Below are 70,588 nucleotides of genomic sequence, written 5' to 3'. Positions count from 1 at the left end.
TTGGGGTGGATGCTGCTATCAATAAAAGCAATTTGAGCCAGTTCACTTTCATATAGAAGGGACTCCTGACTTGCTCCTGTGAATTGTTATTTTGGACCTCACCTTTTTTCCTTTTGTTACAGTTTTATAACGGTTCTCACTTTGTTCTCATGTTTTAGACGAGTTTAATGTGTCTGCTAAGTCCTGAAAAAAGCTGGGTCCACATTCTCTTTTTGTTTCCGAACCTTTTCATGGATCTCACTTGAGAGAGGTACCTGTTATACCCGTCCAGTAAGAGGCCATCTCACCCTCCGACCATGCGTTTGCTGGAAAGAAAAAAATGCCATGCACATGGGCAACAAATTGTCATCTGCTTGCTACTCTACTCTTCCACTATTTTTATACCTCCCTTCAAAAAACGGACTTTAAGGGTTGCTGTAGTAAACTGAATTTAGCTCCATTTGTCATTTAAAGCATCACCGCTGTGGCTTTTTTCAATACTTACTAGCATTGAGGTCCATGTTAGCCATGGACCCCGGCCGCCACCATCTTATTTGACAAACAACCACGCACATTTTTTTTCTACTTTAACTCGCAGCTCTTCAATAGATTGCAGTATTGGGACACAAACAAAGCTAGCTTGCAATCGACATGCAGCTCAGTGCCAGCAGTGGTGTGGATGATGTCGAACTTAATTCTTCCCAAGCTGTGACTTGTGGACTGCTACGAGGTTTTGTCTGGGGGTCCTTGGTTGCACCCTTGCAATCATGGGTGGAGGTGGTGGGGGGAGTGTTGAGACTTTGGCATTGGCTTCCCTGCTGGAGCCGTTCCAATACTTCGTTGAACAAAGTGTCCACATACTCTACAAAAGGAGGGAGCACTGTAATATACATTTATATATTACCTCACAAGGTGTGTGCAGCAGTCTTGAAGGTAAATGTAAATGAGCACTTTCTCAAAGTGCATTCTTGCAACTATGATAACCTTGCAGTAAACTTTACTGCCTTCCCAAAGCTTATATACGGTATGTTATAGCACAAGAAACGCAGGAGAGGCTACACCCATAACAACCATTATTTGATCAACATTCAATGCACCAAGCTTGAGCCCTATGCAGTTGTGGGACGTCATGTTGCTTTTCAATCTTTCGAATTTCCTTCTTTGTGTACATACCTATATAGGGTCTTAAAGCGTGGAATAAACGTTAAGTGTGTTTGGAGATTGGTGCGTGTGCTGTCCTCTTTGTCCCCACTCTCCAGGGTTTAAGTAATGTTTACGACACATTGGTGTTTTATGCACCTTAGCACATAAAGTGTTCAACGTGCTGTAGCCCATTAGGCACTTAGTAGAGCTTGCTTCCTGTGGGCAGGGTAGCTTCTCATGTTGGAGTGAACTACAGATTACTCTAACAAGAGTTTCTTGAGGCAGCTCACCAGTACATTGGCTTCGTTGTGAGGGGGAATGCTGCCAGGTGATCTTTCCGGGCTTTTGGGGCCTCTACATGCCACCTGTCTTCTCCCTTAGCGGTCTGGGCTTGGAGTCGCTTCCTATTTTCGTTAAAGTGCAAAATGGCGAGGTAGGTACTGTACTGGGAAAGAAATGTCAAGTGTCAGGCAGTGCAAACATATACAAACAAAAAATATGCGCTGGCTTACCAGGCACGCATTCCCTCAGACGGAAAAGCAAGCGACTTTGGTGCAAATTTAATTAAGACGCTGTGAAACGATTCTAATCCCTATGTCTGGCACGATGGTGACACTTTCTTCAGGTCACGCAACAATGTTGGTGCCGTCAGCACTTTCAGAAATGCTTCCTAGGCTGGTTATTTTGAGGAAAAAATTACTGGCATTGTTTTCTGGATGCATTTAAGCAACAAACAAAAAGCTCACCTTGGCTAAGCCACTCTTTGTTTGTCAGAAGACCATGCAGACACTGAGTGAGGCGACCTTTATGGCCATCATGAAGATCTGCAACATGTGGCTTAATCGTATGCCACAAATCCATTACTGTTGGTTCATCTCCTTCACCAACCGCAGCACACCAGTAGAGATAGTTGCTGGTGGGCTGAACCCAGCTTTTTAGTTTTTTGTTGGAAGGTCGCTTACTGGCTGCTGTGAGCTTCTTGGTAATTTCTGTTAAGGTATATTACATGATTCTTTCAAGAAATTATGCACCAGCAGTTCATGCTAAGATTTGTTAGTTCCTACAGTTATGCAGTATTTTTGTCCCTTATCGACATACCTTTTGACATGTACCAACTGTCAAAAAAGTGTGTGATGGCCTGGTGGTTGGTCGCAATTTTCTTTTTAATGGCACTGTGCCGGTCAGTCCATGGACATGACGTTTATGCCTTCATCTTGCAGGTGGTCAAGGGCTCGGACAAAGCCCACCTTCTCCATCTGTGAGCTGACCTTAACCTCATCACACTGACAAAGAAGTAGATAAGTCAGTAACCTAGAGCAAATTTCGGTGCCACTATCACTTTTACTGTTTCATAGTACCGCTCACGGCCCCTGCAGAGGGCACCTGTGCAAGCAGGTGTTTAAAAAGTGGCGTCTCCACGGACCACGAGCCATGCGGGTTCGCCCGCCCACGTCTGACTGTGCGTGGCTTTCCCGTGTCCGGGGAAAAGGGCATCCTGGTGGTTGAGCCGAGCCCGGGGTAGGTTTGGACCCTTCGGGGCCCCCCAAGCGAGGCAATACACCACTTCGGCCCCTGCTTCCCGTAGACGGGAGTCCTGGTAAGGCCCGGCCAGGATGATTCAGTCTAGTCGCCACTTCTACTATCCCCTCTCCACTTTCACCCTTGTCTTCTTCTCCTTTTCACTCTTCTCATTTCTCTTTCCTTTTCAACTCCTTTGGCGGCAAGGGCTAACCTTAGGTGGTGACAGATACTCTCGTCCAGACCCACACTTGGTTATAGTTTCTGGGTAGTGCTAATAGCATAACGTCTCCAGCAAAGCCCTTTTTGTTATGGTGCGTTATCTATTCCCATGCTGGGCTCCGTGGTGGGCGGCACACCACAGGTTCCGAACAAACTTCGCCTCTTATGGCAACCCCCCAAACCAAAACCCCCAGTTCTGGACGTGCCGCTAAGAGGCATCGTCCAGAATGAACAGTCATAGTAAAAGATAAAGATGATGAAACATTTTCCAGATTCATGGTGATTCACTCCGAGGTCCCTGACAAACCTCTCTCTAAGATGTCACCGTTTCTTGTAGCGAAGGTTCTTGACAGTCAGATTGGTGCTGATTACAAGGCAAAGAAACTGCATTCTGGTAATCTTCTTGTAGAAGTTGCCAAAAAGTCCCAGAGCATTACGCTTCTAAAATTGACATCTCTAGGTGACATACAGGTAACAGTGAGCACACATAGAACCCTCAACACCATTCGAGGGGTGATTTCAGAAGATGATCTTCTTTCCAGTAGTGAAGATGAGATCTTGGAAGGCCTGCGGGCATCTAGAGTAGTGGCGGTCAAACGCATTATGACGAGGCGTGACGGTGCAGAGGTGAGAACTAAACACCTTATCCTGACGTTCGAACGTCACATGCTTCCTGCACTCGTCAAAGCTGGCTACTTGAATTGTCGTGTCAGACCGTACGTCCCGAACCCACAGCGATGCTTTCGTTGCCAGCGTTTTGGTCACGGGTCGCGCAGCTGTCGGGGGAGGGAGACGTGTGCAAAGTGTGGGAGCCACGACCATGTGGCCGACGTCTGTGAAGATCCAGTTGCCTGTGCGAACTGCAAGGGTTCTCACCCTGCTTACTCTTGGTCCTGCCCGCTGTGGCGACAAGAAAAGGAGATCCTTACCTTACGAGCCAAAGAGAACTTATCGTACCCTAAAGCAAAACAAAGGTTTTCCTTCCATTCGAAAGGTACCTACTCTGACGCAGTGCGCAGGGGCCCTGCACCACGTACGGAGTCCAGGGCCACTCAGTTCTCTCTTGAGGACTTGGCAGGCCCCTCTCAGGCCCCGAAACAACCTGCGGGGAAGCAGGGTGCCCCAGGTAACACTGGGAGCACACAGACTCCCCAGTCGATTCAGGCACGACCTCCGGCTGACCGGCAGCCTCGTGCCAGTAGCTCTTCTCAAGGTGGAGAGCGAGGCCGTCGTTCCAATCCTTCGGAGGCGGCCCGCCCTGTTACGGAGCAACAGGGCCCACCTGCTGCTTCATCAACGTCAAAAGACGTTGAAAGCGTGAATGTAGGAGGGTCTCGGCCTGGTACGTCGAAGACTTCTTCGGCGGGGTTTGGCCGTGGCCGGAAACTCATGGTCCAGGTCTCCGACCACGTCGGAACTGGCAAACCTGCGGCCAAGGTTCAGGATGCAGAGGGAGCTGTTGACATTGCCGACTCTTCAGCTCCTTCCTCAGATCAGGAGGACATGGAATGGCAAACTGCTAAATCAAAACAAAAAGGAAAAAAGCCGGTGGTTCCTCCTTAGTGTGTAGCACATGTAGGATTGCTTTAATTCATTTATGAAATCTTTTATCCTTTAAAATGGGCTCTGTAATTCTTCAGTGGAACTGCCGTGGCTTATTCACTAACCTTGCAGATGTTGAGTTCCTTTTAGAAGAGTATAAGGCATCTGCCTTATGCTTGCAGGAAACACACTTAAATACATCTCACACTAACTTTCTGAGACGCTACAGTGTGTTTCGTAAAGACCGCCCTAGCACGTCCATTTCTTGTGGCGGCATTGCGGTGGTGCTTCCAAAACATATTCCATGTGCAGAGGTTCCGCTTCGGACGCCACTCGAAGCTATCGCTGTTCGTCTCTTGTTGCATAAAGCCATAACTGTATGTTCAGTGTATTTTCCACCTTCTCTTTCTCTGAAGCGACAAGATCTCGACTCTCTTTTAAGCCAGCTTCCAGAGTCCTTTCTTTTACTCGGTGATTTTAACGCACATACCGTATTTGCACGATTCTAACGCGCACTTTTTTTCCGAAAAAATTGTCCTCTAAATTGCATGCGCGTTACAATCGAAACCGAAAAAAAAAAATGGGAAAAAAAAACTCGGCGTCAGATGGCTACCCGCATCGTTATGGACACTGGATCGCTGGGCTTTCACTGGATTGTGTAAGCTCTAAATCCAATCCAATCCGTACGTCGTCACATGTTTTCTTCCTTCGCTTGCTTCGCCATTTTGCTTTTGTCGTTGTCGAACTTCAAAATGGAGAAGCAGAAGCGGTTTCACTACGAGGCTTCGTTCAAACGAAAAGTGATTTTGCTTGCCGAAAAAGAGGGAAACCGAGCGGCGTCCCGTGTCTTGGGGGTCCCCGAGACGTGTGTTCGCGAGTGGCGGAAACAGAGAAACCGCATTTTTGCGTGCAAGGCCACCAGGAAGGGTTTTAATGGCCCTCAACGAGGACGTTTCCCCGAACTCGAGAGCGCGCTTTCTGACTTCGTCAAGGAACTGCGCACAAATCAGCTGCCCGTGTCTTCCGATATCATCAAGGTGAAAGCCCTTCAACTGGCCCTGAGCTTCAGGATCCCGCGGACCAGCTTCAAAGCCAGCCGGAGCTGGATCACGAAGTTTATGAAGCGGAAGGGATTTTCCATGAGGCGAAGAACCAGCATCTGCCAGAAGCTCCCGGAAGCTTACGAGGAGAAGCTGGTGGCATTCCAGCGGTTTGTGATTATGCTCCGCCGCACAAACAACTACATCGCTGGGCAAATGGGCAACGCAGACCAAACGCCCATGTTTTTTGACATGCCGTCAAATTACACGGTGGAGACGAAAGGCGCTAAGCAAGTGAGGATACTGACCTCCGGCAACGAGAAAAACAGGGTGACAGCGATGCTTTGTTGCACGGCCGACGGACACAAGCTGAACCCATATTTGATCTTTAAAAGGAAGACTTTGCCGGCAAACGTGGCATTCCCCGCGAATGTGATCGTCCGAGTGCACCCGAAAGGGTGGATGGACACGGACCTGATGGTCGATTGGATTGACTCCGTCTGGAGGAAGAGGCCAGGAGCTGACCTAGCCGTGCGGTCCATGCTAGTGTTGGACTCTTTCAGGTGTCACATCACCCAGCGTGTGAAGGACAAGCTCGCGGCGTGCCGCACCGATCTCGTTGTCATTCCAGGCGGAATGACATCTCAACTCCAGCCACTGGACGTGTGCCTCAACAAGCCAATAAAGGATCGCGTCCGGGCTGCCTACAACGAGTGGCTCATCGACGGCGAGCACGCTCTGACGCCAGCAGGACGTCTCAAAAGAGCGGCGCTCAACGACCTCGCCAAGTGGGTGCTCGACGCGTGGAAGGCACTTCCCCAGGCAATGGTCGCCCACTCGTTCAAGAAGTGCGGCATCTCCAACGCCTTGGACGGAACCGAAGACGACTGCCTGTGGTCCGTGGAAAGTGACAAGGACCTCTCGTCGGACTCTGACGACGACTAGTCTGTCAATTTGTATTCTTTTTTGTGCTGTATAAATACTTCTTATCAGGTATGTGTTGCTCAGCCTTGACTTTTTCTTACTTGCGCGTTAGAATCGGCATCAAGTTATTTTTCGAATATCCGGGAGTCAAAGAGACGTGCGCGTTAGAATCGGGGGCGCGTTAGAATCGTGCAAATACGGTAGTACCCTCTGGGGAAGTGATCATACAGATACACGTGGAAAGATAATCGAGTCCATATTATTTTCACAGTCATTATGCATTTTTAATACTGGCCATCCTACATATTTTAGTTCTTCATCCTTGTCATCTACATGCATCGATCTTTCTATTGGCAGTGCAAATCTGCTACCCGATTTTTCATGGACTGTTGATCAGAATCCCCATGAAAGTGACCAGTTCCCCATTATTTTAAAATGTAACGACACTCCTCAGTCTTCACCTACGCGCCATCCACGCTGGAAGTTTGAAAAAGCAGACTGGAGCCTTTTTAAGCAGTCATCACTCCTGGCCTGTTCTCGCCTCGATCAGCTTTCGATTGATGAGCTCGGCCATCTTTTAACATCTCATATTCTTACTGCAGCGTCACTCTCAATCCCTCGGTCATCTGGACAGCTCCCTAAACGACTGAAGCCATGGTGGAATGAAGACTGTAAAGAGAGTCGCAAACAGCAAAACAAAGCTTGGAGTGTTCTAAGACGTTATCCAACTCGGGACAACCTGATATCTTTCCGAAAAATGAAAGCTCGTGTTAGGTACATTAGTCGGAAAGCGAAACGCGAGAGCTGGCAAAAATATGCGTCCTCTATCAATAGTAGTACTTCTTCCAAGGAAGTATGGGACAGGATTCATAAAGTAAATGGCTCATATCATGCTTTCACTATTCCACTTCTTTCCAGAAATGGAAAATGCCCAAGCAATCTTGAAGAGCAGGGCAACATCCTTGGCGAGCATTTTGAATTTATTTCCAGCTCGCAGCATTACTCGCCTGCTTTTCTGCAACATAAAAGGAAAGCTGAAAGTATGGTACTGAAAACATCCGGTGGTGAACGCGAAGCTTATAATGCCCCCTTTACCTTACACGAACTGAACATAGTGCTCCAAAACTCTAAGTCATCGGCTCCTGGTCCAGATGGTATTCATTATTATATGGCTCTACATCTCCATCCTTCCACACTTAATATTGTTTTATACCTTTTTAATCGTATTTGGTTTGAGGGCTACTTTCCATTGGACTGGAGAATGGCAACAATCATACCCGTACTCAAGCCCGGTAAGGATCCATCCTGTGCAGCTAGTTATAGGCCTATCGCTTTCACTAGCTGCTTTGGAAAGACTCTTGAACGAATAATTAATAAAAGATTGATGTATTTCCTTGAACTAAATAGACATCTAGATGTGAACCAATGCGGCTATCGTTCGTCTCGGTCCACTCTTGACCATTTAGTACGGCTGGAGACAGTCGTGCGTGAGGCCTTCGTTCATAGACAACATTGCCTATCTGTATTTTTTTACCTCGAAAAAGCCTACGATTCAGCCTGGCGTTTTGGTACACTGAGGGACTTGTATGATATGGGTATCCGTGGTCGAATGCTTCGTACCATTGAGAGCTACCTCAGCAGGCGCACCTTTCGTGTTCAGATAGGAACAGCTTTATCTAAAGTGTTTGTCCAGGAAAATGGCGTCCCTCAGGGAGGCGTTTTTAGTGTCACTTTGTTTATTGTCAAAATGAACTCCCTTGCATTGGCTATCCCCCCATCGGTGCAATATTCACTCTATGTAGATGACCTTCAGATCTGTGTCGTCTTGCAATCTGTCACTGTGTGAGCGACGAATTCAGCTAACTATCAATAAGCTATCAACCTGGGCCAATCAAAATGGGTTTAAGTTTTCCTCAGATAAAACAGTTTGTGTGTGCTTTTCTCGGAAACGCGGACTACTTCCAGAACCTGTTCTTGCACTAAACAACTCCACAATTTCTGTGAAGCGTGAGTACAAGTTTCTGGGTCTTACATTTGACAGCAAACTAACAGCAAGTACTTGTGTAAAACGAACAGTTGACCTCCACAGCATTCCTTATACAGACTACAAAAGCCTTCTCAGGCATCACGTGAAGTGCAAATGGCAGGCTGAATGGGACCAAGAAATTGGCAACAAGTTGCACATGATCAAACCTCTTTTGAGCGAATGGCAGAGTGCACGCCACCAGGAACGCTTTTTTGAGGTTGTCCTTTGCCGGCTCAGGATTGGTCACACTCATCTGACTCATGGCTACCTCCTTCGTAGGGAAGATGCCCCCACTTGTGAGCAGTGTGACAATGCCTTAAGCATTCTTCATATTCTAGTTGAATGTCCTGCTTATCATGAAGAACGGCTTTTGTATTTTTCGCAGCTGTATCAAGAACAAGTCCCACTACACCCAGCTCTGCTCTTAAGTGATGATTCTCTTGTGACACATACTAATGTTTTCAAATTTTTAGATAGTATCGGCCTTCTACACCGATTTTAGCTGTCTTAACCTACAGATCATGCCCATCATCCTTTTACCTTTTGGTACCCCATTACCATCTTTCATCTAATCACTGGCTACTAAAGCCTCTTTTTTTCTCTCTAAACCTTTTCCAGCAATAGTCTTGTTTTTGGCGCTCTATGGCCTTAGTAGCTTTTGCGCCATTAACACCAAATCAACCAACCAACCAATCTCCGAGGACGCCCCGCATGGGGCACCTGTGAAAGCAGGTGTTTGGAGAGTGGCGTCTCCACGGACCCCGAGCCATGCGGGTTAGCCCGCCCACGTATGGCTGTGCGTGGCTTTCCCGTGTCCGGGGAAAAGGGCATCCTGGTGGTTGAGCCGAACCTGGGGTAGGTTTGGACCCTTCGGGGCCCCCCGGGTGAGGCAATACACCACTTCGGCCCCTGCTTCTCGTAGACGGGAGTCCTGGTAAGGCCCGGCCAGGATGATTCAGTCTAGTCGCCACTTCTACTATCCCCTCTCTACTTTCACCCTTGTCTTCTCCTCCTTTTCACTCTTCTCATTTCTCTTCTTTCCTTTTCAACTCCTTTGGCGGCAAGGGCTTGGGTGGCGACAGACACCTTGTCCAGAACCACTCTTGGTTATAGAAACTGGGCAGCACTAATAGAGTAACGTCTTCAGCCAAGCCATTCTTGTTATGGAGCGTTACCTATTCCCTTGTTGGGCTCGGTGGTGGGCGGTGCACCACAGTTTCCGAAAACCCTCCCCCTTTATATGGGTTCCAAACTTAAACCTTTTGATCGGCCCCCCAAAAGGGGCTGCACCGAAGCTCAAGTCACTCCCGAAACATCCAAAGTACTCGAACAATTTCCAAAATTCCTGGTTTTACACTCTGACGAAGAAAAACCACTTGCCAAACTGTCCGCTTTCTTAGTCGCCAAGGTACTGGAAGGAATCGTTGGGAAAGATTACTCTGCTAAAAAGATGCCGTCCGGTGATCTTCTTGTTGAGATCAGCACCAAAAAGCAAATTGATGCCCTTCTTACTCTCAACGCTGTGTCTGAATACAAAGTAAACGTTACTCCACACCGCAGACTTAATACAGTTCAAGGAGTTATCTCGTAGGATGACCTAATGGACTCGTCTGAGGAAGAACTCGTTGAAGGCCTTTCAGACCAAAGAGTTGTTGCCGCTCGTCGCATCACCCTTCGTCGTGAGGGTGTAGAGCGTAAAACAAGACACATTATACTGACCTTTGACACCACCACTCTCCCAGAGGCCATAAAAACCGGCTACCTCCGGTGCCGTGTTCGCCCCTATGTGCCGGATCCCCAGCGGTGCTTTAAATGCCAAAGGTTCGGCCATGGGTCACGGAGCTGCCGGGGAAGTGACACTTGCGCGAACTGCTCCAGTAAAGAGCATGCATGTTGCTGACAGTTGTGAGAGCAAACCGAGATGTGTCGACTGTGATGGCCGTCACCCAGCATACTCGCGCTCTTGTCCAAATTGGAAAGAAGAAAAAGAAATACTTTGAAGACCACAGAAAACATCTCCTGCCATGAGGCTAAAAAACGTTTCTCCTTCCTATCGAAAGGAGGGTATGCCGAGGTCGTGCGCAGGGGACCCGCACGACCCGTAATGGCATCGGCGGGAACACAGACCCCTCCTGGGGGGGTGTGTCTCCCTTCAGTGTCCCCTCTAAAACCCGCGGGTGCAATGCCAGCTGCACTGCACCCCAACCACATGGTGGACGCTGTTCCTTCAATGTCCACCTTGAAGCAAGAGACGGCAACCCCCGCCGCCCCTGCCTCCCTGCCTCCTTGAGGCCGGGGACAACCCCGCGTCTCGACCCAACAGAGACCTAGTGAGCCGTTAAGGCTGCCGATTCCACCGGGTCTCCCTCCGGCTCCCCCTGAGGAGCCTATGGACGAGGGTGGACCCAAGTCCGGCGAGGAAGGTCTCCTCGCTGGATCTTATTCCTCTCTTTCTGCCACCAGTGACTCTACTGGCCAGCAGAAAGGGGCTGTAACGAAGAAAAACGCCCCGAGCAAAAAAAAACAGATTTTAAGCCATAGTCACCTCATTTTACTTTTTACCAGTTTTTATATTCACTTTTGCACTGGCTAAGCATATAGGCATTATGCAGTGGAACTGCCGCGGCCTTCTACGTAACATAGATGACATCAATTCGTTTTTTGATGAGCTCCGTCCTGTTGCTATTTGCCTACAGGAGACGTATCTGACTGATTCGCACATGCAGGTTTTGCGTCATCAACAAGTTTTTAGGAAGGACCGCCATTCCTCAACCCCTTCGGGTGGTGTAGCAGTGGTGGTTCAAAGTGGAGTGGCATGTGCTGAAGTTCCTTTACAAACTTCACTCGAGGCAGTTGCAGTTCGCATCCTTCTTGATTGCCTCATCACTCTAGTATCACTCTACTTACCACCTAATGTTCCGCTGCATCTCCGTGAACTTCAAACACTCATCAAACAACTTCCCAAACCTTTTTTAATTCTTCGTGATCTTAATGCCCACCATCCTTTGTGGGGAAGCTCTCGTCAAGACTCTCGAGGTGGAGTTATTGAAAGGCTTTTATTGTCAAGTGGAATCTGCCTGCTCAATAGGAAAGAACCAACATTTTTTAGAGCTGCCCACAATGCTTTTACATCGATCGACCTATCACTATCATCACCATCTCTACTTTCATGCTTTTCATGGAACGTTTTAGGCAATCCTTTTGGAAGCGACCATCTACCCATAATTTTAGAGAGCGTTTTACCAGTTTCATCGATACCAACCCGCCTTCCACGATGGAAGTTGGAAAAGGCCGACTGGTCTATTTTTGGTCTAGAAGCTACACTTGATCCCTCCTTGTTTTCTTCATATGACTCCTGAGGATGCAACGCTTTACGTTACAGAATGCATTATAAATGCTGCTTCTGCTTCAATTCCACAGACCTCAGGAAATCTTCCCCGGAGGTGCAAGCCCTGGTGGAATGAGGAATGTACTTCCACTCGGAAAAGCCAGAACAAGGCGTGGGGAACTTTTCATCGCTTTCGAACTTTCCCTAATTTGAAAGAGTTTAGGAAAAAAAGAGCACAAGCTCGGTGGATGCGAAGACAAGCCAAGTGGGCTTCATGGACAAAGTATGTTTCATCCTTAAATAGTTTTGTTACTGCTAAAGAAGTTTGGGATCGTCTCAAAAAAGTTCGCAGGCAGTACCATGCTTTCAGGATTCCACTTTTTCCTTCAATCTCAGCATCTCTAACAGGACAAGCAGACTTCCTCGCAGAACATTTTCAGCATGTCTGCAGCTCTTCCAATTACAGTACGGAGTTTTTAAAGTACCGGTCTACCGCTGAGAAGCAGAAAATGTCAAGCTTCAACTCTGCTGCATACAATAGACCGTTCACAATGTGTGAACTGGAAGTTGCTCTCAGCCTAAAAAAGCAATCTGCACCTGGGCCAGACAGAATTCACTACGAGATGCTTAAGCACCGGTCTCATGAATCTTTGTCCCACCTGTTGTCCTTTTTCAACTACCTATGGGAAGCTGCTGCTTTCCCACATTCTTGGAGAAGTGCCCATGTTATACCTTTGCTGAAACCTGGAAAAGATCCCTCTCTGGCTACCAGCTACCGCCCCATAGCACTTACAAGCTGCTTGGGGAAAACTTATGAAAGGCTTATAAATCGCCGCCTTATGTTCCTTTTGGAAGAGAAAAACTTTTTTGACACTAAGCAGTGTGGCTTTCGTGCTGGACGGTCCACCATGGACCATCTGGTTCGACTTGAGACCGTCATACGTGAGGCCTTTGTACACCGGCAGCATTGCATGTCGGTGTTTTTCGATCTAGAAAAGGCATATGACACTACGTGGAGGTATGGTATCCTTCGAGATCTATACAACTGTGGAGTGCGTGGCCGTATGCTGCGTTGCTTGCAGAATTTTTTAAGTGAGCGTACATTTCAAGTCCGATTAGGCTCGACTTTATCCAATGTCTTCTTGCAAGAAAATGGGGTCCCCCAAGGCGGAGTCTTAAGTGCCACCTTATTTGCAGTTAAGATAAACAGTCTGGCTTAAGTTATACCGTCATCTGTTTCATACTCGCTCTACGTGGATGATGTGCAAATATCTTTTTCGTCCTGCAACCTCTCCAGTTGTGAATGGCAACTGCAGCTCACAATAAACAGAATGACCAAGTGGGCAAATGAAAATGGTTTTAAGTTTTCCCCAGAGAAAACTGTGTGTGTGCCGTTTTCCGTGCGACGAGGTTTGACTTTGGACCCAATCTTACAATTGAATAACATAGAAATATCGGTGAAGCAGGAACATAAATTTTTAGGCATGGTCTTCAATAAAAAGCTTACATTCAAGTCTCATTTAAAGGAAGTAAAGCAAAAGTGCTTGCGATCCTCAAACATTCTTAAGGTTCTGTCACATATATCTTGGGGGTCTGACAGACGATGCCTCCAACGTTTGTACAATGCTTTAGTTCGGTCACGTCTGGATTATGGAACGATTGTTTATGGTTCGGCACGACCTTCCACTCTAAAGATGTTGGATCCGGTTCATCACCTCGGACTCCGGCTAGCCACTGGGGCATTTCGCACGTCACCCGTATTAAGCTTGTATGTGGACACGCATCAAATGTCTCTGGAAAAACGCCGACAGTACTTGAGCCTGTGTTATTATTACAAAGTGCTTTCGGATCCGAAAAATCCTGCTTATAGTATTTTACAAATTCCTCAGTTCTGTAATTTGTTTGAAAACAAGCCAACAATTGTGCGCCCCCTAGGTTTTCGAGTTCAAAGTATTTGTAGCTCTCTCAACCTCCCTGTCCCTTCCACAAGTGGTGTTAACTTGCTAAAATCTATGGAGAGAATTGCCCCTTGGAACGAGCTACCCGTATGTTGTGACTGGTCTTTTACCAAATACAGTAAGAAGACCGTGGCTCCACAGTTTCTTCAGCAAGAGTTTCTATCTTTGCAAGAAAGGATATCTAGCGGTTGCGCCGAATACTACACCGACGGATCGAAATCTTTATGTTCCGTTGGTTGCGCAGTTTATTCTAGTGGCTTTGGAAGAGCTGTGCAGCTTGACTCAATGGCAAGCATCTTCACTGCAGAGCTCTATGGTATTTTATTAGCCATTGAGCATATTCTGGATAACAGTGTACTGAACGCAATCATTTTTGTCGATTCACAAAGCGTCTTAGCTGCTATCTCTTCCAGAGTTTCCACAAAGAATGTACTTACACAACATGTTCGTTTTAAAGTAAACAGAGCTCTGCGCCTTGGAAGTAATATCAAATTTTGCTGGGTACCAAGTCACGTGGGAATTGCAGGGAATGAGAGTGCGGATCGCTTGGCTGCATCTGCCACAGATTCAATAGCATCTTTTCCCCGCAGGGGGCACCTGTGAAAGCAGGTGTTTGGAGAGTGGCGTCTCCACGGACCCCGAGCCCCGCAGGGGGCACCTGCACCTTAGGTGCTAGGTGCTTGGTGAGTAGCGTCACCACGGACCCCAGCCACGTGGGCCACCATACCCGCACGCAGGGGGCACCTACTTTTGTAGGTGCTTGGTGAGTGGCGTCACTACGAACCCCGAGCCATGTGGGTTCGCCCACCCACGTCTGGCTGTGCGTGGCGTACCCGTGTCCGGGGAAAAGGGGACCCTGGTGGTTGAGCTGAGTCCGGGGTATGTTTGGACCCTTCGGGGCCCCCCGGGCGAGGCAATACACCGCTTCGACCCCTGCTTCTCGTAGACGGGTGTCCTGGCTTGGCCCGACCAGGATGATTCAGTCAGTCGCCTCTTCTACCCTCTTCTTCCTTCTTTCACTTTTCCTTACACCTCTTTCTCTTTTCTTCTGCACTCTCTTCCTTCTTTTTTCACCTTCTTAGGCGGCAAGGGCTAACCTTGAGTGGAAACAGGTCCTGTCCCTGCAACCACACTAGGGTATAGTGCCCGGGCAGCACTGGTAGTGTAATTGTGTCAGCCAAGCCTTTCTTGTTATGGCACATTACCTACCCCCTTGTTGGGCTCCGTGGTGGGCGGTGCACCCGGGCACTGAACTTTTCTCCCATCTTTATGGGTTCTAGGCAAAAAACCACTGATCGGGCCCTGAAAAGGGTCCGCACCGAAGCCACCACTGCAAAAACACCTGACCTTCCTTCGAAATTCTCCAAGTTTTAGTTATACATTCTGAAGGTGATAAACGACTCTCACAAATGTCCCCATTCTTAGTAGCAAAGGTACTTGAAGGTGCAATTGGGAGAAACTACAAAGCAAAGAAAATGAGCTCTGGGGATTTACTTGTTGAGGTGGAAACAAATCAGCAGAGTAGTGCGCTATTAGGCTTAACGTCTGTTTCTGGCTATGACGTCTCTGTCTCTTCCCACCGAACGTTAAACAGCATTCAAGGAGTTATCTCCGAGGATGACCTTCTTGATAGCTCTGAAAGTGAAATTGTTGAAGGCCTCTCTGACCAAGGTGTCACAGCTGCAAGGCGTATCACCATGCGTCGTGACGGGAACGAGCTGAAGACAAAACATGTGGTACTCACTTTCCAATCGACCGTCCTTCCTGAAGCTGTGAGGGCTGGGTACCTGCGCTGCAGGGTTCGGCCTTATGTGCCAAACCCCCGTAGATGCTTCAAGTGCCAGAGATTTGGCCATGGCTCTCAAAGCTGCCGTGGAAAGGCCACCTGTGCAAAGTGTAGCAAGACCGACCACGAAGCCGATACATCTACCAACAACCCACACTGCGTAAACTGCTCAGAACCTCACCCAGCATACTCCAGATCATGCAAGACATGGAAAGACGAGAAACAGGTTCTCACCTTGAAAGTCAAAGAAAACCTTTCTTATCCTGAAGCACGCCGTCGCTTTGCATTCGTGCAAAAAGGCGGCTACGCCCAAGTGGTGCAGCGGGGACCTGCACCACTGAAGGTTGCAGTGGCAACCCAGACGTCATTTTTGGACTATGGGAAGCCACGGCAGTCCCCCACGCCCCAGCTGAAGATTCAGCTTCCGGGGCGTGCGATCTCGGCCGGGCGGTCTACCGACCCTCCCGGCCAGAGTGCGAGAACCCTCGTGCTCCAACGGGACAACAGCCTTTGTCCTCTCTGGCTGTTTCCCAGACCCAGGATGGGCCGGTGGCTACTGCAACCGTCCCTCCTCCGCAGTCTCCTTCCAGGGAGAAGGGTGTATACTCTCGCCCACACTCCCTGGAGAGAGCATCATCAAAGGAGCGGCACGCTCTCGTGCCGCACCTGCAGCGCCTAAGGGACAGGAACGGGTGGACTCGGGTGACGCTCCGCCCAGCACCTCCTCTGCCCCTTTGGCTGGGTCTGGTCGCGGGCGGCGCATGGCGCCCCGTTCCCCGACCGTAAAGAAACCAGCAGGAAAAGCCTCACCTCAGGAAACTGAGGCCATGGATGAGTGTGAAGAAGTCTCCACTCATGCGTCTGACCAAGACGACATGGAGTGGCAGACTTCTAAAAGTAAACGCAAAGGCAAAAAACCTGTGATCCCTCCAACGTGAGATTGTAAATTAATTTATGCCACATGCAGCAGCTTTAGAACTTTCATTTATTCGCCCAGTGTTTCTTCTTTATTCATATTTTAATCTCCTTTTTTAAACAATGACCAATTTCCATTTTATGCAGTGGAACTGCCGTGGCCTTATCAGAAATATAGATGATGTAAATTATTTTATGGACGAGTTGAGACCAATCGCCCTCAGCCTGCAAGAAACACATTTAAATGACACTCATACACAGATTTTACGTCGGCACCAAGTTTTTAGGAAAGATAGACTCTCCCCAAATACGTCGGGAGGAGTGGCACTGGTGGTGCAGAGTGGTGTTGCTTGCTCGGAGGTACCCCTTTCTACGCCCTTAGAGGCTGTAGCGGTACACCTTCTTGTTGACCGCTTGATCACTGTTGTTTCTCTCTATTTGCCACCTAACTCTCCACTGCATATCAGTGAACTTGAGTCACTTGTAAAACAACTACCTCAACCTTTTTTGATTTTAGGCGATTTTAATGCCCACCACCCTTTGTGGGGTAGCGCTCGCCAGGATTCACGTGGAGGTGTCGTAGAGCGGTTTTTATTATCATCTGGGTTGTGTCTTTTTAATGGGAGGGAACCTACATTTTTTAGTGCAGCACATCAATCATTTACATCCATTGACCTTTCTATTGCATCACCAATTTTACTTCCATGCTTTTCATGGACTGTTTTAAATAACCCTTTTGGGAGCGATCATTTTCCTATTGTTTTAGAAAGCACGATGCCAATTCCTTCCATTCCCACACGACTTCCAAGGTGGAAATTGGAAAAGGCTGATTGGTCTCTTTTTCGTTTGGAGGCTTTTATTGATTCATCTGTTCTCGTAAATAAGAGCCCTGAAGATGCGACGCTGTACGTTACTGAAGCGATTATAAATGCCGCATCGCACAGTATCCCCCAGACCTCTGGACGACTCCCCAAGAAGTGCAAGCCATGGTGGAACAAGGACTGCTCCACAACACGCAAGTTGCAAAACAAGGCATGGTGCATCTTCAGACGTTATCCCACTCAAAGGAATCTACTTGAATTCAAGAAAAGAAGAGCCAAAGCTCGCTGGACACGAAGGCAAGCTAAAGGCAGTTCGTGGAGAAAGTATGTAACCTCTTTGAGTAGTTTTGTTTCTTCAAAGGAAGTGTGGGATCATCTTAGGAAGATCAGGGGAGACTATCGGTCTTTCAGGATACCTCTTTTTCCATCAGCAACATCGCTTAAAGAACAAGCAAATGTTCTTGGTAAACACTTCCAGGAAGTGTCTAACTCGGCCAATTATAGCGAATCTTTTAAGAAGTTTCGATCAGTAGCAGAAAAACAAACTATTCCTTTGTCTGGTGGTCAGGGTGCTCCTTATAACAAGCCATTTACACGGTGTGAGCTTGAACTGGCTCTCGGCGTCAAAAACGACTCTGCGGCTGGGCCAGATAGGATTCAATACGAGATGTTAAGGAGACTATCGCCTGAATGTTTAAACAGTTTGCTCACTTTTTTTAATTTATTGTGGGATGCTGCTTGTTTTCCTGACTGCTGGAAAATGGCACACATAATTCCTCTACTGAAACCCAGCAAAGACCCCTCCTTACCGACGAGCTATCGCCCGATTGCATTGACAAGCTGCCTGGGCAAAACCTATGAGAGACTTATTAATCGCCGTCTTGTCCACTTTTTAGAGGCAGAGGGTGTGTTTGATAGAAATCAGTGCGGCTTCCGAGCGGGCCGCTCCACGGTTGACCACCTTGTCCGCCTGGAAACTTCTATTCGGGAGGCGTTTGTCCATCGCCAGCACTGTGTCTCTGTCTTTTTTGACCTACAAAAGGCTTACGACACGACTTGGAGATATGGGATAGTTCGAGACTTGTATTCATATGGTGTCCGAGGTCGCATGCTTCGCTGCATTCAAAGTTTCTTGACGGGTTGGACCTTTCAAGTGCGGTTGGGCTCCATATTGTCTGATGTTTTTCCCCAGGAGAATGGCGTCCCTCAGGGTGGAGTATTAAGCGTTACACTCTTTGCCGTGAAAATTAATAGTCTGGCTAAAGTTATACCACCATCTGTATCCTATTCAATGTATGTGGACGATGTGCAAATATTGTTTTCCTCTTGTAACTTGTCCAGCTGTGAACGGCAACTGCAGCTCACAATCAATAAGATGAGCAGGTGGGCTGATCAAAATGGCTTTAGGTTCTCCCCCGAAAAGACAATCTGTGTTCCCTTTTCTCTCCGCCGTGGTCTGTTTCCAGATCCAGTGTTGCACTTGAATGATGTTGCTATATCTGTAAAGGAGGCCCACAAGTTTTTAGGAATAATATTTGATAAAAAGCTCACTTTTATACCCCACTTGAAGGAGTTGAAACATAAATGCCTACGTTCTTCAAACATTCTCAAAGTACTGTCGCATACAACCTGGGGGTCTGACAGACGGTGCCTTTTGCGACTGTACAACTCTTTGGTACGGTCCCGCTTGGACTATGGCGCGATTGTTTATGGGTCGGCGCGTCCGTCTGGCCTAAAGATGTTGGACCCCGTCCATCATCTGGGGCTCAGACTTGCCACGGGAGCGTTTCGAACATCACCTGTACTTAGCTTGTATGCTGATACACATCAAATGTCCTTGGAAAAACGAAGGCAATATTTGAGTCTTTGTTATGCTTACAAGATATACAGCTATCCTCAACATCCCACTTTCGACGCCCTTCAACCTTCTACATCGTTCCGACTCTATGAAAACAAGCCGAGCATTGTTCGACCCCTGAGTTTCAGAGTGCAGAGCATGGCAACATCGCTCCATCTCCCCTTTAGTGAAGCTGCTTTGCTGAGGAGCAATGAGAGAGTTGCGCCTTGGGACCTTCTGCCAATCTCTTGTGACTGGTCACTGGCCAAGTACAAAAAGAAAACTACTTCTCCACTCGTTCTTCAGCGGGAGTTCGCCGAATTGGAACAGAAATACAAGGACTACTCACACTTTTACACTGACGGATCAAAAACATCAACCTTCGTGGGGTGTGCGGTTTACTCCACTACCTTCAGGGAAGTTCGACAACTCCACACTTGTGCAAATATTTTTACTGCTGAATTGTATGCCATTTCAATGGCTGTTGAGTACTTACTGGAGAACAATATCATGAAAGCAATTCTGTTTGTCGACTCCCAGAGCGTTCTTCTAGCCATTTCGTCCTTAACAGACAGTAAGAACCTTCTCGTACAATATCTTCGGGTATGGTTAAACCGAGCACTTCAACTAGGACACTTGATCAAATTCTGTTGCGTTCCTAGCCACGTAGGTATTTCCGGCAATGAGAAAGCAGACTTGCTTGCTGGCTCTGCAAAAGAGTCCCCAAAACTGCCTCTTGGCTTGCCACACCAAGACCTGAGACCAATCATCCAGAAATCAATTATGAAGTCATGGCAGTTGGATTGGGATATGGAAAAAGAGAACAAGCTTCATGTTATCAAGCCCCAACTGGGAGTGTGGGAGAGTTCCTCCCATAAAGACCGTCAGGTTGAAGTTCTCCTTTGCCGCTTACGGATCGGTCATACCCGTTTGACTCATTTGCACCTGCTCTGTGGTGAGAACGTTAAACTTTGCGACAACTGTGGGAAAGTTATGACTGTTTTGCACATCCTGTGGCATTGCAAATCTTTAAACCAAGAGCGGCGATCATGTTTTCCAGAACTTTTTCGAGGTCACCTTCCCTTTCACCCATATTTTCTGCTAGGCGATCAACCATTGGTACCATTCAATCGAGTTTTAAATTTCCTTCATAAAACTGGCTTTTTACACCAGCTGTAGCTTCCAGTTCGTATAGATTATACTTTTAAGCCTCTTAGAAAAACCTTTGTTTGGCGCAATATGGCCTAAGTTGCTCTTGTGCCAAAAAAACCCCAATCATCATCATCAATAGCATCTTTTGGCCTGCCCTATCAGGATTTTAAGCCACTTTTAAAGAAATCTCTTTTAAAGACTTGGCAGCTAGAATGGGACACTGAAACCAACAACAAACTCCACGTGATTAAACCAATGATAGGCATCTGGGAAAGTTCATTTCACAGAAACCGTCGTCTCGAGGTTATGCTTTGTCGCTTGAGAATCGGCCACTCACGTCTGACGCATATGTACCTCCTCTGTGGCGAAGAAGTTGCACTTTGTGCCCATTGTGGGGAATTACTTACAATTTTACACATTCTATGGGAGTGTAGGTTTTATCATCAACTGCGCGTATCATGTTTTCCTGAACTTTTTAGAGACTATCTACCCTTTCATCCTATGTTTTTACTTGGTGACAGTGCTTTAGTGCCACTTAGACGAGTTTTTAATTTTCTTAACAAAACTGGTTATCTACACAAGTTATAAAAATCTTCTCTAGTCTAGCATGTGTCTTGCTGAGTTTTAATAAACATTTTGTTTGGCGCATTATGGCCTCAGTTGCTGCTGCGCCATTAAAACCTTAATCTTACTCTTACTTACGTTTTTCCTTTTTGTCAAAGGGTAGTTATGCTGAGGCGGTGCGCAGGGGCCCTGCACCGCGCTCGGAGTCAAGGGTCTGCCAGGTCTCTCCCGAGATCTTGGCGGCCGACCTCAGGGCCCCAGCTCCCCGACAGGGGCAGCAGCAGCTTCCCCCAGTCCCTGGTGGTAGCACGCGTGCTGCCCCTCCATCCGAGGACAGGCCGGCAGCTGCCGCGCCTGTCCCCTCTCCTAGGTCCCCTTCTAGGAAGGAGCGAGCTTCTCGCTCCTGCTCGCTGGAGAGGGTCCCCCTACCGAAGGAGCAGCATGGTACCCATGCAGCTCCTGTGAAAGGAGGTGGGAAAACAAGCTTGGGTGACTCCTGGCCCAGCTCGTCCGCCACTCCTCCATCCGGTCGTGGCCGGGGTTTTCCCCCGCGCGTGCCAGGCCGGACCAGCTCTGTCATGCTCCATCCATCGGACACTTCCCAGGACATGGAGATACCAACTGATGCTGACAGCCAGTCTACTCCTGGGTCCGACCAGGATGGTATGGAATGGGAGACAGCTTCTCGTAAATCTAAAAAGAAGCAACCTGTAGTAGCGCCCAAGTGATAGCCCCGGTAGCTGTTGTATCGTGATCACATCTTCCACTCAGCTCGAGTTGGCTCTCCATAGTTTTATTCATTTTGCTAGGTTTTATCTCCTTATATTTACACATTCACGCACTTTTCAATAGATGACAAAGTTACATTTTATGCAATGGAACTGTCGCGGTATTTTAAGAAATATTGATGATATCAATCATTTTATGGCTCTTGCCTTGCAAGAAACTCATCTTCACTCTAATTCTTTTAACATTTTAAGACATCATCAGGTTTTTAGGAAAGACCGTCCTGCTTCCAGTCCTTCTGGTGGCGTTGCGGTGGTTGTGCAGAGTGGAGTCGCTTGCTGTCAAGTTCCACTCCGCACACCTCTGGAGGCTGTTGCAGTGCGTCTCCTTGTGGACCACCTTGTAACGCTTGTTTCTTTATACTTACCACCAAATATTCCTTTCAATCTTCAAGAGCTACAGGGACTTGTAGGACAGCTTCCTCAACCGTTTTTAGTTTTGGGTGATTTTAACGCTCATCATCCCATGTGGGGCAGTGCCCGTCAAGACTCCCGGGGTGGTGTTATTGAACGTCTTTTATTGTCTTCTGGGCTGTGTCTTCTTAACGGGAAAGAACCAACTTTTTTTAGTGCAGCACACAACTCATTCACATCTATTGATCTTTCTATCGCTTCACCTTCATTACTTCCTTGCTTTTCATGGAAGGTTCTCCATAACCCTTTTGGAAGTGATCACTATCCTATTGTTTTAGAAAGTACTGTTCCATTGCCTAATCTTTTAAAGCGTCCCCCTAGGTGGAAATTAGACAAGGCTGACTGGACACTTTTTAATCTTCACTCCACTTTAGATCCTTCGATCCTTTCTTCTTTGTCACCCGAGAACGCTACACTTCATGTTACTGAGCAGATACTAAGGGCTGCTCAGCGCTCTATTCCACAAACTTCTGGTAATGTGCCAAAAAAATGTAAACCTTGGTGGAACAAGGAGTGTGCCACAACCCTGGCAGATCAAGACAAGGCCTGGGAAAGATTTCGTAGATATCCCACTTCGCACAACCTTGTGGAGTTTAAACGCCGAAAAGCCAAGGCTCGTTGGACTAGGAAGCGGGCAAAACGGAAGTCTTGGATGAAGTACCTGTCTTCTCTAACTAGTTTTGTCCCTGCCAAAGAGGCCTGGGGCAGATATAGGAAAGTAAATGGGGATTATAGGTGCTTTGCCATCCCAACGTTTATTGCTCCTTGTTCGTCATTAAAAGACATTGCTAACGTCCTCGGAGAACATTTTTATAATTCATCCAGCTCAGCCAACTACAGTGCTAACTTCACACAGTTTAAAGCCCGTGCGGAGCAACAAAAGCTAGTCGTAACTGGAGGAAAGGCAGCCTCTTATAATCGGCCATTTACGCGATATGAACTTGAGATGGCCCTTAATGTAAAAAAGCTATCTGCTCCTGGGCCTGATGGGCTTCACTATGAAATGCTTCGTAACCTGTCCACGGAATCCCTTGAAAACCTTCTTTTTTTTAATTCCTTATGGGAAAAGGCTTGTTTTCCTCAGGCTTGGAGGCATGCGCATATATTATTCCCCTTCTAAAACCTAATAAAGATCCTTCACAGCCATCAAGTTACCGCCCAATCGCACTAACGAGCTGCCTCGGAAAAACATTTGAAAGGCTGATAAACAGGCGACTGGTTTATGTATTAGAACAGCAGAGGGCCTTTGATAACAACCAGTGTGGATTCCGCCGAGGTCGTTCTACTCTTGATCACTTGGTACGCTTGGAAACTGTTATACGTGAGGCATTTGTAAACCGGCAGCACTGTGTCGCAGTTTTTTTCGATTTGGAGAAGGCATATGATACAGCGTGGAGACATGGGATTCTTCAAGATCTGTATGCATGTAATATCCCGGGCCGTATGCTGCAATGCATAAGGGAATATCTAACAAACAGGACTTTTCAAGTTCGTCTTGGCTCCAACCTATCTGATTCCTACGTGCAAGAAAATGGAGTCCCTCAAGGAGGAGTCTTGAGCGTAACTTTATTTGTGCTAAAAATGAATTCAATTGCACGACTGCTACCTCCTTCTGTTTCATATTCTCTTTACGCTGATGATATACAGATCTCGTCTTCCTTTTGTAACCTTTCCAGCTGTGAGCGCCAGTTGCAGATAGCCATAAACAAACTTTCCAAGTGGGCTGATGAGAACGGGTTTCGGTTCTCTGCATCCAAAACAGTCTGTGTGCCCTTTTCTTTGCGTCGTGGGCTGTCATTGGACCCATCACTGGAACTAAATGGAAACCCTGTACCTGTCAGGAAAGAGCACAGATTTCTTGGTGTGATATTTGATAAAAAGCTTAATTTTATTTCACACCTGAAAGCTTTAAAAACTAAATGTCTTCAGTCTATGAATCTTTTGAAAGTTCTATCTCATAAGTCATGGGGTTCTGACAGAAAATGTATTCTACGGTTGTACAATGCTCTTGTAAGATCTCGTCTTGACTATGGTGCGGCAGTGTATGGATCGGCCCGGCCATCTGCCCTCAGAATGTTGGACCCAGTTCACCACCTGGGGTTGAGACTAGCAACTGGTGCTTTCCAAACATCCCCTGTCTCCAGTTTATATGCAGAAGCTAATGAGCTATCACTGAACAAACGACAAACTTATCTTAGCCTAACGTATGCTTTTAAGATTCTGGCTGACCCTCAACACCCTACTTATTCTTCCCTTACAAGGTCGAGATTTTCCCGTCTCTTTAACAACAAGCCAAGCATTGTGACACCATTAAGCTCCCGCATTGAAGAACTTTGCACTTCACTGCATCTTTCATTGGACCAGGTCGACCTCATTCGAAATGTCGACGACCGTATTCCACCCTGGAAGACACTGCCAGTTGCCTGTGACTGGTCGCTCACAAAATTTAACAAACATGGCATTTCCCATGCTGTAATACTGCAAGAGTTTTGTGAAGTACAAATCAAGTATGATGGTTATCTTCACGTTTACACAGATGGCGCCAAGACTTCATCCTTCGTTGGCTGCGCTGTGTATTCAGAACGCTTCTCTAAAGTTAAGCGACTTAATTCATTTGCTAGCATTTTTACTGCAGAACTCTATGCAGTATCAATGGCAATAGACTACATTCTACATAAGAAAATAACTAGGGCTGTTCTTTTTGTTGATTCTCAAAGTGTGATTGTTGCAGTTTGCTCTGTTAAAGACACTAAAAACATGCTTGTACAACAAATTCAGAGTAAACTCAACGCTGCTCTACATGATGGTCAAAGCATAACATTTTGTTGGGTACCTAGTCACGTTGGCATAGAGGGCAACGAGAAGGCCGACAGGCTTGCAGGGTCTGTGGGAAACCTTGTCCAATCGTCTTTCTGTTTACCATATCAGGATATAAAGCCTTTAGTAAAGTCATCACTTTTTCGTTGTTGGCAGTTGGAATGGGACAGGGAGTGCGAAAACAAGCTCCACGTTACAAAGCCTGTTCTTGAAGCTTGGGAAAGCTCTTCATGCAAGAGTCGTCTTTATGAAACCTTGCTGTGCCGTCTGAGAATTGGGCATTCTTTCATCACTCATAAGTACCTACTTTGGGGGGAAGATCCTCCTATTTGTGATCAGTGTGGTGATTCTCTTACAATCTTGCATATCTTGTGGTCCTGTCCCGCTCTGGAGCCCAAGCATCATATTTATTTTCCCGAGTTGTTTCAACAACAGATCCCGTTTCATCCGGCCCTCCTGCTGGGGGAGAATCCCATGTCCCTTTTAGCAGGGTAATAGACTTTCTTACTAGCATTGGCATTTTATACCAAATATAGCTTTACCAAATCCTAGGTTGCACTTTGTTAAAACTCTCACCAAAGCATGCTGATTGTCACTATTGTTTGGCGCAGATGGCCTCGTAGCTCTTGCGCCATTAAACCCCCAAAATCAATCAATTTTGTCTTTTTATCCCAACTTTTCACAGTCACGGTTGGCTCCACACCGCTGCAGTTGGAGAGCAGCGTAAGTGGTCTGTTGTCATACCACTTGACTGCAACCATGGATTTGTTTTCACATGATGCCACAGAAAAGTCACATGCACCCCGGCCTTTCTTTTTCATTGACTTTTCGTCCATTAGCTTACAGGACTTAGCCTGTTCTCACGGACTGTACCAATGTACGCTATTCCTCTGCTGGTGAGCTCTGGCACAAGGTGAGGACCAGTGAAATAGTTGTCTGCCACAATTAGGTTATCCTTTCTATCCGGAAGGCTTGTACAGAGCTGCAGCACAATACCAGCTCCCAATCCCAGCTGGTAGCTTTCCTGGTAGCCATACATGCCTCTGGAGCATCCTTGGTAGACATCGAAGTCGTAGCAAAGGCCTGATTCACCCGCATGCGCCCAAAGCTTCAGACCCCACTTGCTTTTCGGCTTGTTAGGCAGATACTGTCGGATGTGAGATCGCCCGCGGAAGGGGATCAGGATCTCGTCCACCGATGACTTCTTCTCTTGTGGGACACGTACCATATTGTCTCTTAGGGAGGACAGCCATGGGCGCACTTTCCAGCACTTGTCCTCTTTCATCTGGTCAGTTGCTGCATCATTGTCGGTGAAGTGCAGATGACTTGTAATCTTCTCAAACCTGTTGCGTGACATAACTTGAGCAACAAGTTCATATCGACTGCTTGTTTCCCAGTATGCACAAACTCGGTGCATATCGACGAGGCCCATTCTGAAAAACATTCCCAAGATGGATGCTAACTCTTCAACTGTCAGATTTAGGGAAGTCCCATTTTTCTGCAAGTAGTACTTGTTGGTCTCTTCCACGACTTCCTTCATCATGCTCCGAAAAACGAACATATCAAAATACTGCTTGGCTGTTGGAGGCTCAGCTGGGGGCAGTGGAAACTCGTCCTGGTAAACGGTCGGCTGGTGGTCAAACGCAGCCTTCCGCCAGGTGTAACGCTTGTTAGCGTACCTGGATTTCAGATCACTTTGCCTAACGTCAGTCCTTTCTGTGATTTGGTCCCCATCAAGCTCATTGACGTCCTCGTCTTCTTCACTGGTGCTGTCTTCAACATCAATGCTGGCTTCGTCTCCACTACTCTCGTCACAAGAGAAGTCGCTTTCATTTGTGTCGACGCACTCAATCATGTTCTTTTGAAAAAGACGCTTCGGCCTAGTTGTAGGAGCTGCATAAAGTGATGACGGCGCAAAGACCGCTGTTGCCTGCGCCAAAATAAACACATCACCAAATTCTAACAATATGCATGGAGAAAAAAACAAAAAAACATTGCAGGCAGGTACAGCTATTTCAAAATACTAGAACAGGTCACCATCTGATAAAGTGATAACTGAAAAGTAATTTATTTGCACTTGACAATGATCCTGAAGAAGGAAGAACAGCGTTGCAGATGTGCAACAACGAGATCGGGCCGAACTTTCTGCCCAGTGTTGCATATATGCAACACACTCCGTGACAAAAATATTAAGCAAAACCTAGCCATTATATTAAGGAAGTGTGCATGTTGTGTTAATCTGAAATATCCCTGCGACATATCTGCAATGTTTCAAGCGTGAAACTTCACGCGTGTAGTTGTTAGAAATATTTTATCGTACCTTTTTGTTAGAAGACCCGGACGGCGTGGCCGCTGCCATTTTCAAACGAGTCCCAAGAGACGCAGGTGGCCCCCACGCGGTGAAAATGTCAAGCCCATATATCGAGAAACTCTATATATTGAGAGCTTGGACAACTTATATCTTAGAACGCGGGTCATCATATATTTGAAGAGCTCTGAACCTGCTGTTGCAGATCTGCAACATAGGGCATTACTGGGTTAAAGTACAGAGCTTCAAGCAGTTTTTTTTTTTTGTCGATTACATTTTGGTATAGACCAACAAAGAACCGAGACGACCAAGACGCGCAGCACTAGCTATAGAATTTTTTATTGTTGCAACTCGCACAAGTTATGAAAATCTGGACGACCCGCACATTTAGAATGTTCCAGGCAAAAATATGGATGGAATTAAATCAGGTTGGAAAGCATCACAAGTTGTCACAGGCACTTATTTAGCCAGTCTGCCTGTGAACGTCGATTTCGTCACTATTCTTTCCCTGGACTAGCACCGTAATCACAAAGTCACCGAATGCTTGTGCTTGATTGAGAGACACTGCATTCGGTGCAGAACATAGCTTTCTTCCTGCTCTGGACAGTGACAATAAATTTGAGGGATGTATTTTCGCCCACAAAATTGTATTTAATTACAATTGTATTTGAAATACCCACGTTTTAGTATTTAAATACACACGTCAAATACATTACCCAATTTGTAATTAAATACAAATGCAAAATACACAAAGTATTTGAAATACATATTTCAAATACCTGCATTTGAAATACTGCCCATCCCTGCTATTTATCATATAATTTTAATCTTTGTAACACAGACAGCGCCCTGTCTGTCTTTCTTCATCCAGTCGGTCGTTTTTGTGTTGTTTTGTTTTGTTGTTTTTTTGCGCTCAGCGTTTTGTCTGTATCCTCCTTCATCCAGTCCGTCGTTTTTTGCGCTCTTTTGATATTTTAAGTTTGTAAACCACGTAATTTATGGTGGTATGTTGGTCAGCATGTAAATAGTGTTTGACAGGGCCCATTGACCATGAGTGCAATCAACTGTTTGTAGATTCAGTTGAATTAATGTCTACATATGTCTCACTATTGCAGGTGTGTGAGTCCGACTGCCGGGTCATGAGCATTGGCCCACGGTATCCTGGGTCGGTGCACGACTTCTTCACATGGCGCTACTCGTGGCTCCGGAGCAACTTCGAGCAAGGCCGGCTGATAGACGATGAGAGGTTTCTGCTCAGTAAGCATACTCCATTTGTTGGTACTGTACATGGTGGCTCTGCACCACTTATAAGCTACAATATCACACATACTGTTCCAAACATGGATAACTGGCATGCGCTCTGGCCATACCTATGACACGTCTCCTTGGAAACACTCTGACGCAGCTGTCAAGTACGGGGGGAAAGGTTGCAAACATCTGCCTTTCTTTGCTTAGTTGTCAACAATTTTAAATGGATACTACAACAAAATTTCGGTGCTTACTCTTTGGTTTATACGTGTTCAGAAGAGCAGTATCACATCGGACACGCCAATATCTTGTTAAGAAAGAAACAAAAAGGCATTAAAAAATTAGGCGATTATGAAAGAGCACCTTCTAGATGTCTAGGAGGCTTGACAGGTAGTGACGATAACTGTCTCGCCTAGAACTATACATGCTTTGAACTTGACGCCATCTTGACAGCTCAATGGCCAGCAGAACAGAAAAGGGGAGGGAGGAACTCCACACTCAACGGGACTCTCTTTTGTGCGTCCCAAAATTATAGAATATTAACCCGTCACTCAAAATGACACAAAAGCAGCTTTGGGGTTCGTTGCAGTGGCCTGATCGCTGGCATGCTTCGACCGCTTTTGTTGCTTGAACAGCTAGGGCATCCTGACGACGTCTGCCTCGCTGCAGCTTTGCTCATCCCAAGCGAAAATACATCACAATTGCACCGGATGTGACGTGCTCTCTGCTGGCTGCTCTCCGAGCGCTTGCCAGTGTGGCCTATATATAACGAAAAATATAGCCATAAAGCTCAAAAGAGAAATGTGCGATTGTCATTTACGGGTATTGTGGATCATGTTCAGCCTGTTTCTGAACACGACGGTACATTTTAAATTTTGTTGAAGTATTCTTTTAAAGAGAACAGCATTAATATCATACATTTCCTTCTCTGAATGTGCAGGTGACAGCAGCTATGCCTAGGAGCCTTGGCTCATCACCCCTGTCCCTAAATTCCACGCGACCTTCACCGCATGCGGCCGGTTCAACAAGGCACATTCTTCAATGAGGTCCGTTGTGGAGCGCTGCATTGGGCTGTTGAAAAGCAGATTCCGGTGTCTGCAAAGGCACCGGGCTCTGTTTTATCATCTCACAACAGCCACCGTCATTATATCGGCGTGTGCAGTGTTCCAGAATATCTGCCTTTCATCGAAGGAGCCAGAACCGGAGCCAGACTCTGACCCTGACGAGCCAGGGTTGGAGTTTGGGCCGAGCTCGGACGGTTCTGAGTCGAGCTCGGAGGGGTCGGCAGCGGATGACGATCGGCCGACTCCTGCCCACCCTCACGTCAGCCTCTCGGACAGGGGGAAGGCTCTGAGGCAGCGCCTTGTTACCCAGTTCCAAACCTGCCACAGCTGTGCCGCCCCGGAGCCCCACGCAAGCCACGGTGGCCGTCTCGCCCAGCAGGGACACCACCAGCGCCAAGGAGTCCGTCGCCACAACGGAGGTCCCGCCCATCACGGACAGCATCGGCGACATGGAGCCCCTCATCGTCCTCACCACGGTGGCACTCCCGCACACCAGGGACGCCACCGATGACAGCGAACCCTTCGTCGTCCTCACCTCGACTGACGCTCTCGCCTCCAGAGAAGCCCTCCCTGTGGCAGTATGTACTGCACTTGTTGTTCCACAGTCATGGCCGTCCGTAAGCTCCACAGTGTCAACTCCAACGCCGTGCGCAGTTCGTCGCACAACCACCGTGCTACCTTTACGGACATGTGGTAGTGCCTCCGAAAAGCTATTCGGTGCATGACGGTTATGTTGATAGGGCTTTTTTTTAATTTGTAAGCAGGGTGCACAAAATATGTGGGACAATAACAGAACATTTTGTCAGGTTATGAAGCTAGCCCTTGCAGGAGACTGAGAACTCAATGAGTCTACTGGTGAGACCCATTTTCTTTTTTTTACTACAATATATTGTTTGTATCAGGTTTGGACATCGATTCATTTTCTCTACACTTCTATTGCCCTGCTCCTATTTACAATCCATTATGGCTACCACAGAGCCAGGTGTATTACTCGATAATCGCAGATTCGATTCGTGCCAACTTGAATGTATAAAGAAGACAACAAGTAGTTTGTTTTTGAAAGTGTTTTCTTTTTTTTATAACAATACCATAACGTGAAAAATAAACATGTTTGAAAACACAGGTTGCAGTGCTTTCTTTAAAGTGAAATTGAGCATGGACTAGTAAACACCGTATAAATTCTTTGTGATTATCAAGGATATATCACAGACATTATTTCACTCTTCACTTAATTCAGCACACTGCCATTTCGTTTGTGTTTTGTCACAAATTTGAAAACACAGGTTGCAATGCTTTCTTTAAAGTGAAATTGTGCATGGACTAGTTCAGTTCAACTTCAGTTGAGAGTGCGCCTTGTCCTGTTTCCCTTCGTCTGCGTCCCTGTTTTCTTCAGCGCTTTTTTTGTTTGCCAAGAACCAGCTGGCCCAAATCTCCACTTTATTGCGATGTAAGAAAAATGGCAAACCCAGAGGCCAGTTTCAGGCGAAAGAAAACTGCAAGTATAAAATTCCCATGGCACAAGCCACTTGACACCTTTGATGAAAAAGCACACACTACATATTGCTGTCCTACAAACATGAGGAATGGCTAGTTTTAGCATATATCTGTCATGCCTGTTGCGAAGAGCATATTACTAACTTGTTTCACTGGTTATAGAGACTCCAACAAACAAATGCAGAAGGCACAGTTTTTTGTAAACAAAATATGAACTGAAAAGCATGGACGGACTTTCCTGTAATGTCAACATTGTTGTAAAGATGTTTAGACAGCAGAACATCGGCCTTCCTTTAAGCAGTGGCTCACTCATAGTATTATTCACTGTATGGTGAGCCCAGTGTGCGTAGGAACTTGTCCATTAACACGCACCACATACCAGCGGCACAAAAGAACATATTTCTTGTCCCCACCTGGAGAACAAAACAAAAAAACAAAAAAAATGAAAGCCGTTTACAACTCCCTGTAACTCCGAACTAGAGCGCAGCTCTTCAGGAAGACGAGGAGGGAAGGGTACTGAAGGGGGGGGGGTCATGTGTCCTCGGGGGGTCACGTGATCTTGGGGGTTCACGTGACCTTGACGATGACGATTCGACGACGTCATCAGTGACGTCACGGATGACATCACCAGTGATGATGACGATGACGTCATCAGTGACGTCACTGATGACGTCATCCGTGGTGATGACGATGTGGATGTCGATGACGTCATCAGTGATGTCACTGATAACGTCATCAGTAATGATGACAATGTGGATGCCAATGACGTCACCAGGTTGCATGCAACCTGGATTGCATGCAACAGGTTGCATACAGCTCGTTGCATGTCAGTTGCATACAACCCAGGTTGCACGCAACCTGTTGCATGCAGCTCCCGAAGGAACCCGAGGTCCTCCCGAAGGAACGCGAGGTCCTCCCGAGGCCCTACCTATGAAACCCGAGGTCCTCCCGAAGGACCTCGGGTTCCTTCGGGACGACCTCGGGTTCCTTCGGGAGGACCTCGGGTCCCTCGGAAAAATTTACCCATAATGCACCGCGCGGTTACGCCGACGGCAACGGCGACACTGCTCAAGCCGGAAACGGGCGCCTAAGAGCTGCGCTCTAAAAAATGAATACCGACTTGGAACATAAAATAATCGTCCATTAAACTAAATTATTCGTGGCTGGACTCGGCGGGACTCGGCTCGGCGGCACTGTGCTGAGCGGTGCTGGGCTCGGCGGTGCTGGGCTCGGCGGTGCTGGGCTCGGCGGGGTGGGGCTCGGCGGGGCAGGGCTGGACTAGGCTGGGCTGGAGGGGTGGCTGGGCAGGGCTCGGCAGGTCTTGGCTTTGCTGGGCTAGGCTTCTCTCGGCAGTCAGCAGCAGAACGACCTCGACGAGAACGCGGGTCGTGTTTTGGAGTTCCAGGGCCACCAACTGTGTGGCGCGAGCTTGCTCCTCGTTCGCCTCCGCAACAGCCTTCATGCGGTGGCTGTGGGTCTCGATGGAACGCAGGAGCTGGAAAGACTGGGCATTCAATGTGCAGCAACAACATAATTCTAGACAACCAGAGGGCGTGAAAACCTTGCATATGTCACAGTTTGGTTTGCATTATGCTTTTGTGGATCCCCATTGCCCTCTGCTGCAGTCCCCCTTTTACAGTGGCATATTTGTTAAACTCGTACCTATTTAGTCATGTTACAGAGTTCTATGTTTGAGCCAATACCTGGCCTTGGAACTCCACGTCCCGCGCGTCCCTCGTCTCGTGCTGCTGCAGCTGGAGAGTTTGGTTGGCGACAACCTGCATGGCAGCCTCGTCGTGCCGCTTCTGCCACGACATTCAGGGGGTGGCACGAGGCGCCGTGGGCCGCACCCGGGGCCTTGCAGCTGGCCTCGCATTTGCCAGGAAACAAAGAATGCTTCTGTCATATCACACAATCCTAGTTGTCCTCATAAGAGATCTCACCCCGTGAGGTGGAGGGCACCGACTCGGCTGCCTGCTGCCTGTGACCTGCCTGGGCACCTGCAGGTCTCCTCTAGAGGGGAATTTATAAGTTCTAGTCAGCACACAGAACTTGTCTGCATTTTCTAGATGTTGAGAGTGGTTTGTTGAGGCTGTATTCCACTCAGGGGAAACAAAATTAGACTGTTTCAGAGGTATGCCATTCATGTCAAGGATTGACTCCCCAAATATGTCTAGTGGCAGCTCGAATGGTTGCACTTCCCCTGTTTTTACAACCAGAAAAACAAGAAGAAAAGGGACTACTCAAAAACTACACTTGTTTTGGCCTTAGAAAGTTCAATATTACTGCAATAAATATAGTGTTTTTTGTCGTAAGTGCTTTTGCTTTAGATTTTGCCTTTATGTGGATGAATAATCCGCCCTCCGATTCGCTGAATTATAAAAAGTGCCAGCACCTTTAATGCATATATTCACGTTCAAATTTATCACATTTCACTGCGGTATACATCTTAGCTCACTGATAATAAAATCCTGCACGGATATTTTCCTCCCTATTGGGGTTGAACTGCTACATGTGCAGTAGTATGTTATGTTCAAGTGTGCACTCACCTCGGCCTCGTCCTCAAAAGCCGGGACGGAAAACCCAGGAGCGCCCAGGGCCGAGTCCTCGCCCACCAGCGTCAAAATACGTGCATATGATGACGCCCGTGAGTGCACTCGGCCGCCTCCTCCCCCTGTTTGCCTGCGAGTAAAGGAAGTAATTTAATAGCTTGGTCCACACTATGAGTAGACTACGCAAATTACCTCGCCTGTTTCGCCAGCTCGGCTGCCCGTGCCCGCGCCTTTGACACCCGCTTGGCCCAGTAGCGTTTCCAACCTTCCGGCTCCTTCCTCGGAGGCCCGAGGAAGTTGAGCCGTGAGGTTAGCTCGGTCAAGAGACGAACTTTGTCGTCTCTGGACAGGGCCGGGATAAGCTCAGTTGCACCGCGTACCAGAGAGGGGTTCTCGAACATAAATGTATCGAGTTCCTCCCTCTGGACCGCGGTCACGCGTTGCCTGCTCCCGTCGTCCGTGTTGTTTGAACCATAGTCACTGACAATTTAAGAAACGCAGGGTGCCACAAGTCTGGAACCTTTTATTATCGCTCCGCAGCCAATGAGATAGCCGCATTAGCCGATGAGAACGCCGAGGAACCAATCACGACGCAAGAAGTGTGAGTGTGACAGGCCACATCCTCCCGTTTCTTGAGCCGTCATCAGCGACGTGTGATTTGAACTAGGCGCTCATCCGCGTCCCGCATGTTGTTCTAACCTTTTTTGCGAGTTTACTGCATCTAATATTTTCTGGAACTGCTACAAAATCAGTTGTTCATTTCAATAGAACACGTGTATTTTTTTAGTTGGCAAGTTTCTTTAAAATAGAGCAGATATGAAGGTCTCTGCCGCGAGGGAGCTGCCATCGCTTCACTAAAAGGAAATGCTCCTCCGGTTGCCAGAGAAACGGACGCTTGCGTAGGGACTAGGTTCCAGATAGGTACTGCCGGGAAAGGGTAGGTACGGCAGGCGGACAGCGTAGCTACTTCCGCTCTTCAGGGGTTGGCTCTTTACGCCTCTCAAGTGAGTGACAGACGCCAATCTTGCCATGTCGTCACGGCGTCAAAGAGGGCGGTTTCGCGGTGCGCGCCGTTACTTGGTTACGCTCCTCCTGCCGCTACGTCACTTCTGTTTCTAGTTTCTCGAAGTCCAACATAGGTTTCCTGGTCTTAATTTTCATTTTCCTACTCTTAATGCAGTGCAGTTTCTGGAACGGCTTGAGCGAGGCCTAACAGAGCTTGGCTATAATGGCGTCAACCTCGCCGAGGTCGACACGTGGAGGTTTATTTACAAAGAGTTTGAGGCCTAGATATTCAATAGGCTGCTCTTTCCTACAGGAGTGACTAACTGTCCCGCAACACGTGACGGGGGGGGGGTATCTGGTATGAGAAACCCTCCCTCCAGTGGCCCTCGTAGCGCCAACCAAAGTACTGGCTTCTTGCCAGGTTCAGCTTCAGCTGTACCCCCGACAAGTACTTTTCAATTCTACTGAATAAAAACTTCAATCCCCCAAGGAATGCTGAAAGAAGCAGCACATTGTCTGCGAAAGCTATATTGCCCAATTCCTGTTCTGCAGGGGAAACCCGACCTTAAATGTATTTAGGTCAACTTGCAAGGGGCCCATAAAGCAGTTAAAGGGGAAAGGAGATCGCCCTGTTTGATCCTCTGTCACACGCCTATTCGCTTCTCATCAGAGAGACCACCAACACTAAAGGTGGTGCTACATCCCGCGTACATTTTCCGCACCAACTGCACGTACGGGCTCTTTAAACCCCCGGCCTTTAGGGCAGATAGGATCGCTCTGTGGCTTACCTAATTAAAAGCATTTGAGATGTCTAGGCTAATGCCAAAAAGATTGGATAGTGTTCTTGGCATGTCAGAAAATTCTCTGAAGTAGTATCAAACTAGACAACGCCTGCCGGTCGTCCCCAAACCCGGACTGGAAGGGGTGAAAACCGTGCCCCTCAGAAAACCTTCGTAGGAAATCCCGACTAAAGATGCGGTAAATCATCGGCGAAATAGTGATTAGCCGGAAATCTGTTGCCGCCGTTGCGCCTTGGCAGTTCGGTATAAAAACCGTTTTCGCCATCTTCATTTCCTCTGGAATGCGTTTGAACGTCAACCAGTTGTTAAAAATGTGGGCTATAATTGAAGGAGGAATCTTACGCCGCTGGTCGAGTGTAATGCCATCTGGTCCTGCCGCAGACATTAGCGCTGTGCTCTTACGAGCTACTGAAACCTCACCTGCAGTGAAAGGTTCCACCGCCGCCTCAATCCTTGCGTCTGTCTTGAAAGACGTGGATACATCGCTGGATCGTATACCTGATGTATGTTCCCGCGCAGGGGGCACCTGTGAAAGCAGGTGTTTGGAGAGTGGCGTCTCCACGGACCCCGAGCCATGCGGGTTCGCCTGCCCACGTCTGACTGTGCGTGGCTTTCCCGTGTCGGGGGAAAAGGGCATCCTGGTGGTTGAGCCAAGCCCGGGGTAGGTTTGGACCCTTCGGGGCCCCCCGGGCGAGGCAATACACCACTTCGGCCCCCGCTTCTCATAGACGGGAGTCCTGGTAAGGCCCGGCCAGGATGATTCAGTCTAGTCGCCACTTCTACTATCCCCTCTCTACTTTCACCCTTGTCTGCTCCTCCTTTTCACTCTTCCCATTCCTCTTCTTTCCTTTTTCAACTCCTTTGGCGGCAAGGGCTAACCTTGGGTGGCGAAAGACCTCTTGTCCAAAACCACACTTGGTTATAGAGACTGGGCAGCACTAATAGAGTAACGTCTTCAGCCAAGCCCATCTTGTTATGAAGCGTTACCTATTCTTTTGTTGGGCTCGGTGGTGGGCGGTGCACCACAGTTTCCGAACACCATTCCCCTCTTATGGGTTCCAAGCTGAAACAACCTGATCGGCCTCCGAAAAGAGGCCGGACCGAAGCACTTTCAACATTTCTAAAACAAGACAACTCAGAAGACCACTTTACAAGATTTTTCGTCTTACACTCCGACGACACTTCTAAGCCGCTGTCAAAACTATCTCCATTCCTTGTCGCCAAAACTCCAAAACACGCTCGGGGCAAAATATGAAGCAAAGAAGCTTTTTTCCGGCGACCTTCTTGTCGAGATTCATGAAAGATATCAGGCAACTGCTTTGCTTAATCTGAAAATGATCCATGACCTCAAAGTCACTGCATCTGCACACCGTACGTTGAACACCATTCGCGGTGTGATATCAGAGGATGATCTATTAACCAGTTCTGAAGAGGAAATCGTGGAGGGTCTAAGCACTCAAGGTGTCGTGGCCGCAAAACGAATTAAAATTCGTAAGGATGGTGAGGAACGACCCACCAAACACGTGATACTAACATTCGAGAAAAACTCGCTGCCCCCTACTGTAAAGGCGGGTTACATCAACTGCAAAGTGCGGCCATATGTCCCGAACCCGCTGCGCTGCTTTCGCTGCCAGCGGTACGGTCATGGTTCACGAGCGTGCCGTGGTCGTGAGACCTGTGCCAGGTGCAGCGGAACTGACCATACCGCTGATGACTGCAACCTTGACTATAAATGTGCAAACTGTAACACCGACCATCCTGCCTACTCTCGATCATGTAACTACTTTAAAAAGGAAAAAGAAATACTTGCTCTCAAGGTGAAAGAAAACATTTCCTACCAGGATGCAAAGCGCCGCCTCTCTGCTTTCCAGAGAGGCTCTTTTGCCGAGGCGGTGTCCAGCAGAGGACCTGCACCGTCTAAGGTATCGGTGGCGACCCAGGTGTCTTTTTCAGACCACGGGAAGCCGCTGCAGTCCTCTACGCCCAGGCTGAAGCTTGCGCTTCCTGGGCATTCTATCTCAGCTGCGAAAGCAGCAGATCCAACCAGTCGCACCAAGGACATAGGTGCCGCAGCAGCAACGGAGGTCACGCCTTCGTCCCTGCCTCTTGGTCCCTCCCCTCAGGCACCGGAGCGAGTGTCTCGCTCCTCCTCCCCGGGGACAACTTCCCCGTCTAGGAGGCAGCACGTGCCACGTGCAACCGACGATACCGGCGGGACTGCGAGCCGACCTAGCACGTCGACCGCTGCCCCATCAGGTCAATGCAGGGGCCGTGGGTTGCCCTTACGATCCGTAGACAACTCCAAGGCCTCCGGTAAGCCTGCCAAGAAGTCCCTAGAAGCAGAAAAAACTGTAGAGGCAGGCGACCTTTCTGCCCCAGAGCCAGAACCAGAGGATATGGAGTGGCAGACCCAGAAACCAAAACATAAAGGGAAAACACCAGTTTTCCCTCCTAAATGAAACATCACATACATCGATCACCCCTTTTTTCTATCACTCCTCTGATAGTTAATTTTCTATAAAGAGTGACGGCGATTATCCAATGGAATTGCCGAGGTCTACTGAGGAACTTCGATGATATTGAGTTCCTCCTGGAGCAACACCGCCCACAGGCTTTATGTTTACAAGAAACACATCTCAGTTCAAAGCATACTAACTTTCTTAGACGCTACCATATTTTTAGAAAAGACCGAGAGGATGCGTGTATTTCTGCAGGAGGAGTTGCAGTGGTTGTCCCAAAGCACCTTCCCTGTTCCGAAATCGCTCTTAATACTGCGCTAGAGGCAGTAGCCATGCGTCTCCTCCTTCACAAATTAGTGACTGTTTGTTCCTTATACATTCCTCCTTCTTTTACTTTTTCGACAAACGATTTTAATGATCTTTTACTCCAACTCCCGGAGCCCTTTCTTTTACTTGGAGATTTTAATGCCCACAACTGTCTATGGGGTAGCGACCACGTTGACGCCCGTGGTCGAATGATTGAGTCAATTTTAATGTCGCATGCACTTTGCCTTTTTAACACTGGAGAACCGACCTATTTTAGCCCATCATCATTATCGTCCTCATGTATTGATCTTTCCATCGGTAGTGCATCTATTTTTACTTCTTTTACGTGGGCAGCAGGCACTAACCCATATGGAAGCGATCACTTTCCTATTTTCTTAAAGAACACCATTCCTCCAAAATGCATGCCAACGCGAGCTGTCCGTTGGAAGTTTGAGAAAGCGAATTGGTCTCTTTTCACTGAAGCGACACAACTTGCATGTACGTCACTTGATGAACTTTCTGTCGACCAAGTTACAGAGTTGCTGAGTAATTTTATTCTTCAAGCTGCAGAGCTTGCTATTCCTAGGACTTCTACGCATCTCCCGCGGCGGCCCAAGCCGTGGTGGAATGAAGAGTGTACTGAGTCACGGAAAAAACAAAACAGAGCCTGGGGTATCTTTCGACGTTACCCCACGCAAAGCAACCTCCGCTGCTTTAAACAAATGAAAGCTCGGGCAAGGTACATCCGACAACAATCAAAGCGTAAAAACTTCCAGGAGTATGCCTCTTCCATTAATAGTAGTGCAACAGTCAAAGAAGTCTGGGACAAAGTTCATCGCATTGAAGGGAGATATCATGCCTTCTCAGTCCCACTCCTCTCCTACAATGGCATCTGTCCGGAAAGTCTAAAGGAGCAAGCGGATCTTCTCGGTGAGCATTTTGCTCTTGTATCGAGCTCCGAACATTATTCATCTACATTTCTCGCATACAAAGCACGTACAGAATCACATGCTGTGAAGACTGCAGGTGCCGCCCATGAAGACTACAATCTACCTCTTACGATGCGTGAACTCGAAATGGTCCTTCACTTAACTAAGCCTTCGGCTGCAGGACCTGATGGCATACACTACCAGATGTTAACACACCTTCATCCTTCTACATTATTGCTTATTCTGTACCTTTTTAATCGCATATGGCACGAGGGCAAATTTCCTTCGGCATGGAAAGTAGCCACGGTTGTTCCTATCTTAAAACCTGGTAAGGATCCTTCCTCTGCATCAAGCTATCGCCCTATCGCCCTTACTAGTTGTTTGAGCAAGACTTTTGAGCGTATTGTGAACAAAAGACTTATGCACTATTTAGAAAAAAAGAACATATTGGATAGGAATCAATGTGGGTTTCGTTCCTATCGTTCTACAGTTGACCATTTGGTTCGTCTTGAGACCGTAATTCGTGAAGCTTACGTGAACAGACAGTTGTGCGTGTCAGTGTTTTTTGATATGGAGAAGGCATATGACACAGCATGGCGCCATGGAATCCTCCGTGATTTGCATGAAGTTGGGATACGAGGTAGGATGCTTGCTACCATCAATAGCTACCTTTCTAATCGAACCTTTTTGGTGAAGCTAGGAGCATCTTTCTCTAAAGAATTCGTCCAGGAGACTGGGGTCCCTCAAGGGGGAGTCCTCAGCGTCACTCTCTTTTTGGTAAAGCTGAACTCAATAGCCCGTTCCCTACCTTCCTCTGTGCAATACTCACTCTATGTTGATGACCTTCAAATCTCTGTTTCATCGTGCAATCTTTCTATTTGTGAACGGAGGCTTCAAGTTGCCATCAACAATCTCCTAAAGTGGGCGGATGAAAACGGCTTTAGTTTTTCTCCGGAAAAGACGGTTACTGTCTGTTACTCCCGTATACGGGGAGTCCCTGCGGTTCCTTCTCTATATATGCGACAGACCCCTATCCCGGTGAAAGTAGATCACAAGTTTCTGGGCCTCACTTTCAACCGTAAGCTTTCGTTTGTGCCTCATATAAAAAGTCTGAAGTTAAAATGCCAGAAATCACTGAACCTCCTTAAAGTCTTGTCCCACAAAACATGTGGCTCTGACCGTCTATGTCTTTTGCGAATCTATCGCTCGGTAATCCGCTCCCGCCTGGACTATGGCAGCTTTGTGTACGGATCTGCTAGGCCATCAGCTCTTAAGGCACTTGATCCCATCCATCATCAGGGACTTCGCTTGGCAATAGGTGCCTTCAGAACGTCGCCTGTGCTCAGTCTCTACGCTGAGGGAAATGAGATGTCCCTTGACAGACGCCGATTCTTCTTAGGATTTATGTATTCATTAAGAATACGATCAGTCGCTCAGCATCCAGCCCGGGAGGCAGTGGAGGGCACGAAATATCAAAGGACATTCGAAAACAAGCCTAGCATTATCCCTCCATTCGCGATGAGAAATAGGAATGTGGCAGAGTCAGTTGGGATAGACAGTAAGCTTTCAGTTGCCGCAGTTCCAAAAACGGTGGCACCATGGGATTTCAGCTGCATACGTTGCGATTTGTCACTAACAAAGTTTAATAAAAAGGATACCCCATCCGAGGTCATGCGACAAGAATTTTACGAACTCCAGAAGCAGCATGATTCTCATTCACACTATTACACAGACGGCACAAAAATGGAATCATTTGTTGGCTGTGCCATGATCGGCCCATCGGTAAGAAGTGCTCGTAGGCTAAATTCGTTCGCGACAGTTTTCACTGCTGAACTGTGCGGCCTTCTGCTTGCAATAGATCACATCATCCAAACACGTAACTCCCGGTCAGTTGTATATACAGATTCGTTGAGTGCGTTACGAGCTCTGATTTCACTTGAAACCCCAAAGAATGCACTCATTGTTTTATTACAAAGCAAAATAGTAGCAGCTACCAGGAAGGGATGTGATGTTCTATTCTGCTGGGTGCCGAGCCATGTCGGAATCCCAGGGAATGAAGAGGTAGATTGTGCTGCGGGCACTTGTGGCACTCGTACTGTGGACATTAGTGATATCCCATTTAGAGATTACTGTGCCCTAGTCAAATGTCATCTTAAAGCTCAATGGCAAACAGAATGGAGCCTACAGGTGTCCAACAAGCTGCACATGGTTAAGCCTTTTCTTGGTGAATGGGAGAGTGCTAGGCACAGAGACAGGTTCTATGAGGTTGTCCTCTGTCGCCTACGCATTGGGCACACGCGGCTGACGCATGGACACCTTTTGCGTGGGGAGGACCCTCCGGAATGTGAGCATTGCCAACAACCTTTGAGTGTCTTGCATATCCTTCTCGAATGCCCTGCGCGTGATGATAAACGCCACCATTAGTTCTCCCAGCTCTACAAAGAGCATATTCCTCTACACCTATGTGTGCTGCTTGGAAATGAGCCACTACTCCCACCCACCCAGGTTTTTAAGTTTTTAAAAAGTATTGATATTTTACACAAATTGTAGCATTATATATAATATAAGGTCCTAGTCCTATTTTATACATTTTTGAAATTACCAGCTACTAAAGCTCTTTTTTCTTCAAAACCCTCTTCTGCAATAGTATCATTTCTTGGCGCATCATAGCCTTAGTTGCTTTTGCGCCACAAAACCCCAATCTACTACTACTACTGATGTATGTTCTCTAACTGCACCCTTCCCTCACCGTCCTCCATTGAAAGCTCATCGAGGAGCACTTTTGGTCCAAGATGGTGAAGCCATTGATGCTCTCGGAAAGTAGCTCACCTACGCTGGCTCTTATTGCCAACTGACGTTTTTTTTGCCCCTTTTTTTTGCTTGTTAGTGACCTTCCTGTTAACGTCGTAGTAGTTGTAAATGGTACATACCGTAAAATACCGAGCATGGGTCTCTGTGTCTTCCTGTGTCTTCCTGTAACCTCTCCAGTTGTGAACGACAATTGCAGCTTACAATCAATAGAATGTGTAAGTGGGCAGACGAAAACGGCTTCAAATTTTCTCCTGAAATAACAGTCTGTGTTCCTTTTTTATTACGCCGGGGATTGTCTCTTGATCCTTCCTTGCATCTTAATAGCATTGAGATATCAGTCCAACAAGAACACAAATTTTTGGGTGTTATTTTTGACAAGAAACTTACCTTTGTACCCCATCTGAAGAATTTGAAACGGAAATGCTTGATGTCATCAAGCATCCTAAAAATGCTATCGCATATGTCGTGGGGTGCTGATAGGCGCTGTCTTCTACGACTGTATAACTCCTTAGTTCGATCCCGCCTCGACTATGGTGCAGTAGTATATGGGTCAGCGCGGCCATCCGCTCTTAAGATGCTTGACCCAGTACACCACCTTGGACTACGACTTTTTACAGGTGCATTTCGCACATCTCCTCTGAAGAGTTTGTATGCTGATACGCATCAAATGTCCCTTGAGAAACGGAGGCAGTACCTCAGCGTCTCTTATGCTTACAAAGTATTTTCAAATCCAAAGCATCCCTCCTACAGTGCCCTTCATGCTTGCAGAAGTTCACAGCTTTTCGAAAACAAGCCGAGCATTGTTAGACCATTAAGCCTCCGTTTGCAAAGTACTTGTCAATCCCTTAATATCCCCCTCCATGAGATTCCCTTGCTTAAAAACACTCATAGGGTTGCTCCATGGGATGTTCTGCCGATTTTCTGTGATCACTTGCAAAATACAGTAAGAGGGCCATTTCACCACAAATCCTCCGGCAGGAGTTCCTCTCCTTGCAACAAAAATATGCAGACTACCTGGAGTTTTATACAGATGGGTCCAAATCGTCGTCTTTTGTAGGGTGTGCTTTCTATTCCGCCTCCTACAGCAAAGCCACACAAGTTGACTCTAGGGCAAGCATTTTCACTGCAGAGCTTTATGCTATTTTACTAGCGGTCGAACATATACTCGACAATAGTATTATGAAAGCTGTAATTTTTGTCGACTCACAAAGTGCCTTATTGGCTGTGTCCTCCCTGATGCCCACAAAAAACCGCCTTGCACAACATCTACATGGTAAGATCAATAGCGCCCTGCGACGCGGTCGGGACATTAAATTCTGCTGGGTGCCAAGCCACGTTGGGATTTTGGGCAATGAAGAGGCGGATAAATTGGCCGTGTCTGCCCAAGGCTCGTTTATAACATTCAATTGCTTACCTTACCAAGACTTGAAACCACTTCTGAGGAAATCTATTTTTCTCAAATGGCAGCTGGAATGGGATACAGAGAGCAACAACAAACTTCACAAAATCAAGCCCGTTCTGGGCGTTTGGGAGAGCTCTTACAACAGGGAACGTCGTGTGGAGGTTCTTCTATGCCGTCTAAGAATAGGTCACTCCCGTGTGACACATGAGTATCTGCTTCGTGGTGAGGATGTTGCACTATGTGAACATTGTGGAGAGCTTCTGACCGTGTTGCACATTTTGTGGCATTGTTCGTCCCATCAACCACTCCGTCAATCATGTTTTCTCGAACTTTTTAGGGATCATCTCCCATTTCATCCCTCTTTTTTGCTTGGTGATAAACCTTTCGTTCCATTCAGCCGTGTCTTAGACTTTTTAAAACAAACTGGATATTTATACCATTTGTAAATACGTAGCCTCAAAGTAAACTTTTGTTATAATATGCTCGAAATACGTTAAGTTTGGCGCATTATGGCCCTCGTTGCTGCTGCGCCAATAAACTCCTAATCATCATCATCATTAAGGGCCCACCCCCCATTTTCAAACCATCTCAAAAACAAACAGAGGACACATCATACGCCCACCCCCATTTTAGACAAATTTAAAAAAAAAATATGCGAAGGACATGGCAAGCGCCCAGTCGCCGCAGACGGCAACTGGGCACTGTGACAAGAGTGAAGCAGTGAAGATACACTACGTTGGAAAGGAGGATCTAGCGAATGGAAAGCCGCACAGAGCTTTCCATTCGCCCCTCCGCTTTCGCTTGTTGTTCAGTGGTTCGGTTAGTTCCGTGTTTATCGCGCTGCATTGCTTGCGTTCGCTCGGTTCGCGTGTTTGGACGATGCACTCGTATACGGTTGCTTGGAAAGTCGAAGTTGTTGAATGGCATAGGCGCCACGGAAAAAATGTAAGCCGGACATCGCGTGAATTCAAGATTGACCGTAAAAGAGTGCACGAGTGGGACTCAAAGTACGAACTGCTCCTGCAACACAACCACGGAAGATCACGGCTGAAACGCAAGCAGAGTGACGGGGCGCCGGTCTTCAGTGAAGAGGTTGATGATGCCTTATCATCAAATGGCCACCATTTTGAATTCGGCGGTCGGACCGAGCAAGGACCCACCCGACTATGCTATCCTTCTGCGTTTTTGCTCTCGGACCTAACAAGCGCCCATTCCCGAGTTTTCCGCGATTATCCCGTAATTTTGAGTGGGCGCTTGCTCGGTATTTTACGGTAGTACCCTGCCGGTCACTGGTTCAGACACCAGTGACAGCTCTAGATTGTCGTCTACGATTCCCCCCCGTGCAAAATCTTGAAAAGATAGAACTTCCAGTGACTCAGTGGAATTATTGGTGCTCGCGCTGTTGCTCAAAGGACCGTGCCGAACGTGTGGGAGCGAGGGTCTGCCAACCCGCCCAGGGACCGCTACCGACCGGCCAAAATGGACACAGTCCGAAACGCACAACAGCGCATGAGCAAAGAGCCAATAAAAGGAGGACACGGCCACAGAACCGGGGAGACGGACCGTGGTCACAGAGGCGTGCAGTTCGAACGCTCCGGCAATGTTTTACGTTTATACTAACAAGCCATCCCTGTTACTCTAATAAATATAGTTTCTCGTTATGAAAACCCCGGCTTCGTGTTGTTCCTCCCAAATGGGCACGCAGCAAGGCTACCCTACCACAAACTGGAACCTCTTCGTTCTCTTTAAGGCGCTTTCTCTTTCTCGTATATTAGTTTGTGACATGCGCTCTTTCTCTGCATTTGAATGCTGATTTGTTCTAGTAGTAACAGCTTCCGCAATTAGTGCGTCTAAATGCTGGCAGTTTAGGAACTGCAGGTTAAGTTTAGCCACTACACGCAGCTCCTCGTCTGACCACCGCGCGTGGGTCGTTGAACTTTGGGCCACGGCTGTCAAGGTAGGGGTCGCTGCAACCGAAGCACTAGAAGGCCGAATGAACCCCTCTGTAACTGTGTCTACCATGGCGCCATCAGGATACGGGACGGCCTATCTAAAAAGGGCATCCGTCTGGCCCGCACCGTCATCTGTTACTGCTGCGGTGAAGGATGGCGCAATCTTAAGTTTACAGGTAGAATGGTGCGACGAGGCTGATTTTGCCAGTGTGTAAAGTTTGACGCGGCAGTTACTACATTTCCATTCTATCCCAACATTGTGCGCAGTGTGCAAGTGACCCTGCAGCTTGTCCCGAGAAGTTGCCTGCTGATCACAGTAGGGACAGCTTAAATTGGATGGCGGGAACAACACTATTAACGTGTTCGACGCCATGCCGGAAAAAGTTAGACTCCCCAATGGTTAACCACAAAAAAAAATGGAAATTCAAGTGACGAGAGGAAGCTTAGGCTAACTAATGCCTACAGGAACTATTCATATTATATGCACGGTACTTTAAAGGCAGTGTCTGCACTGACCCGGTCGACGCAACGCCAAGCGTTGGGCAGACCCAGAGTTCTGATTGGCTATCAAAAATAATACACGTGACTGGACAAATGAAGTTAATTATTTATTTACAGAAGCATGCTTCTATATTAAATTTACAATAATTAAATAATAGGTGCTATATTTGTTGCATGCTTAAGTAATTGTCTTAGCTGTTTTGCGTGACGTCATGAGGTCACGTTATTTGACGGGAAGGCGGGAGAAGGCTGAAGGAGGCTTCCAAAGTAGCTGTCATCATACTGTCTTTCATCTCGCCGCTCATTGTTCCTAATGTGCTTCAGCTGTGTTCGACGGGTCTTCCGACCGCGGTTCCCACAACCTCTGCGCATCCACCTGCAGTTATCGTGAATTGACGTTTATGAGTCTTGATATTTCCTTTTTTATTCTTTGTTGATCTTTTAACGGATATATTTTTGTTGTGTCATAATTTTGGTAACGTGTGCTTGACCCAAACTCAACATGCCACATTTTTTGGTGGCTGGGGATTCAATGTTGAAAGACCAAGTCGGCTTTTTCACATTGAAACCCAGCGTGACTGTTGAGGTTCGATCGTTCAGCGGCATTAGGATCGAGCGGCTTTTCTTCATGATCGCTGACGCCTTGCCTCACTTTGATGTACTGGTGGTGCACGTTGGCACTAATAACACCGCTAATAGTGCCATTACGCGCATCGCCAGATTTCATGAGCTGGTCTCTCGAGTCTTGAAGGTCAGCCCTAAGATCCGGACTGCCTTTTCGGCCATCCTTCCGAGGCAGATGAGCGTGCAGAGGAATGATCGCTGGGCAGTCGGTGCCGAGGTTCTCCAGGAGCAGAACAGGGAAGCTCGGGAGACCAACTTTTTTTTTGCAGGAGCTGTGCCGCAAGGAGGGCCCCAAGCAGCACCAGAAAGTAAATTTCGATCGGCCGACGGTTGGCCAGTGTCTGGACAGCTTGGCCACTTTAAGTGCTTGGCCACCGGAGACATAAACAAGGCCGGCAAGGGTCCGGCCACAAACTAGCTCTTTTTAGCTTGTCCGCCGGAGACATAAACACTGCCGGCAAGCGCCTGGCCAGAAGTGCTCATTTTCAGCTTGGACGCCGGAGACATAAACACGGCCGGCAAGTGTTCGGCCAGCAGTGATGATTTTCAGCTTGGCCGCCGGGAATGTAAACACGGTCGGCAAATGTTTGGCCAGCAGTGGTGATTTTGAGCTTGGCCGCCGGGGACATAGACACGCCCGGCAAGTGTTTGGCCACAAGTGCTGATTTTCAGCTTGGCCGCCGGAGACATAAACACGGCCGGCAAGTGTTTGGCCAGTAGTGCTGGTTTTCAGCTTGGCCGCCGGAAACATAAACACGGCCGGCGAGTGTTTGGCCAGCAGTGCTGATTTTCAGCTTGGCCGCCGGAGACATAAACACGGCCGGCAAGTGTTTGGCCACCTGTGCTGATTTCCACCTTGGCCGCCGGAAACATAAACACGGCCGGCGAGTGTTCTGCCAAAAGTGCTGATTTTCAGTTTCGCCGCAGGGACACCCATAATCTAAACTTTCATCGCGTTGACGAAACTTTGTTATAACGACGGGCAGCGAGAGAAGCATCACGAGCGAGTGGTTGGCAGAATATTAGTGCGTGCATCGCGCGAACACTGTTAGCGCAAGCAAACGATCACCGTTTTATTCAGTTTTTTTTTCTCGTTAGACTTGAAAGCACTGTCGTGTGATATGTTCATTTGGAACATTATACTAGAAGTGGGAAAATATTGTGCCCGTCGTTGTTCTATGAAAATAAAATACGAAAGCAGCGCCGACGTCATCTTCGCGTTAACTATACCGCTCTGTCGCCGCGCGGCACTCTTATGGCGCGTTCACACTGGAAGCGGATCCGCGTTCGCGAAGCGGATCCGCGCCTTCTCAACCGCAAAGCGGCTAGGATCGAGCGGTTGGAGCGCGTTTTTGCCAACCGCTTCGGGACCGATTTCTCCCAACCGCTTTCACGAACCGCATGGCGGCAACCAATCACAACGCGACGTTGACGTGACGTCAGTGACTTTCAAAACAAGATGGCACCTGTCGCTGGTGAGGCATCGAAGGCGCTGTAGTCCTAGCGCTCTAGTCTTAGCTTTCGACAAATCAACGGAGAAAATTGTTGTTCACGTCCGTCACTTGAATCCGCCGCGAAAAGAATCGACTCGTGATTTTAACGGGCTTCGAACCGGTGATTTGGTTCGGGTAAGAGTTTGTTTATTATTCCGGGTGCCACAGCCCAAGCTCGCTGCCTTGTTAATCTCTGCCCGTAGAACGTCGGAACCCGCCCCTGATCGACCGATATGTCAGCTTTTCTACCCACTAGGATAGTCGCGTGAACTACTGAAAGCTTTCGACACCGTGCATGACCACCACGAAAGCCGATAGAGACGTCGTGAGCTTGATTGCGTAGCCAACGCACTACCGCGGAGGGGGCAGAGTACCTGTACTAGCTCGACCTGTAACGTTTCCTACTAATAAAACAAATAAAGGGAACCTACCCAAGGAATAAAGTGTACGTACCAGACAATGCAGAGGTAATCCATACGGCGTTTATTTGAGCTTAATGTCAAACAAACAGTAGACTCGATCGACGAGCGAGTGACGAGGGGAGAGTCCGCCACCAACGAAGCCACGACCGGCTAGCACCGAACACATTCCCCCGCACCACGGTCCACCCCACCGCTCACAACTTCGAAAATGATAAGAGCGAAACACAACGAGGGGGGGGGGGGGGGGGGGGGGGGGGAACTGGCCCTCTATCCCGAAAACAAGGTCAGCTACTCATGCGGGAAGGGTCTACTTCGAAGAAAAGGTCGGGGGCATCCTGTTCTGAGTCAGCAAGGCGCGCCTAGCTGGGCTTTGCTTGTGGGCGAAGTTGAGGTAATCACAGGCGAGTTTGGCGGGTCCGCGCTTTTTTTATCGCTGCCTGAATTCGTGATGCGCGCGAGCATCCCGGAGAAAAATATTCCGAGTGCCAAAATAGCAAAACTTTGGCTTTGGATCTTGACTTGCCTTTGGCAACCCTGTTTTACAATCCAAAATCCACTTTAATTCAACATCCAAAGCCAAAGTTTTGCTATTTTGGCACTCGGAATATTTTTCTCCGGGATGTTCGCGCGCATCACGAGTTCAGGCAACGAAAAAGGAAGCATGGACCCGCCCACTGATCTCTATGACAATTGCTGGATCGCGTTTGCCCGCTCCGCGAATGCGGTCACTGGCGGCCATCTTTAGGTAGAGTTATATCACCTCTAGCCAATGTAAGCTGCTGCAGCCTCTATCATCCATCCATGGCAGATAGTGTTTTGGCAGTGTTTGGCAGGTGGGTTGGCAGGCTGCGGTCAAAATAGCGTGGGTGATATTGCGTGCTTGATTAAAATTATTTGACGAAACATGTTTTTGAAACCCGGGGTGAACAGTAGTCTGGTTTTTGAGGACCTGGTAAAAGTTTCACGAAATCGCAGCACCGGGAGAAAAGCAGCGCAGCACGTACCGAAAGTCGCATCGAAAGAAGCATCGAAAGCAGACGACGGTACGGAGTCTGCTTTTGATGCGAGCTGCGCTGCTTTCCCCCGGTGCTGCGCTTTCGTAGAACTTTTGCCGGGTCCTCAAAGATGAGGCTACCGTTCACGCCGGGTTTCAAGAATCTGCTTAGTCGAGCAACTTCAATCAAGCACGAAATGTCACCCACGGTACAGTGTACTAGATCTACGGCTATTTTTATGGCAGCCTGCCGCCATTGCGCTGTCCGCCAAATTACTATGATGGCTAGAGATGATATAACTCTACCTAAAGATGGCCGCCAGTGACCGCATTCCGGTCCATAGGAGGAGCTGGTCAAACGCGATCCAGCAAATAGACATAGAGATCAGTGGACCCGCCAAACTCGCCTGTGATTCCCTCGACTGCGCCCACAAGCAAAGCCCAGCTAGGCGCGCCTTGCTGACTCAGAACAGGATGCCCCCGACATTTTCTTCGAAGTGGGCCCTTCCCGCATGAATAGTTGACCTTGTTTTCGGGATAGAGGGCCAGTTTTTCCCCCCTCGTTGTTCGCTCTTATCATTTTCGAAGTTGTGAGCGGTGGGGTGGACCGTGGTGCGGGGGAATGTGTTCGGTGCTAGCCGGTCATGGCTTCGTTGGTGGCGGACTCTCCTCTCGTCACTTGCTCGTCGATCGAGTCTACTGTTTGTTTGACATTAAGCTCAAATAAGCGCCGTATGGATTACCTCTGCATTGTCTGGTACGTACACTTTATTCCTTGAGTAGGTTCCTTTTATTTATTTTATTAGTAGTAAACGTTACAGGTCGAGCTAGCGCAGGTACCCTGCCCCCTCCGCGGTAGTGCGTTGGCTACGCAATCGAGCTCACGACGTCTCTATCGGCCTTCGTAGTGGTCATGCACGGTGTCGAAAGCTTTCAATAGTTCACGCGACTATCTTAGTGGGTAGAAAGGCTGTTATTTCGGTCGATCAGGGGCGGGTTCCGACGTTCTACAGGCAGAGATTAACAAGGCAGCGAGCTTGGGCTGTGGCACCCGGGATAATAAACAAACTCTTACCCGAACCAAATCACCGGTGCGAAGCCCGTTAAAATTACGAGGCAATTCTTTTCGCGGCGGATTCGAGTGACGGACGTGAACATCAAGTTTCTCCGTTGATTTGTCGAAAGTTAAGACTACAGCGCTAGGACTACACCGCCTTGGACGCCTCACCACCGACAGGTGCCATCTTGTTTCGAAACCCACTGACGTCACGTCAACGTCGCGTTGTGATTGGTTGCAGCCATGCGGTTCGTGAAAGCGGTTGGGAGAAATCGGTCCCGAAGCGGTTGGCAAAAACGCGCTCCAACCGCTCGATCCTAGCCGCTTTGCGGTTGAGAACGCGCGGATCCGCTTCGCGAACGCGGATCCGCTTCCAGTGTGAACGCGCCATTAGTGCGAATGCCACATCCGCGATTTTTCGGTTACCGCTCCACATATTTACTTCCCAACTGCACTCGAAGAAAAAAAAGTTGTAGTGGGGTGCATCGGGCGCAGATGCTCCCCTTTCCTGGAAGACGCACCCACCGTTACCCAGCCAGTGTACCTGTATACCGACCATAAGCCCCCTTCTCTACCTTAAAAACCTATAGGTGTATCAATGCACTCAGCTTAGTAAACCGCCACGCTAGCCATGCACCCCGATCAGCTTGTGCTTGAATCGGATAAGATTGGATATTTCAGACTTTGTGTTTTGGAAGAGCCTAAACAAGACGTCTCTCATATATTGATTAAACTTAAGCTAGTCTCAGTAATGTTTCATATAGGTGCTAGGATACTGATTTCCTGAGCCAAGGAAATCTAAAAGCTTCGGTTAAAACCGCAACGGAAATGTTATAAATCGAGCCACACGTAAAAGAAAAAGAAAATGAACATCTCGACCTAGATGTGCAGAACGCTGGTTTTGTTAAAGGGCATCTCCGCCGTAATTTTTATAGTCACCGATTTCTATAAAATTTTCACCATGTATTTGCATGCCCTTCCTGAGCATGTGTACGAAATATTTTGGAAAAATATTAATTTTCTTAGAAGAAAATGAATTTTGAAATTTACACGTCCACGCCCAAATCACTTGCTGCCGCCCTACTGGCAACACTGAGGAAGAGCGGCACACGGAGGCTGCCATGATGGCACTGACGTTGCCGTGACGTCACATGTTGGTCAGGGTGCTTGCTTTGGAGCTTGTTGGTGCTAGGACTACTAAAACCGTCTATTGTCAGACCCCAAGATATAACAAAAAGTGCCTCCAATTAAAAGGCATAACGTCGATCAGTTTTTCTTGGCGTGCTAGCAACAAAAACTGCCTTACCATTCCGCTTCGGAAGCGGCATCTGGGTCCACATGGCGGCGGATCACGAATGCAGCCGCCGCTGGCGCTTCCCTCGGAGGCGATGCCGACGGATGGTATGAAAACGGGTTATCGTCATTGTCCTCAAAATCTAGCCGCATATCCTCATCGTTGCTCGATTCAGACGAGCTTGATGAGTCCATTTTCATCCGCGGCACGAACACAAAACAGTGACCTGCTGCCAGGCTGGCCAGGGTCAAACTGCACACGTGCGAGTGTTTATACCATATGTGATGTCACATTAAAATGGCGGACCAGTCGAGTGGCAAGTTAGTTTCGGTTTCGGTTTCAGCGTATTTTAACGATTATAAATTATGTAAACAGTTTTTTCATGATTGAACCGCTGCTATAGTCTACATTTTTAGTACCCTTTCCGAAAATATGTTTCGATAAAAACGCTCAAATTGACGGCGGAGCTGCCCTTTAACAACGTGATTGTTGGCGGGTGGTGGGCAATGCCGTGACGCTATTGACGCTATCGTGGTGATTGACGCCAGTGATGCTCGGCCGTACTACACAGTAAAAGTTTTTACACCTTTAAGGGTGTAAAATGGGTGTTGTAGCAACTTAACCCTCGGCTACACCTTTTTAACAACCTAAAACTAGGAATACAACCTCATAATTTTACCGAAAAAGGTGCTGTTTCGTGTTACACCCTACATTTAGTGAAGAATGTGAGAAGGGTGTAGAAGAGGGTGCTAAATAAATAATGTGAAATGGTTTTGGAAAGCTTATATATGGCTCTGTACATAATGTACAGGTAAGATTTCTGCTTGAAAAGCAACATTTGTTAGCAGTCTAGTTTCTTATAATGTCAGTTGTAATTCATGCAAATAGCTGATAATTAAGTGCCTCTTTTGCATACAATTTTTATGTTTGAAAACAAAATTTCATATATGAGTTCATATTTAATTTTCTTACAAATCACTCCATGCTCAGAAATCGGAAAGTAGGGTGAAATGCTCTATGCTAGCATTTTTTACAAATATTGATTGATGGAAGTGTACAGTAAGAAAATCAGTTAGTCTCGAGTTTATATCTGGCAACATGAAATCAAAATATTGTGAAAATGTTTGACAAATATTCATGACATGCTGCTAGAACCTGTCTCATGACCATGTCAACCCGAGTAAAATATTCATTTGATAATATGGTGACATGCACAAAAACTCACACATATAAAGAGGCAAATCCCATAATAAACCAGGCCGAGACATCCCATAAAAAATGGCCTATGGTCGTCTATGGGAAATTCAATGGGAGGCTATCACCCCCTGTAGCTTCGCATGGTCGGCCTTAAAAATTTATAGATACAGCTACAGCCAGCTATAGAAAAGTTTAGGACCCTGTGTCTAAAGTCTCAGGGCTATGTTTCAATAACAACAACAGTAATAATAATAATAATAATCAATAAGTTAGTGTTTTAACAGTGTCCAGGGACATCCAATTGTTCTTGCGGGCGCAGTGCAATAGAACGAACAAACAGACGCTTGCGCGCTCGCAGTCGCACACATACACGCGCGCTAGCAGTCGCACACATACACGCGCGCACGCACGTACACACGCATGCACACGCGCAAACCCACGCCCGCGCGTAGACGCACACGCACGCACAACCGGAAACGCACACGCGCATGCACGTGGACGCATCCACACGCATGCGCACAAACACATGCACGCGCCTGCACACACGCACACGCAAACAATTACGACGAAGGAAGCGTTGCTTGAGTTAGTTTCGGTTTCGGTTTACACAAAAAAGAAGAAACCTAGTTTAAATAAAACCTAAGATTTACTCACTTTTTGTAATGTTTTACATTATTATTTTAATGAAATTCTTATTGTTACTAATATAATTTATTTTGCTTAGTATAGTTCTAAAAAAAATAGCAATAAATAAAAAGGAAAAGAGACTCTTGAAGACTGCGCAAAACCATCGCTATCGCAATCAGCCTTCGTTGGGCTCGTTTGAATGGTCGTTGAAATTCCAGAAGCTTCGGAAATCTCCTTTTTTTTACGTTTTAGCCGTTTTAGTGGATATTTTAAATATCTTCCTTACGAATACCGTGTTCAAGAATAACAATCGATGACTGAGAGCTGGGAGACGCTGCGTCTTGGCAACGCCCGTAAGTTCAGAACCGCCCATGCACGACTCGTGCAAACGCCGGTTAGCAACTTTCTTTTGTTTCTGCGAAGTGGGCTGCTGTTTCAAACTTTGTCGTGTACCGTGTGCTTGCTAAGCTATGCTTGATTCTAACTATGCTTCTGCCCTGTGTTATTTCGTTATTTGAAAAGGGCATATCTTCTTCAAAACCTGTGGCTCGCTCCGCAGTGTGAGAAAGATTCCCGCGCGGCGGAACCCTGAGCATGTTGTTTGCGCCGTTGTGCGGCGCTCGTCCGACGACGCTTGTGCGGAGCGTTCAAGTGCCGTCTGACGGCAGTTCAAGCATTCAGTCGCCGTCCCAAAGTGTTAATCACAGGCCATGCTAGTTCTGACATCTTGTCCTAACAGCCGCTCGCCACCGATTTGTTTCATACAGCGGGAGCGAGAAAAACGTTAGAAGAGCGAGCATGCAGCATGATTTTTTGCATAAGCTAATGCCTGTGCGTAGAGACGCGCGGTCGCTTCGTCATTATTCCGAGGGTAAAAGCGCTAAAAACAACGGACAAACAACGCCCTGTGTTGTTTGTGTCTTTTACTTGTCCTTTGTTTTTAGAGGTTTCACCCTCGGAAATTAGGTCTCTTCGCGTTTACCGAACCGGCACACTTTTTAAGTTTACGATTGTGTGATGCAAAAAATAAAAGGAGTTTAGATGTCACGTTTTTTAGTAGTGGCGAAAGCCCTTACAAAAATCAGAGCAGCTAGAAAAAACAAAAACATGAAAAAAGGCGGAAAAAATAAAGGGGCTCTCCGGAGCTTTCTGTGATCGTCTGTTTATGTTGTTATATTGCATAGTAGGTGCAAGTTAATATGTATACAAAGTTTTAGATTACAAAACCGTTTATTAAGCAGGTGGCAAAAGAAATATATCGGGACTATTTTCTCTTGGAAGACGATCCCCCATTCCCTGCCCATCGCTAAAACTTGACCAATGGAAATGCTGCATCTCGCGGTGAATGCGAACGTTATTATTGCAACACTTTTTAAGCTTGTTGTAAATTAGAGTTTGAGAAAAACGTAAACTGATTGTGGTGCGGGAAACATAGTCCGCAATTATCGCTCCAATACCAGCGAACTATGTTTTCTCCCCCCAAGCTTGTTGCTAGTGGGCGATGCGTCGGCGCGTCGGCTCATCTGCTTCCCGGGGCGTCTGCAGGCGTGCGTTTGCGGGACACATGTTCCTCCTTTCCGTGGATCCCGACTCGAAGCCAGCTTTGCGATCCTTCCACGTCAACGAGTCAAACTTTTCCTTGTCATCTGTGGAATGCGACTGCGTATTGCAGTAGCAGCGCGACGGTGCGGTGCGACGAACGACGACTGCCGAGCACAAAGTCCGGGCCCCTTGACGACGGTCCGCGCGTGTTCGAGAGATTCCTCCGCGGGTCGGCGGTCGGCCGCGTTGGTGACGCGCAGTGACGCCGGAATCCTTCGCTTGCTATAGACCTTTGTCCGGAAGTGCTCTTTTTAGCCTCGACCGCAAGGAGCAGAAGCGAACAATAATCTCGAACCCAGACGCTCACGGGGGGGGGGGGGGGGGGGGGGGCTGCGTCGGCCTGCGCCGGCCTGCGCCGCCGCTTTCCGTTGAGGGCTTCTTCGCTGGTGTGCCGACTGCCGTTTTGCCGGCATCGGTCCTGTTTAGCGCGGTATGTGAGTATAGTGCCCGTAATGTGAGAGCCGTGTGTTCATACGCCACTTTGCCGCTGTTGGTTTCCATCTAGCCGAGCCAGAAAACATCTCGCGACGAGTTGACCGCGCCGCGAGTGACGAAGAAGAAGCAAACATGGCGACGGTTTGTGCGATTGCTTTGGTGGCTCCGCTGTTGAGTGTCTTCAACGTCCTCGTGAGAAGGTTCCCCTGCCCTTCGAAGTTATTGCAAGCACCACCAAAGATGTGGAATCATCGTCTCAACTACAAATAAGCAGGCCTTCACGAGCAACAACGGTGCCGAGCAGGCGCACGGCACAGTTGTGTCAGGCTCACGCAGCCAGCGGCACAGTTGTGTTGGTTGTGTCGTCAGGTGTTCAAGAACGCCGAGGTATTTTCATTTATCATTTGGAATGGCTTCAAGAGTGGGAAATTATTCTATTTCGCGGATTGTTAACGCCGAGGCGTGTGCCCTCCGTTGCAGTGCCGTCGTCGCGCAAAGTGCAGAGAAAACCGGGGTGGCGATGGCGGCGGTGCTCTTTGATCTTGCGCCGTCGGGTTCATGAAGTCCGGAGCAAACGTACGTACGTGCGTCTGCTGAATCGGTGTTTTGGACTTCCTCAAAACTCTTTCTCACGCGCATTTTCCTTGTGAAGCTTAGTACCTCATTACACCTCATCGTCGACTGCGCTCATTTGACTACGACGGACGAGCCTGCGTGATGTGAATTTCACTGCCTAAGATCCTTGGTGTGCTGTAACGAGGGCTAATAAAATATCACCGCGAACTTCTGAACAAACGAGTCGAAGTTTCTTCTGCTATCATAACTGATCGCCTGTCACAATATTAATCAGTAGCGTTCCTAGACTCCGCCCCCACAGGCACCGTGCTCCGTTGCCCGATAGTAAGTGTCTCCTGGTACCTCGTAGAATTCCAGCTCCCACTTCAAGTAAGTACCATCCTTTAGAACTGGCAATTAATAGTTTCGAACCCAGACGCTCGCAGTGTGTGTGTGTGTGTGGGGGGGGGGGGGGGGGGACGGGACGGGACGGGACGGGACGGGACGCGTGCTAACATACTCGAAGCCCTCGTCTACGCCGCTTCGCAGCGGCAGACAAGGCGCCACATTACAAAAGAAAGCTAATCCGAGCTGTCTATGTAACTAGACCCATTCGCTAGTCATTCGATGAAACGTCGTGGTCTCGTTTTCATTCGCTAAAACGGCGTTCGATCAAGTGAACGCCTCCCACTTATTTCGGCTCGGCAGAGCCGCGCTGCCGCAGAAAGGCAAGCAGATCGCGAAAATCGGTCTCAAACGTGCCACGAATGTAATGCCGTATACAAGAAGCCAACAATCAAGCATTTGAAAGCTACAAGAAAGCGGTAGCGAAATATTTACTACGCAATGAACCCGGACTGAAACGCGGATGTCAAGGGTCAGCAGACACCGAGAACATTTAAGACAAGAAAGGTTTTCTCTTGTTTTCTTGATCGAGATAGGTTCTCGAATGTTCACGACATCTTATCGTTTGAAGAACGGGTCGCGGAGGCTTCTGGTGAAGGCATCGTTCACGATGTGCCGGTGCATTCGGACAGCCTGCCGCATCCAGCTCCCCAAAGCAACGCCGCCAACGCAGCCCCCCCTCCTGCCTGCCAGTTCTCTCCGCGTGGTGGCGCGAGCGTAGATAAACATGGCGGCGCCCTGGAATTGGCGCGGACACTGGTCTATTGGCTGACGCGTAAAGAGATGCCCCTCCCGTTTTCCGGGCTCATCTCAGAAAGGGGGGCGTGCCGTGGACTTTGATAGCAATTTTAGTAGAGAAATCCGCCGCGCATGACCGTAATTTTATGATTTTTAGGACCCTTAGGGCCTGTAGATTGAGTTACCGCCATAAATAGATCATCGCATAACGATCCGGAGGGCCCCTTTAACTAATGTCAAACCTAAATATTTGATGGAGTTCAAAGACTAGCACCGTACCAACTCGCCCGATTATTCTTTCTGTCAAAGAATAATAGCCAATAGTAAAAAACAAATAAATGCCAACTATTGGTTACAAAGACGTTATTGGTGCAGTGCAGCCCTACGCTACTCTACTCTTTTGATGATATCAGGTAATGTGTAAATGTATAGGGCAGTTCATAGCAACCATTTATGTCCGACCCATTATATTGAGTTTTTTCTTTATATAAAAGTTATATGAAAAAAAGTGCTCTTCCTAAATTAAGCCGCACCACTGAATGTACAATAGCGTGTAACGTTTATGTATGTTCTCAGCGAAAAAAAAGGATGCATTAAAAAAAGGCCAATCATTTTGTTTCCTCTCTGTTAGAGCTTCTTTCACGTACACGCAAAATGTGGGTGTCTACGTCTAAAAGAGTGGAATTGACATTTCCTGCAGGGCTGGAAGGCCTGACTCAGTTTGGCTAGCAGCTTGAAACCTATGGGAACCTGGGGAACTGAACCACAAGAGAAACCTATGGGAACCTGGGGAACTGAACCGCCTTGCACTTCCTGAGCGATGGCACCACGAGGAAGGGGGAGCTGCCCTAAAGTGAATGCAATAGCAGATGGGTCGTTCCAGTGAACCCCTATACAGATGATACCAAGCAGAAAATTATTAATAAATGTGTTATTAAAAACATGGAATGTGAATGGCACGGACAAGAAGGAGGAGATCAACACAGCGCTGTGTTGTGTTCAGATCCTCTGTTCCCATATTCTTCATGATTTCTTTTCAATAATTGGCTACTAACTAGTCCAATCATCACCACTAGTCAATAAAAGTATGCTGCTATTTATTACTATGCATTAACACTGTGCTTGCAGTTGAATCGTACAGTCATTTATTAATGGTCAAAAACAAAAAGGAGGGTGCAAGCTAGCTAAACAGGCTAAACACATAATTTATTAAAGACGGGTTCTCTGAAGGATGACACAAACGCAGAGAAGTATCAAACACAGCTGAGTATTAATGGGCAAAAAATGAATAGGCGACCCAAAAAAGAAAACGCATGAGAAGACATGAAGTCAGTTTTTACAATTCCTCTTATGCTTGCCACCACTTTACAAAGGGAATTCCTTCCTGGGCCTTACAACGTTTTACTGTTCACAACCCCTGACATACCCAAGGACAGTAAACATAAAAAAGCAACCTACTAACATTTGGGTAAATGTGGTTGAACAAACAACAGGGAATGCCTTGAGCTTTCAACCTAGGAAATAAAAAATTGCACAACATCAAGATTAAAAAAAAAAATAGACGGACGCATCACACCTGTTTCTAACAAAAATATAGGCCAAGAAGCTTCTTTCACTCAATGGCAAAACACAGGGAAGGCACTAATATATTTCTAGGTTTCATCATTGTTAGTGATTCTTTCAGTATACCCTTGTGGTCACTCTCTTTAGTCAAAATTGTTTCATCATCATCATTCATTAAATCATCATCACAGTTGTGTTCTTTAAAGGGGTACGGAAACAAAAAACGAAATATTCAAGTTTCGTTTGGAAGGGAATCAAGTATGAGGGATAATAACCGTAAATGATAATCGCACGTTTGTATTTTGAACGGCTGGCTATATTTTGCGTTCCAGACGGTGCACTCCAGCAAGCGCTCGAAGAGAAGCGAACGGAGAGCGCGATGCGTCAGGGGATATCCGCCGCAAACAAAAGCAGAAAGAAAAGATTCCCCGCGTTCGTGGAGTAGCAAGGCAGGCGTGGTTATCAGCTTTGCCCTTGGTGGCGCTGGCAGCGTTGTGGTGGTGTCAATCAGACTTGTACGTAATCCGTTACAAGTAACGAAATTACTTGTAATCCCTTACATTTATCAGTAATTTTGTAACGGAATAATTACATATTTTCTAGAGTCATTTTAAAGTAATTCCCTTACGTTTTTGACGTAACGGATTCCTTGGAATCCGTTACAATTTTTTGTCAAGATCAACCCCCCCCCAATTCTAAATAATTTGTTTTTTTTTTCATTTTTGTAAAGTCGAGGGCAGTGACACTGTCACGCGAATCGACCAGCGCAAAGGGAGGCTTGGCACTCTTCAGTTCCGCAAAGCCTTTTTTTGCAACACCAAGCCCCTGAATGTATCATTTTTAGACCCTAACATCAATGACAAAAAACTCAAATAAACAATTCACAAAAAAAAAGGGAGGGGGGAGGGGCAAGCTATTTTCGCTTTTTTTTTTTTTAGTCCCTTCGTTTTTTTTTGCGATTGAAGACGGGGAGAGGAGGACACCAAGTGATTGTGCGCCTCTTCGAGAAGCTCGAGGCGGTAAGTGCACCGAAAAGAATTAACAATGTCCATCTCGGATATAGTGACTACAACCATTTTCATATTACAACAGGAGACAACGCTCCGTCTACCCTACCCTTTTTGTGATTCAGCTTTTTGCGAGCACTTAGAAAATGGTAATAGTCTTCCTTTCTTCTTCCAGTTTCGCTCCAGCAGGACTCATCGTATCTCAAGCAGATATTTTTACAAATAAAACATAATGATGACTTGATATTCTATGGTTGAGGAGAAAATGAAATTCGTGAGTGGGGATGATAGCGCGGCTTACTTAGTACTCTACACTTTGCTGCCCGTGGCATCAGCGGACGTCTATGTGGAGAACACCGGAGTAAACTGCAGTCGGTTCGTACTCCGTGCGTTTTTGAACGGCACCAAGAAAGGTACACACGGCGAACGTGCGTTTACATTTCCCTGATTTAACCGACGTTTTAATTAATAATTGTTGTTATGAGTGTCCTTTTTTCTTGTATTACTTATATTTATATACTGGAAACTTTTCTTTATTCACCAACGTCTCAAGTGAGGCTCGAACTGTTCAGAACCAAAGGAAGAAGAATATCGAGCCAAACCTTATTTATTATTTAATTATCACCTTACTGTTACAACTATGTTTTGCTATTGATGACTTCTACAGCTTCGCGATTTGGAGAATGGAGAATTTTGGTAGATCGGTCCCATGACTCCGATAACGATATCCGATGCTTCGCCGCCGTCTTTGTGTATGCATCATATCGTTATCGGGTACGTTATCGCGGGTATCGGAGGTATCGGAAGGATCTACTAAATCTCTCAAATAGCAGGCAACGGCTGCAACGACGAAGCTTTGCTCTACATTCGAGGTAAATAGTACTTCCCTTGCTTCGCTGGAAAAGCTCAATGCAGAGCATGAAGCATTCGTGAGGAACAATATGGCACTCCCATCCAGTGCCTCAGCTCAAATGGTGTTCACCGTAGTAGTCGACATATTGAGTAAGAGATAATGAAAAATGTCTGACGAGACATTCGAGAGCCAGCTGTTGCTCAAAATACTCAAGGTCATTAAATGGAACAGGTGGAATAACCCTCTTCCCTTTGTTTCTTACTTGAGGAAAAATAATGTTAAAAGTAACGCCCCGAAAGTAACGGATTACTTTTTGGAGTAACGGTCAGTTACTTTCATAAGAGGGTAATTGTAATTGTAATAAATTACAATTTAGCCTTGAGTAATTGTAAATGTAATTCCTTACTATTTTTCAGTAACGTGTACAAGTCTGGTGTCAATAGCATCAGCGCGTTACAACCGAGCCGTTCGAAGTTCCCAGTGGCGTGACGAGCGTGTGGCTGGCCCACGTGGGCTGGCCCAAGGAGCACGTAGCTTCCACAGCACTGTCAGCTTAGGGCTCAACGGGATGGGGAAAGCAACTTTTGTTCGAGTTTTAAGTGACGGGCTAATCTTCTAGGGGGAGAATGGCTGTTTCCGGTTGCACGAACGAGGGTCCGAGAATGAGGGGAGTCCTTCCTTTCCGTCTTCTTGGACCGTTTGGTACAATGCGCGATTTGTGTGTTGAGCCAGATGCGCGTAGGAGACAAGTGATAAGCGAAGCGTGGGTTGCCTGCAATCCTCTGAGTCAAACAAAACATGTCACTTGATCTCCAAACAGGAAAGCTTTACATGCTTCGTTTGTGGCAGACCATGATGTTCATAATGGTTCAGCCATGCAGTGCGATGCTTGGGGCCATTGCTTGCTCACTTAGAGTTCGAGAAAGGGGGGTGCCGTAGCACTTCCCAATTGCCCACGGGGTTATGATGTGGCCTGCAAAGAGCTCTTTTGTATTACTTCATGAAGTGAGCTGTGTTTAGTGTGACTCATTATTTCTTTATCACATGCCTCGTATGTGGTGATGTGGCAATCCCTCTAAGTGAAAAAAGTGTAAATGTGTTCAGTAAACATGATAAGCTGTAAATCATGTAATAATAATATAAGAATATGCAATACCATATATGATTTTTGTACAATTTACAAGTTCTGTTATGTGTATTGGACACATTCCAATGAAATGTTCACTGGGGTCTATACTTCATTTCACCCTTCGTCCGAGCGCGGCGGACGCTACCAGCCAATCCAGCGTCGGGAGGGCGTCGTGACCTTGTACTCCACATAACCAAAACGTCGCATGATACTCTCCCGGCGACAGATTGGCTGGGGTGGCCCAGCATCCACTGGGCCACCCCAGCAGGTGCCCATTTCATGCCAAGCACCCTTTACCAAGGGTGTTAGCAAGCACCCTTTATGAAGGGTGCTTGCCTGAACGCCATAAGGGTGTTAGCCCAGGGGCAAACTGATTTACACCCTTAAATGTGTAAAAACTTTTACTGTGTACTCAAGGCTTCTCTTTCCCATTAGTGCCAGTAAGCTTGTGTAAACTGAAAAATATTGTAACTGAAGAGTAGAGAGTTTTAGTAGATCACTCCCATGACTCCGATAACGATACCCGATACTCCGCCACCGCCTCCCTTGCGCATGCATAGTATCGTTATCGGGGCTATCGGGGGTATTGGAACGATCTACTAAAACTCTCCATTGTTGCACTGTCCCTTCACCTAAAGTTACTTCTTTTTATTTTTATTTTTTTACTGCTGCACTACCGGGGGATCTTAATGGTGGGACAACATACCATTCCTGAACCCACGACGACTAGAATGGTGGTCGCAACCAGCGTCGTAAGACTTAGTACTCAAAAAGGTCCAATAAATATTGAGCAGACTTGCAGCAGCTTCGCGTGTCATTACTATGTAAAAGTTTCTGGGGTTGAGTTCTCAAACTTGACCCCCGCAAGGGGCACCTGTGAAAGCAGGTGTTTGGAGAGTGGCGTCTCCACGGACCCCGAGCTCCGCAGGGGGCGCCTGGACCTTAGGTGCTAGGTGCTTGGTGAGTAGCGTCACCACGGACCCCAGCCGCGTGGGCCACCATACCCGCACGCAGGGGGCACCTACTTTAGTAGGTGCTTGGTGAGTGGCGTCACTACGAACCCCGAGCCATGTGGGTTCGCCCACCCACGTCTGGCTGTGCGTGGCTTAACCCGTGTCCGGGGAAAAGGGGACCCTGGTGGTTGAGCTGAGCCCGGGGTATGTTTGGACCTTTCGGGGCCCCCCGGGCGAGGCAATACACCGCTTCGACCCCTGCTTCTCGTAGACGGGTGTCCTGGCTTGGCCCGACCAGGATGATTCAGTCAGTCGCCTCTTCTACCCTCTTCTTCCTTCTTTTACTTTTCCTCCCGCCCCTTTCTCTTTTCTTCTACACTCTCTTCCTTCCTTTTTCACCTTCTTAGGCGGCAAGGGCCAACCTTGATTGGAAACAGGACCTATCCCTGCAACCACACTAGGGTATAGTGCCCGGGCAGCACTGGTAGCGTAATTGTGTCAGCCAAGCCCTCTTGCTATGGCACATTACCTACCCCCTTGTTGGGCTCCGTGGTGGGCGGTGCACCCGGGCACTGAATTTTCTTCCCCATCTCTATGGGTCTGCACAAAAAATCCTTTCTTGATCGGCCCCCGAAAAGGGGTCGCACCGAAGCTTCTACCTCGCACGAGACACATTCTACTCCACCTAGATTCCCGAAATTCTTAGTACTCCACTCTGAAAGTGACAAACCGCTCTCGAAAATGTCACCATTTCTCGTTGCAAAAGTACTGGAGAGTGTGGTTGGGAAAAATTTCAAGGCTAAAAAGCTGGCATCAGGCGATTTACTTGTTGAAATTGAGACCAGCCACCAGAGTTCTGTGCTCCTTGCACTCAACTCTGTGTCGGACTACAAGGTTACCGTGACACCCCACAAGACATTGAACACCATCCAAGGAGTCATCTCGGAGGACGACCTTCTGGACGCGTCTGAGAGCGAAGTAGTGGAAGGCCTTTCTGACCAGGGGGTTGTAGCTGCAAGGCGCATCTCCTTGCGTCGTGACGGCCAAGAGCTGAAGACGAGGCACATTGTGCTTACCTTTGAGGCCACCACACTTCCCGAGTCTGTTAAAGCTGGATACCTTTTCTGCAGAGTTCGTCTGTACGTTCCAAACCCCAGAAGGTGTTTCAACTGCCAAAGATTTGGACATGGCTCACAGAACTGCCGCGGCAAAGCCACATGTGCTAAGTGTGGCAAAACTGACCATGCAGCAGACTCTTGCTCCAACGACGCAGTCTGTGTAAATTGCAAAGAACCCCACCCCGCTTACTCCAGATCGTGTAAGACGTGGATAGATGAGAAGGAAATTCTTACCCTTGAAGTGAAAGAAAACCTCTCATACCCAGAGGCGCGTCGCCGCTTCGCGTTTTTGCGCAAGGGTGGCTTTGCACAGGTGGTGCAGCGGGGACCTGCACCACTGAAGGTTGCAGTGGCAACTCAGACATCCTTCCCGGATGCTAGGAAGCCACTGCAGTCCCCAACACCCCGGCTGAAGCTTCAGCTTCCTGGGCGTTCACTCTCGGCTGGTAGGCCTACATCCTCCTCCAGCGAGAATTGTTCCTCTTCCACGGGGCAGCAGCCTGTCCCCTCTCATGTAGAGGGCTCACAGGCTGTTCCTCTTACCCAAGATGGGTCGGCTGTGTCCGCACCTGTCAGTGCTTCGCGGTCTCCTTCCAAGGAGAGGGGACCACGCTCCCGACCGAATTCTTCGGAGGGAGCGTCCTCATCCAAGGAGCGGCACGATTCTTGTGCCACTGCTCCAACACCCAAGGGGCAGGAGCAGGTGGACTTGGGCGATTGCCTGCCCAGTACCTCTGCTCCTCCGGTTGGTGGAGGTCGGGGCCGGGGTTTTCCACCTCGTGCCCAGAGCCACCCTAAACCGGCTAGAACAGCCTCCGCCCAGGAGGCAGAACCAATGGAGGAGGGTGCTGACCTATCCACTCCTGCGTCTGACCCAGACGACATGGAGTGGCAGGTCCCCAAGGGCAAGCACAAGAGCAAAAAACCAATTGTACTACCGAAGTGACAATTACACTTTGCAAGGCTGATATGCTTTTTCAACAGGAACATCATCCTGCATCTTCAGTCACTACACTAACCTCACATCACCAAGTTATCTTGCTCATTCCCATTGCTCCACCTACTCCTAGGGACCAGCCGAGACAGAGGAGTAACGGCGACTCCCTCGCCAGTGGCCTCGGCCCAAAGTCTCGACGCCCTTGGAGGTCGGAGGGGGCAGTTCCATATAGAACAACCAGAGGACCACTGGCGACTCCCTCGCCTGGGGCTTTATTTTTAATTGTTTTTCCCCAAAGGTTCGGTCGGAGCTGCCTTCTTGCAGACTCATTAAATCATCATTCATGTCCATTTTCACTTTTACTAAATTTACCTCCTGTCACTGGCTTAGTTTTACTCTAGCTACCATTACACAAAGCTTGTGACTTTCTGGTAAAAAGCTAACTGCCTAATATTAATAATGTCTGTTTTTTTATAATGGAACTGTCGTGGGCTTTTTTCCAATTATGACATCACCTTTTTAATAAATGAACACCACCCTGCTGCCTTTTGTTTGCAGGAGACACACTTTAAAGAAAGTCACTCAAATGTTCTCAGACACTTCAAAGTGTTCAGAAAAGATAGGTTAAACGCATCTGTAGCTTCCGGTGGTGTTGCAGTGGTTGTCCAACGCATGGTCCCGTCCACTGAAGTGGCTTTGCAAACCTCTCTCGAGGCTGTGGCTGTCCGTTTGCTGCTTGACCGTGTGATTACTGTCTGCTCAGTGTATATCTCCCAGGGGTATCAGCTGCAATTTGAGGAGCTAGATAATCTAATTAGGCAGCTTCCGGTGCCTTACATCATTTTAGGTGATTTCAATGCACACAATCCTTTGTGGGGAAGCTCTAGAAGAGATTCTCGAGGGGCACTCATTGAACGGTTTCTCCTTTCGACAGGATTGTGTCTGCTCAACACAAAAGAAGCCACTTATTTTAGTTCAGCAACTTGTAGTTTTACTTCCATTGATCTTTCGTTTTGTCATCCTTCATTGTACCACCTGTTTTTATGGAAGGTCATCCAAAATCCATATGGGAGTGATCACTTTCCACTCATTTTAGAGTTTAATCATCCTCCTGCTGGTCTTTTAACACGTACCCCTCGTTGGAAGCTTGAAAAGGCTGACTGGTCAATCTTTACAGAAGCCTCACTTATAGCATGTTCATCCCTTGATGATCTTTCCATCGACGACGTCAGCGAGCACATTACTCAACACATCTTGCAGGCCGCTATGCTTGCCATTCCCATGACGTCCTCACATCTTCCGAAAAGGCCAAAGCCGTGGTGGAACGAAGATTGCCGCCAGGCAAAGAAAGAACAGAATCGTGCGTGGGGTATTCTCAGGCGTTATCCCACAGCAACTAACCTGATCGGCTTTAAGAAAAAAAGAGCGCAAGCAAGGTATATCCGACGGCAAGCCAAGCGGCAAAGCTTTAGAGGGTATGCTTCCTCAATTAATAGCAGTGCGTCCTCGAAGGAAGTTTGGGACCGTGTGCATAAAATTGAAGGCTCTTACCGGGTATTTTCTGCCCCACTCCTGAACCAAAACGGAGTATGCCCTGCCAGCCTAGAAGAACAGGCGAATGTCCTTGGTGAGCATTTCGAATTTGTTTCAAGTTCTCAGCATTATACTCGGTCATTTCAGCGACACAAGCTACAGGCGGAGAAAAAGGCAGTTCCTTTGTCAGTTGGCTTACAGGAGCCCTATAATTTACTATTTACACTTTTTGAACTACAGTTGGTACTTCGTTTGTCCAAACAGACGGCTCCTGGGCCAGACGGCATTCATTACAAAATGCTTCAGCACCTCCATCCATCAACTCTTGAGCTTGTTTTATATTTGTTCAACCGCATTTGGCTTGAAGGTTGCTTCCCCTCATCTTGGAAGGTGGCTATCATAATTCCCCTGCTGAAGCCAGGAAAGGATCCTACCTGTGCATCTAGCTTTAGGCCGATAGCTCTCACGAGTTGTTTTTCAAAGACATTAGAAAGGATGATAAATAAAAGGCTTATATTTTATTTAGAAAGAAACAAGTTGCTTGACCGTTACCAGTGTGGATTTCGCTCAGCTCGATCGACGGTTGACCATCTGGTCCGCTTTGAGACTGCTGTGCGAGAGGCCTTTGTAAATAGACAACATTGCTTCTCTGTCTTTTTTGACTTGGAAAAAGCATTTGATACAACTTGACGCTACGGCATATTGCAGGATTTGTTCAACATTGGTCTTCGGGGCAGAATGCTAGGTGCCATCCATAGTTACCTCCGGGATCGCACTTTTCGTGTGAAGCTTGGGGCAACTCTTTCTAAAGAATCCTTGCAAGAAAATGGAGTCCCACAAGGCGGTGTGCTTAGCGTCACACTTTTTATCGTAAAAATGAATTCAATTTCTCATATTATACCGCCATTTGTTCAGTACTCGCTCTATGTTGATGATGTACAAATTTCAGTCTCATCTTGTAATCCGTCCATCTGTGAACGGCGACTTCAACTTGCAATAAATAATTTGGTCAAATGGGCGGATTTAAATGGTTTTAGGTTTTCTCCTGAGAAAACGGTTTGTGTGTGCTTCTCTCGTCGCCGCGGAATTTTACTTGAGCCTTCCTTAACTATGTATGAAGTCCCTATTGCAGTAAAGAAAGAACTCAAGTTTTCAGGTCTTATATTTGACTCAAAAATGACATTCATTCCACATGTTAAGAGCCTCAAAATGAAATGTATAAAATCACTTAATATACTAAAGGTCTTGTCGCACGTATCCTGGGGGGCTGATCGGTGATGTTTATTGCGCATCTAGTGCTCAGTCGTGCGGTCTCGACTTGATTATGGCTGTATTGTGTACGGCTCCGCACGGGCATCGGTTCTCAAGATGCTGGACCCAATTCATCATCAGGGGCTCCGACTTTCCACTGGTGCTTTTCGCACATCTCCAATACTCAGCCTATATGTAGAGGCAAATGAGCCCTCACTGGAGAAAAGGAGGTTTGAATTAGGCTTCATGTATTCTCTGCGAATTAGGTCTGTTCCTGGTCACCCGACCCTGGACTGCATAGAACAAGTACACTATGAGCAGACTTTCATAAACAAGCCTTCATTTGTTCCACCTCTCGCCATGAGAATTTCTTCTGCTGAATCCGTAGGGCTGGATGTGCTACCCTCAGTTGTGCAGCGCTTGAACTCAGTAGCTCCTTGGGACTTCATGCCCGTCCACTGTGAGTTGAAATTAACAAAATGCAACAACAAAGAAACCCCTAATGAAGTTCTGAGACAAGAATGTTTCGAACTCCAGGACCAGTACCGAGACTTCACAAGTTTCTACACTGATGGGAGCAAAACTGATTCCTATGTAGGCTGCTCAGTGGTAGGGCCTTGCGTGAAGTGTGTCAAAAGAATTAACAATAATGCCTGTATTCTTTCCGCAGAGCTTTACGGCTTAATCCTTGCCATAGACCACATTCTTAAAAAGAAGATCCGTAAGTCAATTGTTTACACTGACTCACTTAGTGCTTTACGAGCTCTGGACACAACCGGGGATGTTCAAAATCCACTTGTTCTAGAAATAAGGAACCGGTTACATTCAGCATCAAAAAGGAAGAAAGAAATAACATTGTGCTGGGTACCTTCCCATGTAGGAATTCCTGGGAATGAGGATGCTGACCGTGCAGCGAGCACTGCTAAGGATCGGCAAGTCGATCTGCACAAGATACCCTACAGAGATTATAGACATGCCCTGAAAAAATCTACAAAGTGCAAGTGGCAAGAGGAGTGGAACCAAGAAATGAACAATAAGTTGCATGCCGTAAAACCTTTAATTCAAGAATGGGAGACTGCACGTCATCGTGAGCGATTTTATGAGGTGGTATTATGTCGACTCCGAATCGGTCATACACGTCTTACCCATGGGCACCTTTTGCGAGGGGAGGATGCTCCAGAACGTGAACACTGTCACGTACCACTAAGCATCCTGCACATTTTACTTGTATGCCATTTGTATGACCAAGAACGCCACAGACACTTTGCTAAGGTTTACCAAGAGCATACACCATTACATCTCGCCATTTTACTCAGCGATGAGCCATTGATTCCACACAAGTGTGTTTTTAACTTTCTTAAGGATGTAAGACTCCTGGACCAGCTATAATTTTAATAGTTTGTCGTATTCATTGCCACATCTTATGCGCTTGTACTTTCATGATCATTGTTTTATTAAATTACAAGCTACTATAGCTCTTTCTTCTCTTTAACCTTGATTTCAGCAATAGTCCTAGTTTTTGGCGCATTATAGCCTTAGTCGCTGCTGCGCCATTAAAACCCCAATCAATCAAACTTGACCTCCCGAAACTCTTGACAATCTTCTAAGGAACACCCAAATTTTCTGGCAGTCTGTGATAAATTATGTATTAAGTGTATAACTACAGCCACTTTTGGCCAGTGACTGGCCGGAAGTCAATGGCTAGTGGCTGGCCAAACGTGAATGGCCAGTGGCTGGCCAAAAGTGACTGGCCAAAGCTGAATGGCCATTCTCTGGCCTAAAGTGAATGGCCAGCCACTGGACAAAGGTGAATGGCCAGTCACTGGCCTAAAGTGAATAGCCAGTCACTGGCCTAAAGTGAATGGCCAGCGACTGGCATAAAGTGAATGGCAAGTCACCAGACGAGGACGAAAGCACTGCTATTGCCGAGCACTTTGGCCAAGCTTGGGCCATCGAAAATCTGGTTGGCCATAGTACACTTGCCAGCGATGGCCCATTCACAACGTGCTGCTTGGGAGGGCCATGGTTTCGTCGACGGGACCAGCCAGGACTGGAACCGAAGGATCAAGGCGGACGGCGTCCACTTCAAACAAGAGGGGCAGCGAAGTTAGTTGTGTTAGCAATTAATACTTTTCGCGCTTTTTGTTTTGTTACTTTCATTGCCATAAAATGAGGATGCAGGGGCCCCGTTTCGCAAGCAGTTGCGGTTTGTGTGCAGCCTAAACAAACAAAAAAGAGTGGCAGAGCGGTTTTTATTTTGTCTGTATAAGAGATGTAATGATATTTCCTCAACTTCTTAGAGACATCCGATCGCATTGTTATTCTATCTTTTGTTATCTTATATTGCTCGACATGTTTTCTCTCCGCAGGGGGCACCTGTGAAAGCAGGTGTTTGGAGAGTGGCGTCTCCACGTACCCCGAGCCCCGCAGGGGGCGCCTGCACCTTAGGTGCTAGCTGCTTGGTGAGTAGCGTCACCACGGACCCCAACCACGTGGGCCACCATACCCGCACACAGGGGGCACCTACTTTAGTAGGTGCTTGGTTAGTGGCGTCACTACGAACCCCGAGCCATGTGGGTTCGCCCACCCACGTCTGGCTGTACGTGGCTTTACCCGTGTCCGGGGAAAAGGGGACCCTGGTGGTTGAGCCGAGCCCGGGGTATGTTTGGACCCTTCGGGGCCGCCCGGGCAAGGCAATACACTGCTTCGGCCCCTGCTTCTCGTAGATGGGTGTCCTGGCTTGGCCCGACCAGGATGATTCAGTCAGTCGCCTCTTCTACGCCCTCTTCTTCCTTCTTTCTCTTTTCCTCCCACCTCTTTCTCTTTTCTTCTGCACTCCCTTCCTTTTTCTCTTTCTTAGGCGGCAAGGGCCAACCTTGAGTGGAAACAGGACCTGTCCCTGCAACCACACTAGGGTATAGTGCCCGGGCAGCACTGGTAGTGTAATTGTGTCAGCCAAGCCTTTCTTGCTATGGCACATTACCTACCCCCTTGTTGGGCTCCGTGGTGAGCGGTGCACCCGGGCACTGAATTTTGTCCCCCATCTCTATGGGTCTGCACTAAAAATCCTTTTTTGATCGGCCCCCGAAAAGGGGTCGCACCGAAGCTTCTACCTCGCACGAGACTTCTACTCCACCTAGATTCCCGAAATTCTTGGTACTTCACTCTGAAAGTGACAAACCGCTCTCGAAAATGTCAC

The 70,588-nt window shown here is 47.6% G+C and overlaps 1 protein-coding gene and 3 pseudogenes across 1 annotated transcript; 2 read left to right on the top strand and 2 right to left on the bottom strand.

Annotated features, from left to right (window-relative positions):
* Positions 1 to 622: 622 nt before the first annotated feature.
* LOC120843660 lies at positions 623 to 2,230 on the bottom strand (annotated as a pseudogene).
* A 23,376-nt stretch (positions 2,231 to 25,606) lies between these two features.
* LOC115311541 (piggyBac transposable element-derived protein 3) lies at positions 25,607 to 26,757 on the bottom strand. Its single transcript, XM_029970219.4, has one exon. It carries the CDS (start codon positions 26,624 to 26,626, stop codon positions 25,607 to 25,609), a length of 1,020 nt encoding a protein of 339 aa, XP_029826079.2. The 5' UTR covers positions 26,627 to 26,757.
* Positions 26,758 to 29,368: 2,611 nt separating this feature from the next.
* Positions 29,369 to 30,416, top strand: LOC115329078 (annotated as a pseudogene).
* A 732-nt stretch (positions 30,417 to 31,148) lies between these two features.
* Positions 31,149 to 33,591, top strand: LOC115329074 (annotated as a pseudogene).
* Positions 33,592 to 70,588: the final 36,997 nt, after the last annotated feature.

This window comes from Ixodes scapularis, unplaced genomic scaffold (assembly GCF_016920785.2).
Source record: "Ixodes scapularis isolate PalLabHiFi unplaced genomic scaffold, ASM1692078v2 PGA_scaffold6__148_contigs__length_123643588, whole genome shotgun sequence".
NCBI lineage: Eukaryota > Metazoa > Arthropoda > Arachnida > Ixodida > Ixodidae > Ixodes > Ixodes scapularis.
Note: the sequence above shows the minus strand (reverse complement) of the source record. Positions and strands in the feature narration are given on the sequence as shown.

Bases quoted from the DNA above. Each gene is read 5' to 3' on its own strand.
- LOC115311541 (XM_029970219.4), bottom strand. From the start codon at position 26,626: ATGATTGAGTGCGTCGACACAAATGAAAGCGACTTCTCTTGTGACGAG.